This window comes from Dermacentor silvarum, chromosome 3, assembly GCF_013339745.2.
Source record: "Dermacentor silvarum isolate Dsil-2018 chromosome 3, BIME_Dsil_1.4, whole genome shotgun sequence".
Lineage (NCBI taxonomy): Eukaryota > Metazoa > Arthropoda > Arachnida > Ixodida > Ixodidae > Dermacentor > Dermacentor silvarum.
In genome coordinates, this window is record NC_051156.1 from 160,467,413 (window position 1) to 160,530,771 (window position 63,359).

General features: G+C 46.1%; 2 protein-coding genes across 2 annotated transcripts; one reads left to right on the top strand and one right to left on the bottom strand.

The window, feature by feature from the left end:
• Positions 1-13,147: 13,147 nt before the first annotated feature.
• Positions 13,148-43,949, bottom strand: LOC119445987 (scoloptoxin SSD14). Its single transcript, XM_037710287.2, has 12 exons — positions 43,795-43,949; positions 39,104-39,523; positions 37,200-37,322; positions 35,515-35,612; positions 33,167-33,356; positions 31,649-31,812; positions 29,689-29,881; positions 27,693-27,768; positions 25,348-25,541; positions 21,832-22,069; positions 14,484-14,597; positions 13,148-13,782 (listed from the first exon to the last, which is right to left on the bottom strand). Exons 1-12 carry the CDS (start codon positions 43,821-43,823, stop codon positions 13,636-13,638), a joined length of 1,986 nt encoding a protein of 661 aa, XP_037566215.1. The 5' UTR covers positions 43,824-43,949; the 3' UTR covers positions 13,148-13,635.
• Positions 43,950-57,239: 13,290 nt separating this feature from the next.
• LOC119444960 (uncharacterized) lies at positions 57,240-60,196 on the top strand. The gene is made up of 4 exons (XM_049664819.1): positions 57,240-57,446; positions 57,646-58,267; positions 58,341-58,516; positions 60,047-60,196. The coding sequence occupies exons 1-4, from the start codon at positions 57,240-57,242 to the stop codon at positions 60,194-60,196; spliced, it is 1,155 nt and encodes a 384-aa protein (XP_049520776.1).
• The last annotated feature ends 3,163 nt before the right edge of the window (positions 60,197-63,359 follow it).

The following is a 63,359-nucleotide window of genomic DNA, read 5'->3' on the forward strand; positions in this document are numbered from 1 at the left end:
GTTATAGCCGTTGCAGGTGTGGCCGCAAAAACCCGTCACGCTCAAGTGAAGGAAAACGGCGGGAAAGGCTAATAGACCGCTGGTGAAACACGTGAGGCGCGCGCCCGTAACACGTGACGGGAGCACCCTAATCAGGAGCGGGCGCGCACAGGGGGAAGGGCAAGGGAAGGAAAGGGCCTCGCACACGCTGCGTCGGGTCTCCTTTTTAGTGCAGGCTCGGCGAACGGATGGAAAGGCTCGCGTTGTTCGTACGGCGGCGGAACAGGTCGTTTTCGGCCAGAAGTGCCGCCAACGTCGCCGGGAGCAGGCTCGCGCTCTCTGTGCGGATCCTGCGTTCAAGGCAGCCTAAGCCCAGGATCGGTTACAGCGGCAGGCAGCGGAATAACCCACGTGAAAAGCCAGTGTTACCGAAAACCCAGCGTCAACGAAGTGCAGCGAACCCCGAGGTCAGGGAACGCGACACCCAATTTTGAGGGGATACGACAAGCTTCGCGTGCCTCCCCGTTCCGGATAGGGGAAAGGTCGACAAATTTTCATTGTTTTAAATTCGTTTCTTACCCCTCTTTACCTATTAGCTCTTCCGCTTGAAAACCACATTTCGCGATGTTTGGATGCGTTTCTGAAATGTCATAACGCCATCGTTTACATGTAGGGTGTAAGTTAAGGCAAAGTCAGAATTTCGTCGATGACGCCCCATCATAGCTTCTCATGCACAACATTTGCCCACAGCACTTAAACTAAATACACTCAGGGGTATTATTATTGTGGCAAATCTGAAGTGGGAAATCCGACTCACGTGATGCACCGGCAAACGATGACGCTGTCGTGGTATCGTAGTTAATTCCCGCAGTCGTGGTGACTTCGCTGGCGGTGCCGGTCAAATCCATCCTGGTGTGCCCACTGGTACCTGCCGCGTGAGGCCTAGTAGTGTTCTGGGACGTGGCTGGTACCGCGGTGCAAATGAACGTGCAAAAAGCAACAACTGCGCTTAGAAGCGAAAACTTTGAACCGTGCCAACAGAACGTTGCATGCAGATTTATTAGCAGCATAGTATGCGCCGCGTGGTGCTCTGCCGTGACCTCACCAGACGAAAAGTAATGGCGCCAAAGTTGATCGTCTAAGTGACGGCTATCCAGTTCGACGCTTTGAGTAGGGACAGTGTAGAAATTTGTTCACCTTGGTTTCACCGTTGTATGTTCAAAACTAGTGCATGTATTATTTCTGTTTGCTAAATGGTATCAACCGCAAACTTTTCGCACACTAAAACACGTCACTTATCCACCAAGTCAAAGCAGCCGCAAAACGACAAATGAAAGGCTGCTTACGCATAGCGTCGTCGAAGCGTGAGCGCAGCGCCCAGGTATGCCGCTGGAAGAACGGGTGGTAAAGTCACCAGCGACGGTGAGGCGCTAAGGCCTGGCAGAGGACACAGCGTGATGCAGGACCCGGGTTCAAATCTTCTTCTGCTTCTTCTCTGAGTGCACCGCGCGGCACGCTCGCGTACCATGGTCGTGCTCCACTTTAGGCCGATAGGAATGATTGCATGCTCATTAAAGAAGTTTGAAAGTGCGGAGGAATCAAGAAAAGTCAGCTGACATTACCACGATTTTTCTATTGAAGAACTCATTTTTAGTGCACTGATTTCAGCACCTGCACTCCAATTCCTTCAGCCTTGTTTTAATCTGGCGTAATGCAAGTTCTCCAGAATGTACGAGATATCGAATGAAGACAACCAAGCGTCACGATGAAAATGTGGCAAATGACGATGGGAACGGCCCTTAATCATCATCAGCCTATACGATACGATATGATAATCACTATTAATAAATACAGGTAGTACTGATCAATAAGTTAACGGGTATAGTTCTTCTTTCTGGGGTTTTACGTGCCAAAACCAGCTTCTGATTATGAGGCACGTTATAGTGGAGGGCTCCGGATTAATTTTGACTATCTGGAGTTCTTTAACGTGCACTACAACGCAAGCACACGGGCGTTTTAACACGAAAGTGTTTTATTCCGGGGTCCACCAAGACTTCACTGACGTATTTCCGTCACGGAAATACGTCATAGAACATAATACAAAGAAAGAAACCAGAAGAAAAAGTTCCACAAACATGCAAAATTTCGAAATCGAACCCACGACCTCTCGGTCCGCGACGACAGATCGCCGAGCGTTTAACCCATTGCGCCACAAACGCATTTGCAGAGGGCTACACAGACGCGCCTTATATATCTAACACTCCTCCGTGTACCCGCGCTCTTGCTCGGGGCGGTGCCGCCGCCTACGAGCAGAAAAGAGAAGTACTGCATTATGACACTAACGCGCACCGACAGTGAACGCTTCGGTGGTCTCTGCACTACGACGCCTCGATGCCAGCATTCGAAGGGACGCTGGCATCAAGAAGCACTACCAACGCCACTTAGGTGGCGTTCACCGTACTCAGCACAGCAGAGCGTGGCCTCCGCAATTGGCTCTGAAAATGTTTCTGAAGTTGATCGCGGAGGCTGCAATTACGACGCGCTGTACGCGCTGATTTGACTCGGTGACGATTCAGTTACGTGCTTTGTCTTGCGCGTTGTATTAGTGTGTCAGTTACGTGCTTCGTCTTTCGCGTTGTGCTAGCGTGTGCAGCGTAGTGCAGCTTCCATATGCACGACGGTTGCTCATGGTCATCGACGTTGGTAGTCGTGATGGAGGAGACGTGCCACCAGGCGTCAGCGTGGGTGCATCAACGCCTAAGGGCGCTTTAGCCACAAAACACCAATAGACATTATATATCAATGTGCAATAAACATTACACTACTTCTGTGAAGACACGTTTCACTTTCGTGTTCTATACCGATTCCTATATAAGAGGGATCAACCACATTTTTTTTGCATTTCGCCTCCATCGAAATGTGGCCTCAGCGGCCGGGATTCAATCCCGCGATCTCGTGCTCAGCAGCGCAACGCCTTAGCTGACTGAGCCACCGCGGCGGGTAAGATAATAGGTAGCAAGGACTTCATATTATGTTTCCACTGCGAACCATGTCCAGTCCTCGGCTCGTGGGTACATGCCATAAGATGAAGGAAGAAGAAGATGAAAAATGTGACACGTAGAGGATTATGACGGCGGCGGAGGCAATTGACATCTGACATGGCGAATAAGGCTGTGGTAACAGACCATCAAATATGAAGTGGCCCTCTCTTACTAATATATATGTAGTCTGTCTATACACTTCTTCTAGACTGCTTTGTCTTTGTATAGATTTTTCATTTAAAATAAATTATTACACGAGTCTATGGACAATTGTTTTCAAGTTAAGCGTTTCTTTTAGTTGATTCTTAGTCTAGTGGACTACCAGTATAAAAAAGGTTTATAAATATTTTTTTATTCAATTCTAAGTCACAGACTGCCCATAGAAAAGAGTTTATATGTTGGTTATTCCGTTTAGTAGACTGCCAGTCTAAAGAACGTCTGTAAACACAAATCGATAGGTTGTGCATATATTATTCCACTTCTTATCTACAGACAGTCTATTTACAAAAGGCGACAAGTTGTCTCTCTCGCTCACTTAATTCACCGTTTATAGAGAAGCGTTTCTAGCGCCGGTAGGCGGCCACCATGTTTTTGTTGTGATGATGATATGGTGAGCGGAATGGGGTAACGGCGCGTGTTGCAACGGGCCACACTGCGTCTGCTGTATCAGTCACCTGCGATGGCTGGTTTCGAAAGCGCTGCAGCCGTCTTGCTGTCTCTCAGTGCGGGTAAGTGTGTCTTCTACAATGCGAACACATTTCAGATAACGAAAAAACACCACGAAGATAATTCATCGCAAGCATTCTGCGGCACCGCCTGATTCAAGGAAGCTGCAGCGTCGTCTGCTCCAATGCAGTTGCAACGTCTTGTAGTTGGCCAAGTTTTTTTTTCTGTGAGACAAGCATAACTATACGCGTGTTTCGGGCGCTTGAAGCACAGTAAAAAATATACTAGAGGACATCTAGTACGCTAACTTCGTTTCTTTAAACGCGGTTATCACATTTGTGCCACGCGCTACCGCCAAACGTTGTGCTGAGTCTTTACCCTGCTTTGTCATCGCGATGGTCGCGTGCTCTTAGCACAGATAATCAGTATGAGTGAAATAAAGTAATCTATGTTTTGCACGCGGTATGCAGTCGCAGGGAAAGCTCTAGCTCATACTTATTTTACATCAGACTAACGCGACACAAGTATGAGCACCATTTCACACTGACAACGGACACACTCATGGACATGACCAATTAGCGAAGCATTGCAGTGTGCAGGAGAAAGGAGCATTAGATATTATATCGCGTGTGCAGCCAGTTAGAGGCACTTTATTAATTTCTCCTGCGTGGTCAATGCAGAACACACAATTATAGGTATGTCTTCCTCAATAGAACTACATCTGCCTAATAACAAACAGTGGAAGACTATAGGGCTGTATGGTACATTTCTATTTCCGAGTTACACTACCGACTTTATTTTTCGCCTAGCTGAAGAGTTTATGCTTTATGCATACGACACCAACGTTTTTATACCTGCAAAAAATGACATTCATGTCACGTGTCCTCAGGAGTCTCTTTATTATGCCTAAGAGTCCTTAAGGCGAAAGCTTTAGTCATGCTCATGACTATGACTTCTACCACCATCCTTTAGTATTTCCTTCAGTTAGTACCCAGGTCCGAAACCGTTTCAGTAGTTTTTAGGTTGTAGTATTTTTTCTCTGGGTCATTGTCATTTTAGGTGGCTGTTTCATGACATGAATGGCAATTTTTGACATTCATGTCATGTCCTATCATTTATGTTTGTCATAGACTCTTGTCATACTGTACCTATTTTAGTACCTACGAAGTTAGCGAAACGACCATAAGAACACCAAGACGTAGGTGGCCGCTTAAGCTTTGCCTTTGAGAGTGGAACGCGACAGCACTTAAAGATCCCTGACTGCTTCTCACGCTTCTCGGCAACTGAGCTTATGTAACCGCAATATTTACCGGGTAGCGACTTTACAACTGTTAGTAGGTACAGCGGGGGCGTGGCACTGTGGGTCCCGTGACTTCCGCTTGACACATGTTGCCATGGCAATCGTGGACACGCAGCGATAAAGCGACCTTGCCGAGTGCAGCTCCTAGGTGCCTAGGGACCGAATAGTTTAGGGACGTTTGAATGTCTGGCGTTGTCTGGGCCACGCCACCCGCGCTTTATTATTGTAGCGTTTGTTCTAGCGGCGAAAAGTCGTGCAGTAGTGGTGGTGTGGCATGTAGGCTTTTGAACGAGGTGGCCTTTGGAGGGACCACCAGTAGTTTGTGCGCAGGCGCGAGCACAAGCGGGTGCGAGAGAGAAAATCTAGGGGCTTTTTCTTTTTGCATATCTGACTTTGCCTAGGTACTACGGTGAAGAACTTCCTTTGCTCGTTTTGTATGCGTTTGTCCCTAGGCTAGCCGGCATGTGCATTTGCGTTGATGGCGCCGTGCACAAATTTTGCTCTTGTGCTCCTACGACGTTTCTGGTGAGTTTGTTGCGTTTTATTGCGATAGCAATTATATGGACACTCAAAAGCAGATTTCTGCCGTCGGCGTCGCCGTCGCCGTCGGCGTCGCCGTCGCCGTCGCCGTCGCCGTCGCCGTGAGGTTCCGTATGACGTCATTTGGAGATGAAATCGTCGCCGCGCGCCGAACGCTGTATGTGCGAGTGAAAGGGCGAGAGGGGCGCGTCTTTCACGGGGAGTGAACGCACGGCCGGCGGAGAACAAACGCGCGTTCTGCGCCGTGCTCGCTTAAGGGCTGCAGAAGTAGGCGTCTCTTTTCTCCTTTACAATCACCATAAATGTAGAGCAAACGCACATTCTTCCGACGCGCGAGAAGCCGTGGGGGAGGGGGAGGGAGGGGAGGCGACGTTTAGCTGCGGCACCAAGTGCCTATTTATATCACAGGCTCCGGCAACAGTCACCAACGCCGCACGCATTTTGAGCGAACGCAGGCAAAACGCCGATGGCGTCGGCAACAGTTCTGCGTGTTACCCATGCTGCTGCATGTCCAAGTTTATACAGCTGATAAAGCTAATATTATTACTCCGTATAGCTCTCTACAAGTTTGCTATCGCAATTGATGCTTCGCCTTTCAGGTGAAACTGCGACCACTTTTTTGTTTCAACGGTAACTTAGGAAATGGTGCGATAGTCGCGAGGGGATCAATGAACCTGTGTGATTGACGACGAATCGGATAACTTCAATTCCAAAGCACTCCATGCTCATGTACTGGTTATCAGTGCATACTGCTCCGTTCAGGAGATTCGCGTGAATGAAAGCACTTCTACGTGTTGAAACACATTTTGCACCCTGTAGGTGTCCTGCGCAAGCGAATACTGCTCTCGTTGTGCCCCGGTGCCGCGGCGGAAACCGCGGTGCCGGGCGCTGACGCGAAGTGGCGGTCGTTGGGGCGTAGCAACACCCCAAATAAAAAACTACTGCTCCAGTCAGGTAGACTGATCCCGCCCTGATAGAGAGATTATGTCTGGATCATCAAAACAGTGATGAGTTTATTTAGGAATAGCATCGATCCCTTAACAGCAGCCACAGTTGTACAAAAGGAGCAAAGAAAGTTCTCCACCGTAGTACCTAGGCAAAGTCAGAATTCAAGGAGCAAGAGCCCCCACATTTCTCTCTCGAACCCGCGTGTACTCGCGCCTGCGCACAAACTACTGGCGGTCACTCCAAGCGGAAGTCAAAGGACCCGCAGTGCCTAGCCCCCGCTGTACCTACTAGCAATTGCAAAGTCGCTGCCGGGAAACGCTGGCGGCCAACGCTATGCACGAAAGGGAGCTTTCTGGTAGAAACGCGGCATTTTGTGTGGGACTATCCCTGAGGTAGTGCTGAGCCACCCACAAAAATTACATAATTTTCAGGTTTCTGTTGTTGTTTCGACCTTTTTATATTTCAGTCTGAAAAGATTTAACATAAAAGGCATGCGCTGTCAGTGTTTTGTTTCATGGCATTTGTTTGTGGGCTATCATTCTCAAAGTTCCGAGAAACAACATTGTCGAGAATCTAAGACAAGGTATGAGCAACTTTAGTGATAGAATAGTGTCGCAATATAACCCGCATATACCGCATGTCATACAGCAAGGCGTCGCATATCCGCGAGTAAGCGATGAGATAAAAGGAATTATGGAAACGCCGATCTCGCTGGAAGAGGTTAAGAAAGCTATTATAGTACTCAATACTAGGAAGTCCCCGGACCTAGATGGGCTTACAGAATCGTTGTGTAAGGTTCTAAAGGAAAAAGTAGCTGTAGTCCTAGTGCCACTTTTATTGCGATAGCAATTATATGGAAACTCCAAAGCAGATTTCTGTCGTCGTCGTCGCCGTCACCGTTGCCGTCACCGTCGCCATCGCCGTGAGGTTCCGCATGACGTCAATGGAGATGAAATCGTCGCCGCGCGCCGCCGAACGCTGTATGTGCGAGTGAAAGGGTGCGAGGGACGCGCGCTTTCACGGGGAGTGAACCCACGGCGGAGAACAAACGCGCGTTCTGCGCCGTGCGCAAAAGTAGGCATCTCTTTCCTCCTTTACAATCACCATATATGTAGAGTAAACGCGCCTCCTTCCGACGCGCGAAAGGCCGGGGGGGGGGGGAGGGGGAGGGAAGGGAGGCGACGTTTAGCTGCGGCACCAAGTGCCTATTTATATCAGAGGCTCCGGCAACAGTCACCAACGCCGCACGCATTTTGTGCGAACGCGGGCAAAACGCCGATGGCGTCGACAACAGTTCTGCGTGTTGCCGGTGCTGCTGCATGTCCAAGTTTATATAGCTGATAAAGCTACTATCATTACTCCGTATAGCTCTCTACAAATGTGCTGTCGCAATTGATGCTTCACCTTTCAGGTGAAACTGCGACAACTTTTTAACGATATTTTCGATATTTCGGTACTTCCGCCACCATTTCTTACGTCAAACACTGTTCTTATACCCAAGGTTAAAAACAAGAATAAGCTCATGCAAGTTACTTCGTATAGACCGATTTCACACAGAAACATACACTACAAAATATTCATGAAAATTCTTGCTAAGAGGCTGCAAACTGCAGGTAATACAAGAATTAGTCGGCGAGCATCAAACTTGTGGCTTAAAAGGTCGGTCAATAGTTACAAATATACATAAAGCCCGTTCCGTTCTGGGGTGTTGCTCTGGAGTCTAGAGTGCTGCATCTAGAAAAAGCGTTTGATAAAGTACCCCAGGATATACTGTTGGCAATATAAGAACACGTGAACGTTGGATCCGTTTAAAGAGAGAGTGTAGCTATAGCGTATAGAGGATGCACGACGCGTTTGATAGTAAATAAGGTGGTTGGAGCGCGCATCAAAGTTGAACGCTCGGTACGTCATGGTGCCCTTTGTCGCCATTGATTTTTCCCGTGTACATTGAACCTTTTTGTTTGAGCATAATCAATAGCGCCACCATACGACGATTTCGTCTCCATGCAGTGGAAGTACGTCTGCTTGCATATGCAGACGACATAGCACTATTTTGTGCTGATCATGAAAACATCAAATGCTGTAAAAGTTGTCAAACATTTCTGTGGCAGCGCAATAAACTCGGGGAAGTGCTTGGGATTTTGTAATGGATATCGGCCAACGACTCCAAACATTTTCTACAAAATCAGGTAAGATACGACTTCAACATCCTATTTGGGAGTCCCGTTAGTGCCGTTGGAAAATAACAAAGACAGTGAGCCTTTGTGGCAGCGGAAAATTGGGTAAGTGCGCGAAAAGGCTGACAACCTAAAGTGCTGGCCATTTTTGTCGAGAACAACGATGTGGACTTTGTTTTAATGCGATAGCAATAATATGAACATTCCAAAACGGATTTCTGCCGTCGGCGTCACCGCCGTCGTCGCCATCGCCGGGAGGTTTCCTATGACGTCAACGGCGATGAAATCGCCGCTGCGCTCCGGACGCTGTATGTGCGAGCGAAAGGGCTCGAGGGACGCGAGCTTTCACGTTGAGCGAACGCACGTCGGAGAGCAAACGCGCGTTCTGCGCCGTGCTCCCTGAAGGGCTGCAGAATTAAGCGTCTCTTTCCTCCTTTACAATCACCGTATAAATAGAGCAAACGCGACTTCTTCTGTCGCGCGAAAGGCAGTGGGGGACGGGAGGGAGGGGAGGCGATGTTTAGCTGCGGCACCAAGTGCGTAATTATATAAAAAAATGACAGCAGATCCACGAGGTGAATGATGATGAGTGGGCGAAGCTCCGGAGGGAATCATCGGATCTCCCGCTTAAGGGGACGCTAGCACAAACGCGTCAGAAACGTGCAGTACTCTCTAGTAAGGGGGAGAGGCCACAGCGTCTTACGCAGCCGTTTACACATGCCGGAACGTGCACCGCGTTTGCCGACGCCATCACATGACTGCTGAAAGAGTAAAGGCGGAGAGGCCACAGCGTCTTACACCAGCTTCTTACACGGGCCGTAACGCGCTAGCACAAACGCGTTAGAAACGCGCGGTCTTTCGTTAATGTGGGGTATTTATTGTCATCGTGGTGCGTGTGTCCATGTCCGCTTCGTGGCGTAGTGGGCTAGCGCTGCGCGTTGGGAAGCGTGGGGTCCGTGGTTCGATTCCGCGCTACGGACACAACTTTCGGAATTTTTTTTCTCCCGGAAGCGTTCTCCGGAAGCCGGAAGCTGGCTTCCGGAACCGGAAGCGGAACCGGAAGTGGAAACGGAAGCGGAAGTCGGCTTCCGGTTATACTATACATATACATATATATGTATATATGGGTATACTTACATATACGGACACATAACGCCAACTGGTTACACACTACTACTACTACGAGGGACGAACGGGTGCCGCTATAAGGAGCTTCGCCCCTAAAACGTCGTAAGGCGACAAGGTGGGTAAGATTTCCGACGCTGCTCGACGAGTGTCCTTTTCTGATCTCGTCGAAAACCTCCAACCCTCCCCCAGAGGCACCGGCAACAGTCACAAACGCCGCGCGCGTTCGGTGCGATAGCGGGCAAAACGCCAATGGCGTCGACAACAGTTCTGCGCGTTGCTGGTGCTGCATGTCCAAGTTTATACAGCTGATAAAACTACTATCCTTACTCCGTATAGCTCTCTACTAATTTGCTGTCGCAATTGATGCTTCGCCTTTCGGCTGAAACTGCGACACATTTTTTAATAGGCAAACTTTGGTATATAATAGAAGTAGTTCGTTGCTGTACAAATGTGCAGCAATGAACAACTACAATGAACAACAAACGTACAAATACAATGTACAAAAGTTGCATAGAGTTCTCGCCGTTTTCATTTGGGGATCTGCGTGGGAGCGGACACGGAGAACCAACGTATTCCGACGTGTGCTCTACGGAGGTTCGAGTTTGTCGCACCTCTACATAAGACAGCTAGTTAACCGATTCATGTTTTTTCGAGATGTATCAAACCCCTTATAGCGGACAGTTTGTCAGGTTAGACTAGGAAGAGCATTGCCAAACTTTGTAGTCGCGTCGGATAGTATGCCGGGAAGCCTCGGTGGATACTTAAAAGAGGTCTACCTGTCATGTATTTTCCTGCAGGCTCGCTTTTCATTGGACTATCTTTCGACTGTGTCGCGGAAAAAAGAAACTATACAAGGATCTGTGTAACATTGTCTTACCAGTTCCTCCGTATAGATCACAATATTGCGCCGCACCATGGGCAAACGTTCTTAAACGAGTTAAAAGCATGAGTGTACCAAGAGGAGTTAAAACATTTTTCCTCAAAGTGCATACAAATACGTTAGATGTGAAGACTTCTTTGGAAGAAAAGGAATTTTTTGTACCTTGGGGGACTCACTGTTTCATTTGTCGGAAGCCAGAAACGTTCGAGCATGTGTTCCAAGATTATTGGGCAGCATTTTTCTTCTGGGATATCTTACAACGTACTCTCAAGAAAGACCTACCTGTGGACACTTTCGGTATACGATTTTTGTCAGTTGAAAATGAGGATGGTATTCCATTTGATCTCATTATGCTCGTGGGCCTCCGCAGCATTTAGCAATCTGGGATGACAATTCGGAACGCTGACATAGACGCGAAGTTGATAAGAAGGAAAGCATCAACAGAATTTCCGTGCCAGTTTCAAACCCCACAGCCTGAATGGCTCCCAAGTGTTAAGCATTGTTAAACATGCCCGAATATTAACGGGATCGCGCAAAGCTAGTTCCGAGAGACTCGTTTTATCCCTCGAATGTATCTTTTTGTGTAATTGGGTTGTTCAATGTGGCAATACAGAAAAAAAAAAGAAGCAAGGCGTGACAGATACATATGCGTTAACATATACATATGTTATAAGGACCGAGGTTAGGTCCACTGTAACAATGCGTGAGTCGGCGAGCGAAAGAACACGGAACCGTTCAGGCCGATGGCAGGAGCAGAAGTTCTATTTTATTCTTCTATTTTTCTAACCTCAAAGCACGCAACACGAGGAACTATGCACATGCACCTTAGCGCCATATATAAAAGGCGGCCGATGAAGATCACGATGGCCGCTAGACCTATATTTAATTTTCTCTAGCGGCCATCATAATTTTCTCTAGAGATGCTATAGCATGAAAATTAATATTAACGATTAGAATTCATTTATTATCTCATTCTTAAGTACGAAAATCTCATTTAAGTATCCATAATTTTTCTTCCCACTGCCGCCCGATTCATGGCCAATCCCCCGTAGTGGGTTGTGCTATTTCTGTAGGCACCAAACCAAACCAAACCAAATCTAGCGGATAACGCCGCCGACGCCGACACCTGATTTTCTGCGTCACGAGACCCTCAACATTGTCGCGTTAAAACGATACAGCGGTCAGTCCGGCACATGTATCAACGATAAATGAAGAGCCTAGAACAACGATGGGGCCAAGTTCGACATCACTGGAAACTTTAGCTTATATTGTAGGCAGTGTAAATGTTGCTCTGTGTTTTCTCAGTGCAACATACAGTTCAAGTGCCGAAATAAAACGACGATAGAGGTTGATCGCCAAACATTTTCTGCAATATCAGGTGAGATACTACCCCAGCATACTATTTGGGAGAGGCGTTGGAAAATTTCAAAGACAGTGAGCCTTTGTGGCGGCGGAAAATTGTGTAACTGCGCGAAAAGGCTGACAACCTAAAGTGCTTTTACTGGCCAATTTTTGCTAGAGCAACGATGTGTAATTTGTTTTTAGAAGGCAAACTTCGGTATATAATACACGTAGTTTATTGTTCACGCATGAATGTACAAAAGTTGCATAGAGTTCTCGCCGTTTTCATTTGGGGATCTACCTGGGAGCGCACACGGCGAAACAACCTATTCCGACGCGTGCGCTACGGAGGATCGAGTGGGCCGCACCTCTGCATAAGACAGCTAGTTTACCGATTCATGTTTTTTCGCGATGTATCGCGAAATATTTATGCACATTCAAGATTGTAGGGTCAGAAGAGAATTGCGTAAGTAGTCATTCCAATAACCTCACAGATAAAGAAATGGAGTTTCTTGCCCTGACTCTGTAAAACAATGAGATGCCGTGTGTGTATGATGAAAATACCATTAGTACTATCCTTTTGTGTGTTGGTTTAGTCATCTCACGGGCTTACACTTGTTCTTTATTTGTGGTTCAAAGGCAAGGTATGTCAATAATTTCATACAGCTATTAGTCAGCTTTGTCTCGCCCGTATGGTATCAATGTTTTCATAAAAGGCTCAAAGGTCGCTTTCTATTAAAGCTTCGTGTTGTTGATTGGTCAAAAAATAATCAAAGAGAGGTGCTGGCCCACGGAGACGATGTGCATAACCTTTCGAGAGGCGCACCTTCTGTTTGAGGCTGTATAAAGTCGTCGAAATGTCCACAAACGCAAAAATTCACATTCATCTTGCTTGGAAGATGCTAGACAAATATTCTTGCTGTCAATATTGCAGTATCCGTGTGCTTCTCTGCAAGAAAGCTATGTTGCTCAGTTTATATTTCATAAGAAGCTTATACTGTACTTATCTATTGCAAAATTTAAATACATTCGGCGTTTTCACTCCCTTCAGGTTTTTCGAGTACATTCATAACAACGCAGTTATGAGCCTTAGTCATGCGTCATTATTGCAGGAAAATCACGCAAATGACAAAGAATGGAAACGAACTTTTTATTCGTTGTTCATGAATGTTGTATGCGAAAATCGTTTAGTCAGAGGATGTTATTCTTCTTGTGGCAGATTATTTCCGGGGAAAGGCTTCGCTGGCGCATTGAAAGATGCTTCCAATATGGCCAACATTTCGTTTTAGAACACGTTCAATCATCAAATTATTTGACAGCAGGTGATAGTTTTGGAAACTATGAATAAGTGTGATATATCAGTTCCAGCGCTAATGCACGCTTACGTGTCAAGGAAACAGATATATAAACCTTTACAACAGATTATCACAGTACAGCTTCCATCTTATTACATGGTTAGGAAACACTCTGGTGGCGACAAAATTTTATGCAGATATCAAGGCATGGTGCTGTTCAGTGTTACGCATTGAATTAGGGCTATGAGAGGAATGGTTGTAATCGCCTTCTAGGTGAATGACAGCACCTTTATCTTGTTTTTCGATTGGCAACGCACGGAAATACTATACCGATGGCTAATCACTCGCCGTCCACGCCTCCTCCTCTGCGGAAATCATAGCTGGCGTACAAACGGTCGCCCTTTCTCGTGATACCGTTGACGGTGGAGATTTTCCCTTCTTTCACCTCGAAGACGTGTCCCTTCTTCTCCAGCTCGGCAATGCACTCCTGGAATTTGCCAGAATAGAGAGATATAGCGCGTAATGATACAGATCACGTCGCAACCTACATGTGTAAGAGGCACTTATGTATTTTCGTCACATCTCTAGTTTTAATGCACAGCCAGCCTTTCAACAGAACGCTAAAGCAATGTGCCGTTACATACCACATTGCAGCTTCAAAGAATAACATAATTTTTTTCGTGGATATGCAGTACTCCAGGCATTTTCGAAGCGTTACCACAGGTGCATTCAGGTATCTTACCATTAAGTAAGCAAGTTTCACTCACTGAAATTTGACATGCCAGCAAGATTTCATTGCTCTAAGGCAAAAACTGCATCATTGATGCAAAACGGCATTATTGATGCAGTAGTCTAGGATTTCAAAAAAGGGTAATTCTTGCGTTCAGGGTCAAACTGCAGAATTTCGAACAGCATAACCTAAGACAGCGTTCGGTCGTGTGTCATGCTGCTCAATATTCTGCTGTTGGACCCTGTTTGATCAAACCCTTGTAGAGGATTTGTGCACTCGGAAAGCAGAGCTCTTGCCAAGAACGACAGCACATCAGAATGACGTGGTGTGCTGGACGCCGTGCTTTGTCTGAATGTTGTATCGACATGAAGCATCGAGGATTGCTGTTCACCCATTCTGGACAACGACTTCACGAACTCGGTCAACTTACAATTCACCCAGCCTAGGCTTCGCCTCACCTGTGGAAAGTCCGGCTCTACAATGACACTACTCGGGATGAGCTGGTGATGAAGCCTTGGAAGGTCGATGGCTTCCTTGATGCTGTAGCCTCCCCAGAGAGCTCTCATTGCCACCTACGTCATAAATGTGAAAAAATGAAAAACAATATCATAAAGTGTCATCGTTTTAAAAATTTCTCATAATCTCAAAATCATCACTTCATCACCTTAACTCAACAGCATCGTAGAACGTCTCATAAAAGCCTGGACCACGACGAGTTTTCCTTCAACTGCGAAGCTTTCTTCCCGACAAACTGGCATGGGTAAAGAAATAAAAGGGGCTAGTTGCGTCTACGTCCGTGTTGCCGTCTTTGTAATTTTTCACTGGTGTAAAACTCAGCGCAACGCAATCATCACAATATAGGTTTCTTTTGTAGCTCCTTGCCATGGTCAGGTTGATGAGAATTTCTTCTTTAAAAAAGATACACCGGCATTCAATATACCATGCCGGCAACCTGTCGTGTTCTTTTACACCTCTGACCTCGGAGAGAGAGTATAAGGAGGTAGGGGGGGGGGGGGTGTCTTTTCGGGCAGCAGTCGATCGCCGGCAGAGCCAAAGCCGTGTCTCCCTGGCATTGCTGGCTCTGGCCGTGCGGCATAGCCGTGCGTCTCAAGAAAAGGTTTGGTCTTCTGCTGAAAGCCCATTCTTTAGACTCGGCCGCCTTCGGTCACATACTGAAGAAGAGGCCGAACCGATTTCGAAACGTCGGGAAATACTTAACGTTGGCTGGAGCAGCTTTCGCTTCTAACGTTTCGCGTGTTCCATGCCGAGCGCACGTGGTTCACTAAGAAGCGTCATGCATGGAATGTAAACTGAACGCGTAATAGGCTCTCGTGTACTTATAATGCAGTGGAGTCGATGGTGCATGCAGTTTACAAAGTAAGAGATGCACGTGAAACGCAAAGCATTTATTACATCTTGGCAACTACTGATAAGTAACGTCCCGCGTAAATTCTACTATCCAAATCACTGCTAGGTTTATGACAGTTGGTCTGCGCTGCGAACGTTCACCCCCTAGTTTGTGAATTCGTCACCTGCGCAGCGCTCGCCCGCGTCTTACCCTACCGAAGGACTTGCGTCCCGCCGCGTTGGGGCTCTGGGCAGTACCATGCCACCTCTGGAGGACGTAGCTCTGGCAATGACGGTCTTCCTACTGCATCCGGTCATCCGAGGGCGAGTCTGTCATGCGTGACGGTGCACTATAGCCCCAATCGCCAATAACACCAGCTGGTCAGAGACGTGAAAGCAACCGGTGACCTGATGGCAGGCTACAGTGACCAGGAGCAGCGCCATCTGGGGGTGTCTGGTGGCTTCTGCACAGTCTCACCCACTTGAAGACGCAGATAACCCAAAGGCAGGCATGGGACGACGCATGCGCTGTAGCAGCTTGCAGCGACGTGTGTGCTTCCTCTGCAGCCTCAAGTGGCGCCAGTCGGGAGCACTGCGGTGTTGGAAATAGCCGGATCAGCGCACGAGGGCAGACAACTCGCTGACAGAGACGGACGGAGTCAACCAGCTTGTCTTGGGCCGAAGCAGACGACAACATCCCTGGTGTCCTCTCACGAGCAAGTGTTAGGGCACCCTGTTTAGTCTGGTTGTCTCCTAGCGTTGGCTTCCTCTCACGCCGCTTGAAAATCTCACTCGACAAAACAGTGACGTGTCCTGCAGAGTTGGCGACATGCGCGGCGTCTCGCGCCCTTTTTCTCGTAAAGAGAGTCCGAGACATTTCGCGCAGCAGAGGAAAGCCCCAAGGCACGGGGGGTGAGTTGGTTGTGTGATGAGGCGTCTCATAGAGGCCACATTTTAGAGGTGACGGCAGGTTGTTTTTAATGAACCATAACTGCAGGCTGGTGAGGCTCTGAGAACAGCGCAGTAGCCTGGACCGCGAGGTCGTCACTCTCACGTACGCTCGGCGTTGACAGCGCTTCGAGATGCGAGCCGTTGCCTTGGGGGACGACAGGCTTGATCCACAAGAGAAGCGACGAAGTCTTGAACCCAAGCCCGCTGCCGTACGCTGGCACCGTGGTACCCACGGAAGTTTTCAACCGTTGTTCAGGGTGACGGCACCGACAGTTCCGGAATCCAGCCACTGTCATCAGCTCGGTCCGAGCGCTGCTGCACTGGATCTTCAGGCGTGAACATCGAGGATGGCTACAGCCTGGAGGCAATCGTTTGAGTTCGCCTGGCTTCATAGCGGATTGCTTAGTGGTTCGTTTTCGCCAGCAGTGGTAGGTAATAGAGGACAAAACTTTCCTGCGGAGGACGTGTTGCCTGGCTGCTTGAACGTGACGATCGCGTAAGGATCCCGTCCGCTGGCGGTTGTGTTACACTTATAGCGTCCTCCTGATCGTGGGGCTTCTCGGAGAGCCTTGTTCAGATGCCATTTCAGCGGCGGGCCTGACGTGTTCAGTGGCCTTGGGCCAGCGGCACCAACTCATGAGGGACGATGGCAGCAAAGTGAAATCGAACGTTTCGAGGTCGGGCCACGTTCACAAATGATAGTTTGTCGTGACGTACGCAGAGACGTTATCCTTGGGCAATCTGATCAACCAATCTAATGGCAACAGTAAAACGCTACAAATTTTTGAAAACAGAATTTTCTTTAGGTTTTCTACTGCCCATCAGAATATTGCCATTTTCCGCAGAGACGGAGGAAAATCCGTAAGGTTAAAGGGAACAAAGAATAGATCGCCATGTCTGAAGCTTCATAACAATACCCCTGCGCCTAGAAAAAAGCCGGAAATTTCTAAACTGTACCTTACAAAGGGTCCGTAGAAAAATAGGTAGTTCAGGAAACATGGTTGCTTTTCTTAACTTGAGTCTTCCAAATGCATGTACACAAAAATAGGTATCATTCGCAGCACTGTACATGCGCAATATGTATGTAATTTATTTCTGGTTTTAAATGGCACTGATATTCAATCATTGAATCTCCTGAATATAATTTTCATGCCAAGTTACAGAGTTGTAAACTTGGTAACTCAATTTCTTGAACATCACCTATTCAACAAAATTTTTGTGAACATAAATTGAAGTCTTATTAATCTGTGTTCATGTATAACACACTTCTTTTTTTGCTTTCTTGTACCATTAAAATGGGCACAGCGGCTCTATAATGGGGGCCCCATCTACGTTTCGTATGAATAAGTCTAAAAGGCAACAGCTAAAACTTCCCTTTTAAAAGCTCTGAGAAGCGACTGACGTTTCTTTCAGAGGATCGTCCTTCAATATTTAATATAGGGATGCAGAATGGAGAAATATAAGGGGCATCGCCTGCAATCGCTGACAAAAAGTGATTCCTTGACGCGGTTTGGGTGAGCTTTGCAATGTTTTCTCTGATGTCGCGACGTTTCATTCTTTGCAGGCACATTACAACCACGAATGCCAATAAGTGTGCGAAATCGAATTCGAATCTAGTGCAGTCCAAACGTCAGGTTGTGGCGACACAATGTTTGGACAGACTGCCTACCCCGCCTCTCCCACTGTCCATTTCTTTAGCCTCCGGTAGTCACAACCATCATCGCTATCAGCAGCATACTTCACATCCACTGCCGGACGACGCTGCGTCCTGGACTGCACGACATCTTAGAATGACAGCAAGGCGTAACAGGCCACGCAAGCACGAAGTGTCTGGATAAGGTCTACATTGTCTCGAGAAAGAAGGTTGCGAGGAATGGGGCAGACATTTCGGGTCTTCTCTTTACTAGAGATTACAGTAAAAATGACAGCTTGTGTCGCGGTTTACAGCACTTAATTTATCGTTAGTGCTGATACAAAAAGGTCTCGATTCCTACTTATCTTTCTTTTCAGCTAAGTTCGAATCCAGCTTCCTCCTTTTCTTTGCCGCTTCTGCGCTATCATCATCAGTCGTCACCTCCAACGGCGTTCTTTCCTCTGGCGGTGCTCGCGATCGTACCACGAGACGTTCGACTTCGCTTCGCTGTCATCACCTCTCCCGACTGCGTGGCGCTTGTACTACAAGGCCACCGAGGACTTCAAGACGGCCACCCTCACCTCATCCGAACGAGTCGCCACAGGGTTTATAGGACGCTCTAACAGCCTCATCCACCAACACAAGCGGACGGCGTCACCACGCGATCACCACGCTCAAGCAGCCACGTAAAAGACATCCACCGCCGGCAAGTCCTGTTCACCATCCAACTGCGCTTGCGCGAAAACACACCAGCACTTGAGAGATCCTCCATGAAGACGGGTGGCCTTAAGCGATTACCATCGGGCTTAAGCCTTCCTCTATGCTGGCGGCCGAAGATCCAACGCCGCACCACTAGATGCCAGCTGTGGGCGGTGGCGGGACTTCGGAGCTGCCGACGGCGTTACCCTGAGCGACGGGTGAGAACTTCCGCGCTAGCCACGAAGACTGCGTACGGTGGCAGAACTGGCTTCGAGTCTCCGTCGCTTACTCTGTGGATCAAACCAGTCGTTCTTCATGGCGACGGCTCGCCCCGTACGCGCACTCTACGTCACGATTCGGGGAATGTCACGATATCGCGGGCTGTCCTGCGACGCTACCCTCAGAGACCCGCCACCAGACAGCTATGGTTCACAACGAAAGGAAATGCGCCGTGGCCTCTGCAACCTGGCGTGTACGAGACACCTCAGCCGACGAAGGACTCATCCTCAGAGACACGCGGGTTTTCTCAGCCAGCGGTGCGAAGGCGACAGACATCGGACGCCGTCACTGGCCAACTGCTCTGCGTCTATACACCGGATGCCGCGCGAATATCTCATTGTAGACACGTCGCTGCCTTGCCGAGCGAGGTTATCGAGACGAGCGACAGACCTGTCCTAAGAGTACCGGCTCCCGGACAAAGCAAGTACTTGGCAGACGCTCTCGAAACCCGGCGCGCTGCAGTGCGAAGCGTCAACGCGGACGGACGCAAATCATTCGGGTGCTGGTTGCTGGCACTGACAGTAGCAGGCCAGCGCCGCGCGGGTGACGAATAGACCTACTATGGGCCGAAGGCACACAGCGCAGACCAGTAGATATTAACTTCGCAGTGATTTTGATAGTAGAACGTTTAGGTTGCGTTATGTTTTCGTAGTTGCGTAGGTACAATAAATCTTTTGCGTAGCATATGCATCTTCCCCTTTGTGACCTTGATACACGATCGACTGGATACGCCTGAGTATATGCTTTCAATTTCGACGTGCTGCACGAGAGACACAGAAAAAGCGAACTCTCGCAAGCCATGCGAAACAATAGAAAATGATGCAGCAGCTGACCAGCGGTCACTCCGTGGCATAGCACGAGCTAGGTCGCTGGTTCGATTCCCGACTGTGGCGGCCGCATTTCAATGGAAGTGAAGTGCGACGGAACATAGCGCACACTAGTGGTTAAAAACTTCGCACAATTTTTTTTTCTTTCAAATGAAACCTATCTGTCTATGCCCTCCACGTTCCACCGGTTAAATGGACAGACGCTTGCTAGATGTTTGGGTATTAATGCGACTAACATTCTTAGAGAACTTTGCCCCCGTAATTGGGAAATTGAAGCAAACTCTTCGTACAAGCCATATCTACTTTCGTATCTTGTGGAATGCGCTTACCCGCGGAACTGTGCCATCACGAATTTCAGCTGTTACAGCGCGTAAGAACTAAACTGGGAGGTTGAAGGAATTGAGGGCAAAGCCGCACCCCTCGAGGCAGCGTTCTGCTTGCGTCACCCAGCAGCGGACGGCAAGCGTGCTGCGGCTCCCTGCTTCTCGATTTCGTAGCGCGCTGGCTACCCACCGCTGGGTGTTGTGAGCAGAACGTCGTATCGAGGAGTCCGGCATTCCGCTCGCTGCGAAGATGTGGGTTTGTATCCCACCTGCGGCCAACTGTTTTAGTAGCGCATCGGTTTAAGCTTCGCAAAATTGCGGTGTGCAACGCTAAAACTGGTTGGCGCGCGAGGAAAGGTGGACAGGGGTTACGTTCTACTCAGGCGGCAGCTGCCGCTTACGGCGCGGCCTCGCGGGCACCGTGTCTTGAAAGCGATCTGCAACGTGTGCAAAGTGCGCGCCTGCGCGGGCCTCATCTTCAAAGTGATCTGCCACGTAGACAAAGTACGCCCAGTGCCGGTAGCGTCGTATGCGCTGCGCTTTCGACGTTTAGGTCGCGTTGAAGCGAGACAGCACGAAGGTAAATTCGCTCAGTGCTGCTGCCGCACTTCCTGACTGCAGCGTTTTGACAGCGAGTTTCCGCGGTCATCGAGCGAGAATGTGTTCGTGTTTACCTGTACACGCGTGACACCGTGCTTGTTAATTTAGTTTATACGGCCGATAAAAGTAATATCCTTACTTCGTGTAGCTGTCTACTAATTTGCTATCACAATCAATGCTTCGCCTTTCGGGCGAAACTGCTACTTTTTGTTAATAATGAACTGGTAATTACACGCATATCACAGCTATGCTTCAGCACATGTCATAAGGGCCGAAAATACTATTTTAGTTTTCATAAGTTAAATCTAACTTAATTTTTTTTATTTGCATGAATGAGATGTTTTGTGTGTACAAAGCGTTGCTGAAAAATTTCGCTCCTAGATTCTCTGTCCTGCCTTATTACAATTTATCTCCTGGGTCATGTCACAACCATGTTCCGCGATGGCTTTGGAGACTACATGCCATTTGGCCATGGTGTGTTTATGCGGCTGCACTCTCTTTTTCAGATGGCTCATGGGGTCATTGTTAATAATTCAAATCGGGCACAGGGAGCCTGATAGCCTCAACTTCTGTATATGTATAGCACGAAGCGGTTGTTTTGTATTTATGATCCACTTGGTTGTTTGGTTGCTGTTGTGCGTGCAATCCACAAGCCGAGTTTCCTAACGGTGTGCAAAAGCAGTTCGCTCAGAGAAATAATTTATTTGAAGGAAGGCAGAGAGGTCGGCCTGAGCTAGCATGCTCTAGCCTGTTACTCTGCACAGGGGGAGGGGGAACGGGGACATAAAGGCTGGATGAGGGGTGATGACATGTCTTTGTGCCTCCCTTGAATATGACAGCTATAGATTAAATGTAGGAGAATGGGGGTAACAACGTAAGGAAGGGACAGCCGCATGTTGTAGTACAAAATTTGCACACATAACCACCATCAGTTTCCAGTCGTGACCTGTGAGTACGATCGTTCTCCATAGTATCTGGTTCTGGAGTTGCTGATAATGCGTCGTTTATAACAGCCTTCATCGTAATGCTTCTGAGCACAGCAACTTTTTGAATGAATGCTTATAGAGTGAACACCCAGTCGTGTTGCTACGATACAAATCTTCGCTTAATTTTTTGAGGGCATCGATTACATAAATATTCTACTTACCAAGGCCACGGCAGTCGTGATTTTAGATCCTCCAGTACCGCCCAGCGCAAGTACTGCATCCCCATTGCTGTCTACGAAGACGGACGGCACCATAGAAGAGAGGGGCCGCTTCCGCGGTTCGATGAAGTTAGGCCGCGTGGGATAGATGTCGTACAAGTTGCTCATACCGGGCGTAGAAAAGTCGTCCATCTGGTTGTTGAGAATCACGCCACTGGAAGTGCGCAGTTGGCTGCCAAAACTAGAGAGAGGCGAATGAGTTTTTGTATTAGATGCGTAATTCGTAATCACTGGAAAGTTATAGTTTCTCTTATTATGTTGGTAGCGTATTTCGTTATGAACTTTTACTACGTATAAAGAATAATTTCTTATTTCCATAGAAAAGATAAATCGCTAAATTGTTCCGCTTTAATGACGGTACATATAAATATCCGAAATAATATTTATTTTCTACGTATATGTGAGAAAAGCATCGATAAAAAACATAATAAATGTAAAGAAAAAAAAAGCCGGCAGATCCCACGCCCTGTGGGTCCAGTGTGGGAATCGATGTTGTGCGAAGCACTCTGCGGGGAGCCTAACCAGTTAACGAAACTACCATCATAGCACCAAGACATAGGCGGCTGTTTCACGACGTACATGACACACATGCCAGGATATTCATGCCATGACCTATCATTTATGTTCGCCATACACTCTTGCCATACCATGCCAATATTGGTACATACCAAGTTTACGAAAGGACCATGAGAGCACCAAGCGTCTTGTAGGCGGCTAGATATACAGATAGATAGATAGATAGATAGATAGATAGATAGATAGATAATAGATTGATAGACAGACAGATAGATAGATAGATAGATAGATAGATAGATAGATAGATAGATAGATAGATAGATAGATAGATAGATAGATAGATAGATAGATAGATAGATAGATAGATAGATACTGTCAAAGTGGCAAATGTTCGCCAAGAAATGCGTCGCATTTAAACCAAATTTGCAGAGATATCTTCAACATAAGGGAGCAAATTCCAGAAAGAAAACTGGAAGTTGATTTCACACTACTGGTAGTCGGTTTGACACAAAGCTCCTGTCATATATTTCATATATTTGGTCAGGTATAGTATTACTCAACGCGAAAGCGTTGAGGGTAGCAGAAAATGCAGCGCCAGCGTCGGTGGAGTTTCCGTGAGCGAAATTTGCCGTATGTATTTAGGTATATGCATATGCCACGTCTTGCTGTATGACATGCGCTATATGCAGGTTATATTGCTGCACTATTCTATCACTAAAGTTGCTCATACCTATTTTTATATTGTAGACAAAGTTATTCATCGGAATTTTGAGAATGACAGCCCACGTACGAACAAAAGTCATGAAAAAAACCCCGACCGCGCAGGCCTTTTATGTTAATTATTCTCAGACGAAAATATTAAGAGTGCGAAGCAATAACAGAAACCTGAAACAGATGTAATTAAAGCGAAGCTTTGTACCTCTACCAGCCAAGGGTTCTGTCGTGTACGTCGTTGTAAGCAAAAAACGATCCCGACGAACCGCTAACAATTGCGGGTATAGCAGTATAGCTTGCTTAAATTCAGGCATTCAGCGTACAACTAAGCACTTGTTTTCGCAAGAAAAACCACAAAAACAAGCTTCAAAGTGATGAGCCAACATGATGGATGATAAGGGCTGCGGGCAAACAAAGGAAACAGGCTCGGCGCAGTCCGTAAGATTAGATTGCAGCTGTTGCAAAGCTTATGCAGCTGCTTGAAAGAGGGTTGACGTCATTCGAAACCCTTCCAGCCTATGTATTTTTGGGCGTGCCTGTGGACTACCTCCGGGATCGGCCCGCGCACGAGGCCGCGTTTCTACCAGAAAGCTCTCCTTCGTGCATAGCGTTCGCCGCCAGCATTTCCCGTTAAACATTGCGGTTACGTAAGCTGCAGTTGCCGGGAAGTGTGAGAGGCAGTCAGGGATCTTTGAATGCTATCGCGTTCCACTCTAAAAGGCGAAGCTTAAGCGTCCTCCATTTTTGTTCATTTATTTTCCATCGTGTGTGTGACACCAATGCAGCTGGAGGCATTGGGTCGGTCTATCTCCTGACCCTGTTTGCTTGCTTGCTTCCTATATTATGGCGCGTACCCACTACGGTGGATTGGCCAAGAAGCCGGCGGTTAAACGGGTGGGACGGGGGAGAAAACTGTAGGGAAAAAGTATATGCGAGGGAACAGTTGAAATTATGCAATGAAACAAACTAACGTTAGAGAGATTTTTTTTCTTATAGGAAAGCGTGTGCTTCTTTGAAAGGAGAGCAAGCTAGAAGGTAAGAAATTTTATAGAATTTGAATTAGAGTTTTGCAAAATAATAATAATAATCAGTATATTAGCCTAAATTTGAATTTTGTAAAATAATAAATAATAAACCAGTAAGTTAACTAGGTATTCTTCTTGGGTCACAGGGGAACTCGAATACGACCATGCATGCGTTCCTGTGGCTAAAACCCAATGTTGATGCCCTAAAGTACAGAATGTTTTCAGTGTTTATAGATATGCCTAATTTTCGGAATGGAATTTAAAGGTATATTTTTGTCTGCATTGCGAATCGACGGCACGTTAATAAAAAATGATCCATGGTTTCAGGTTCTTTGCCGAAATTACAGAGGGGACAGCGCCAGACCAGACCTGTGAAGATAACAACAACTGTGAAGTGGAATACGGCAGCGTAATTTTGTGAGGGATTTGTAATTTACGTGTTAGGACACTACTGATTGTCCCAAGGGTAAATCAAATGATCTGTCTCTGTTATTTGGAATGTCTGTTTTGCAGAGTAATTTAATAGAGAGAATTTTCTAAATCCTCTTTGCAAAAGAAAGACAGTCGCGCCAAACTTCTACCTTATCTCGCCTTGTGTTCCTCTGCTAAACCAAGAAATGATGCCTCTATGCCTCTCATTTAGAGTAGGTCTATTAAATTTAGCACAAAACTTCGAAATCAATACAGAAACACAGCAAGAAAATTAATATTTCCTGTATGTTGCCTGTAGGCAACATTCGTCAATATAGGGGTTAAAGCCACGCATTCACATCCGTCTCAAATTTTCTGACTAATGAATGGTTATTGTCGAACACATTTACCTTCTTTTATTGACAGTGCCCTTATTGGGCTTGTTGGTGGATGTTGTCAAACAGCATAATTTTGAAGAGAGCGACACAGGACTATAAAAAGTCATGTTTGACACGATGTAATTTTTAGCTGACAAATTTTATGACATGTTTCCCAAAGAATCCAACTGATGTACGTGATCACCCCTTACACAAACGCACACACACATTTCGTAGAGTCAAGTAGGGATAGAAACTCAAACCAATTGATTCCAAGGATTTCGCCTAAATGTTAGAGCCATGTAATTGTTTTTGCTTTTTAATTATAGTACAACATATTCAATTGTAAATGCCATGGCTATAAATGGCAAAACATAATGAACGTAATAAACAACAAGATTTCTCCGCATACGCACTGGTTGTTTATAGTTGAGGTAATGGCGATGACGTCTCCATTGTCACCCCAGAAGGTTGCGTGTGCGGTGCCGCCATCCCTGGGCAAGGAATCGTTGACGAATCCGTAGTGGGTGGGGTCGTCGAACGTGAATGACTCGTTGATAAGATTTCTCACGGCTGCAGCCCACTCGGGCGTCGTCATGTTGTGTTCGAGCTGGGATGCGGTTTTGCGCATATTAGATCGAGTTAACATGTAGGTGCACAAGTCAAGGAAATAAATGGCTCCATGCTACGATTCCTACAGCAAGCAGAGCTCAACCTTAATTCAGCAGAGCCGCAAAGATTAAGCTAAATAATTACTGAGTTGAACTACTCGATAAAGAATTAACAAAATTTATCGAACAGAAATGTCGGATAACAATTTCTGCACATTTTGTGTACGGTAATGCGTTTAATTGATGCGCATGGGATCTCTTTGCCAAATTGATGTATAACCAGCAGCAATAATATGACGTAGTAGTTTAAAACAGCTGCTGCTTATTCCTTCAATATACTGGGATGTGGCTAGACAAAATTCTGAGATTGTTGACAAATATCTCAAACGAAACATGACGTTAACAGACCTCCGTAAGCGACAAAAGCGACGTGGCGCGTTACTTTCGTGTTGTTGGTCCGACTGATTCATGCGTTGCAAAGTCCCACAGAAACACTGCGGTTATGAGGCAAACAGTAGTAAAGGGCTTCGGATGACTTTTTTCAACCTAGGAGTTTCTTAACTAGCACTTAAATCGAAGTGCACTAGACTTTTTGAGCTTCGCCCGACCGAAGTGGGGCCTACCCGGCCAAAATTGAACCCACCACCTAGTGCTTAGCAGCAGAACGCCTCAACCACTGCGCCACCGAGGCGGGTCCCACGTTGTTAGTACATGTCAGCAAATAGCAGTAACCACCATCGAGTACACCAAGCTGATGACTTCAGAACTCCATGACTTACGGAATACTTCGCAGCATCGGATTGTTCTACATACAGTTCTGCATAACGTGGTTAATCTTTTATGACTCTGAAGTTCACTATCTGATGGAGAAGAACGCTAAAAGCTCTGTGGGTGGCTTTTGTTATAGAAATAAATTAAATTGTGGGGTTTAATGCACCGATACTGCACAGTTAGTTTTGAAGGATGCTTTAGGGGAGGGATCCGGATTATTTTGTCCAATTTTGGGGTTCTTTTATGACCAGGAATTTTCGACATTGCCCCTTTTGCAGCCTGTTCAACTTTCCCGCATTACACCCGCGTAACTCAATTGGCAGCATTTTCAAAAAATTACATTTCATAAGATTGGCCGAGTATCAGCAAGTCGTAAACAGCCACTCCGAAGGACTTTCTGATAACATGTGAACTTGCGGCACTTAGTGGGCATTCAGTGCTGCATTAGGGCAGTGTTTTGGCCAGGAACAAACACTGCTCTGACGCAGCACGAAGTGCCGGCTAAGTGTTATCAATCCGCATGCTAATAAAGAGAAGTACTCACTCGGTGTTGCTAACGAAAATCTATTGCAACTAGGTTGAGCTTTTGAAATTGCTACCCATTAAGTTACACTGTCGTATTGCGGCGAAGTTCAACAGAGTGCTGAAGGGGCATTGTCCAAAAGTCTTGGGTATGGACGTAACCCCAAAGAACGGCACACCAGCATTTTGCATTCTGTCCTTATCATAATGCTGCGTCCCCACCCAGAAAATCGAACCATCAACTTCGTGTTCAGCAGCGTGCTCCATGCCTCTGAGCCGCCTCGGCAGGTAAAAAAAAAACTCTAGGTGACAAAAATTGAGCCAGCCTGCTTCCATTGCATATCTGATGCCAAGGTTATGGACTCACGAGCTGAAGCCGCCTAATCGAAACCATTAGTAATGAATATTAACAGAGGTGAAGACATGAGATAGTGCTGGGCAGTACACGTGCTCTGTGCAGTGGGCTTGAATCAGCTGCCTTTCGGCTTATGTTACGAACGACAGGCATCAGTTATATGGTTAATAATGTTCTTAGTGTGACCAAAATATCGTAACACTTCCAGAATTCACTGAGACTGCAGAAACGAAAATGCGCAGAAAGGGTGTCTGTAGGCCATCGGTTACTTAATGTTAAGGTTATCAATCTTGCGGCATTTATTTTTATTTTTTACCTTGAGTAACCAGACAGACATAATTGTACACGTCAGCAAGCACAGTCAATAAATGTCATTTTTGCTTTATGTACTCTTCTCATATTATGCCAAAGCTCAACATGGACAAACTTCAGCAACTATTTTCATTCTCTGCCACATGGTACAAAGTTCTCATTCAGCCAAGCAAGTGATCTTTTCGCTCACCCCTTCCACATCCTCGAAATCGCTGTCCGCGAGGCGGGACCTCCCGCCGTAACCATGCTTGCAGGCTTCTATGAAGCTGGAAGGAAACATAAAGACAGTCGTGAAACAGCCAGTTAGTGCGCAAACAGCTACTTATGCACACTTTATTGTAAAAATTATTTCAGTAATTAGCGATGACTTCGTAACTATGTTTATATTACGACACATACAGTGAAAACTCAATAAATTCTAATACAGCTTCGCCAAATTATGAAATTTAACTAGACCATTCGCACCTTTGAGACAGCGTGGTGAAGCGCTTGACGTGGTGATTTGTTTAGAAATGGAATTGATCCAACAATGTTAAATAAGCGGCAACTTGCACCAAATCTACCTGCAGATCACCGATTATCTTCGGCAGACATTTTATAGTATTTTTTTCTCACTCTGGGAGCTTGATAAGGTTTCCTCGAGTGGTCTGAACGCCGATTAGGCTCTCGGCTGCAATCAGTTCAACTTTTATTTTCTTGTTCTTTCTGTCAGGCTTTTTTAGTGGGGTGAATACGCTATCAAAATGACAAAGGTCAAAGACCTTTCTGGCCCCCTTCTGTGGGTACATAATATACAAAAGCGTTGTTGACGTTTTCTTTCAGACTGCAAAGTTATAGATTGACTATATATTGATTGACTATATATTAGCGACAGCTATGTTGAACGCTGTAAACTGCTACAACATCCCGAAACCAAATGTACGCGATTAATTCTGCTGTACAATTCGTGCTCGAAGATAATACGACTTAGATAAGAGCGTCACATTACCTCATTCACCGTGACTGCTTCTCTATGTACCTATGAGATTACCGAAACGTATATTTACACAGGTGATTTGGTGGCGTGGCCACAGTATGAATAAAAATACGGGAGAAATGGCGGCTTACACGTGTAGTAAAGTTTGACTTTACGAACCGATACGGACGCCGTAGTTTTAGAAAGTAGGTGGCGATATCGTTATATCCAATCCTTCGCAGCAGCAACCATTAAGCCTTGAGATAAGGCAAATATGAAAGAAATCTTGAGTTTATTGGTATCATATACAGTAAATTATGTCTTTAATACCATAATTGTCCATCATATCTTAAAAGGAGGCTTGGTATGTGAGAAAAGGAGAAAAAAATGAAAGAACGCCAACAACCCATTGAAGCTTCTTTGTTGTATTTTCTGGTAACGGTGAAAAAGTCGCACGCTGTTGCATACGCTGTGTTAAATACAGTTATATGCGCTTCTACAACCCAGTTCCAGCAATTCGTGCTCTTGTTTGGAAGCTTCATAGCCAAGGCATGCTTCTTGGTTATTCTGGCTGAGAGAGAGAAATAAAGCACTTTAGCTGTAAGTTAAAATGTATCCACTGCGGAATGCCACCCGTGCGCCAAATTCAAGCGTGCACAATGCAACACTTCAGCCGGAAGAGTTTGTGCATCTGGAAGTCGTACATACTCAACATTCGGTATGACGCTGTTTGAAAGTATTCTCACTGAAGTGCACTGGTGCATTTCACATATCGTCACTCACTCTATTTGTGTTATTGTCGTAACAACTTTACATTAAAGCGACTTTGAACAGTAAAGTTATCATAGAGATTATAGATAAAACTGCCATCCATCCGACAGCAGCACGAATCTACGAAGAAAATACATACAGGTTTCTCAGAAAGAAAGGGTTGCACTTGAAAGAAAGATTGTGCTGGTTCAGAAAATGGAACCTGGACTAACGCCTTGCTGGTATTGTCACTCTGCCATTTAAGCTAACCAGGACGCTATAGCAGATGGCATAGCGAGGCCGAATGAGACGACGAATCACACCTGCAGCTAGAAGAATTTGTAGTTCCGTGCTGGTGTCGGATGGATGACAGTTTTCCCGTTAATTAAAGTTCCACCCCCTTTCAGTTTCCGGCAGAACATTTTTTTCACGCCTAGAGAGAGACAGTGATGAGGCTTTCCACGCGAAAAAAAATTATAACCTGTGCCACTGGTCCACCGTGTCGTTGGATCGTTCCAGGGCATCGAGGCTAATTCTAAGTATGCTGGCAAGCACGGCGCCACTGCCAGGTAGCGGCGTCGTGTACAGGGTGTTGCCGCTGGGCAGATCTGCAACAATGGGCTCCTTCCACTCGGGCTCGTAATGCTTCAGGTCGCTCTCGGTGATCACTCCACCTGCACCGGAAGCAGGCAGCCTCAGTACGTCTGGTTATACTTTGACCTGTTGTGAAGCACGATAGAGAATTCTTTCGAAGCGCGAAGCAAGAAATGCACGACGCAAAGTGGACCGAACACACAAGGGGCTAATGACAACGAATGTTTTCTTTTTTCTATAGCCTTCTACGGCACATATTCTAACGTATAACAGTGATAGTAGAGTTGAAGGTTTCTACCCTTATTAAATGCAATCAAAACTGGATATATTGTGACATCACAGACTGTCACGAGTTCATAATGCAGACTCGTGAGAAAAACCGACTGGAGCTTCCTTGATATTAAAAATAGTAAGGCAAATCCATACGTTGCCACGTTGACAATCATTGGTAGCACTGTTCTGGATTAGGACGCGGCGCGCTCGCTCCATCACACTAGCCATCTGCATGCAGTTAGGCCAATTCAGCTACAGCTATAAATACACTCCCTTTCTATTTACGCACCGCAAATGCCGTAGTACATTTCGAATTGACGTGAAAATTGTCAACGTCCACCGAACTAATATTTGCGCATCGTATAAATCACGAACAAACTTGTGCAGCGTGATTGGATATAATGGTTGCCAGAAACGCTGCAGTATCCTTACTGCTGAGTTCTCGTATATTTATTTTTCTTATGTTGTTCATCCAAGATGACGCTATGAGCGGTGTACTCACGATTTCACGTTTGTCGGTCTACCAACATTTATTACCACGAGTCAATATACAAATGTCATGAATTTTTTTTCAAAGTTTTGATTTAGTGTATGGATGGCCCAAATGTAAATTACGTGCGGTGCACCACATTATGAGGTTTCATAACAAATATGTGCAGAACGCCAGTGCCTCAATAACCTCTGACTTCCATTGGAAATAGGTATACATTTGTAATTAAGATATGCACAATTTTCAAGCGCAATGATCATGCAAAATTATCCCGCTTTGTTCGCTGAAGAAGACACTTCAGCGATTCTGGACATAGAAGCGAAGGAACATACCTGTGTCACTAAAGCTATCCTTATCTCCTCAGAGCTGGTGACAGACGATAACATGAACAGCCAAGGGGGGCCAAAAAGGCTTGTACAGATTCCCCCCAAAATTGACATGAGAGCTCATTGGAAGAGAGAGACGAGAGAGATAATTAATGGCATGAAAAAATGTTATTCCATTCTCCTGAGCTTTTCTTTTTTTTTGAGGACATAATTCTGCGATTTTCGTTTGATCACGCTGTTAGCTACTAGGAAATAATATAGAGAGCAATAAGTTGCTATACAAGAAAAAAGAATGCTTTATCCACAAGAAGAAAAAATCCTTTGGGTGTTTTTCTGTGAGTGTCTTTTAACGCTGATCTAATAAACCTTCACATCTTTCACAGGACTTATTGTCTATTGTGTACTGTATCGGTGGCGCGTTCCAACTTAGTGGTTTCTAGGCATAAACGGCCACGTAATTTCCTCTCCTAGGCAAAGCGACAGCGGTCAGTACCACTCACCTGTATTCGCGGTGTCTTCAATTTCATCGACAATACATGATGATGCCTTATACACCCCTCGGTTATAGTTTATTTTCGTTTGAACTTCACACATTATCTACATTGACAATCCGTTCCTTCGGAACAGTTCACCTTACAGCACATTTTCGCGGCGCTAACGAAGCCACGGAGAAAAGTTTAAGGTTTTCAGCATGACCTAATTCCTTTCATCCCAAGGACACCGTGTTGCTATTTCTAGAGCTTTAGATTGCCGCTTACCGTCTGCTTGAATCTCTTTTGCCAGCTGCTCTCCGATTCCACCTTTATAAAAATAGTCAGGTCCCTTGTCGGCTACAACCTCCAGTGTGTCAGCGAGGTCCGGCTGAACCAGTAGATCCCCTTCGGCCAACGTGTCGTTGGTTGTTTCGTTCCAGAAGACTTTTCTGCAATCGGAAGCACTCACTTGCTTTGACTGAACACTCTGTACTCTAGTTGTGGATGCATGAGCTATTACCCTAAAAGAGAAGCAAAAGCTTGATTCCATATGCCTTAGTTATGTGAATATTATACGAACTCAGCCCACTATGCACATGATATGCGTAACACCGGCATAGGTTGTGTACAGCCCTAGCACATAGCACATGTGCGCAAGTATATTTGTTATGTATTCGCCACATATACACAAATGGAAGCAAATGCGCGTATCTCGTGCATTTTATTAATTGTATACTAAGCACAGCATTTCCTACAGGGTACTTTATAGCGCTTATGCTTTTGTAGTAAAAATTTAGGAAGCCCCCGTAATCGATATCGTCTTCAACTACACTCACATCTGTGTACGCGAGTAGATTTGCCGGTTCTTTTGAGAGGACTGAGCGCTTTGTCTTTTCATGCTTCTTTATTCCTTAATTCTTTTTGTATGTTCATCGTGCATTTTTGTGTATGCGAGGGACCAGTACAGTGAAGACACTACTGTCGGTCTTGTGACCAACGGCAATGGTTTCTGAAACGCCATTCACTATGACTTCAAAGGTGTGTGGGCTAAGTATGTCGGTACCATCGGCCCTACTGAATCATTGGTGTGCGGCAGCGAACCACTAGTGTGGTAACCTCGGCAACTCGCCATCCGTCGGATCATCAATGCGCTGCCTGCTCTAGAGTGAAGCTGTCCTCTAGTGGGTTCCTACCTAAAAGAACCCTGTTTTACATGTAGTGTTGATACAGGTCAAAAGAGCGAACTATTTACGTTGAACCATGTTTCACTGCACAAAATAAATCTAGAAAATCTACCTTTGCTTGCCCGTTCCCGTCCCCTAAGCATGACAAGCAAATGGAAATGTCCATGTATTTAAAAACAACTAAAACAACCTAGGTAGCGCAATGACTTCATGACGTCACGCTTATAGGTCCTCTATGCAAGTATAGTGTAGGAACGGCAAACCCGGACAAAGCGTCTAATTAGTTCGTTTTCCTGGACCGACTGGGCAGCCGTGTCATGCTCGCGCGCATGCCAGCTAGGAACCTGATAGTTGCTGATGTTTATTCACTTCGTCTGAGATGCTGAAAATAATCTTTATTTTCTTTTTGTAAAGGGTCGAAGAGAATAAGGATGCGTAGTTCGTGGCATGCGCTCGAGCCGACAAGGCTGGCCGATCGGTTGGGGAAAACAAACGAGTTAGGCGTCTTGTCCCGGACGCCTCTGGACTATTCCGTAACCTGCAGGAGAAGGACGCTACAATAGGATCCTGGCCATCCATACTCAAACTCCTGGCACTATGTGAAGACATGGATGCTCACTTGAGGCTGTCTGACAGGTCGTCCTTGTGCTTCTGCAAGGTGGCGGCCAAGTGTGGCCCGACAGGGAAACCATACCGGGCGAGGCGAATGGCGTCGTCGAAGTGATCACGCCACATGAGGGTGGAGTGCAGCTCGCGCAGCAGAGTGCGGTAGCCACGAAGCTCACCGGGCACCGCAACTGACAGACCGCCTGGATGTTCGCACATTCCAAAAGCAATCTGCTAAGCTTCTGAACAAAGATTATCCTTGTATGAACAAAGCCTGTCGCTATATTTCGCTCTGCTTTGTTTCTAGCGCATCAAAAGACAAACGTTTTTGATAGTGCACACGGAAATACGGCTGCGTAACGGGAAATTAAACCAAGCGCCTTCGTGGTCAGCTGCTAAGTGTCATACCCCCAAGCCAACGGGTTGAGTCCCTTGCTGTCATTGATCAATTTATTTTGTAAACTTTTGCATGCATAGCGCGGGCATAGATTGAGGGGACATTACTTCAAAAGTACAAAAACTGAACAATGCATAAACGTGCAAGAATATATCAATAACAATGTAACTTTGTAAAAAACGAAGAAGCCATATAACATAAAGCAAGCCAGCGCCCATGCTCTGACAATCTAATGTTCAGGCAGCGAGCGGTTGGGCCGATATAGACGTGACCGCAGGAAAACGGAAGCTGGTAAACAACTCCCATTCTACAGTGTCAGAGCATGGGCGCTCGCTATCGGAGAATACCTATTCACATGTCGTGCGGCATTGCTCTGAACATGGGTGTGCTGCAATCTTTGAAGATACCGAAATTCTTTCCGCACATAACAATCACACTACGAGGGAGGTTGTTGAGGCCTACCATATCAGGAAAAAGGAACGCGTTGTGTTAGCAAGCCGTCATTAATTTTGCATGACAGTGAATTTAAATTTTTAAACCGCTTCATAGTATAGCATTAAATTGCAGGGTTTTGCTGTTTGCATGTGCACTAATAATGACGCCATCGATAGGAAAACATGTGGGTGTGGATCGCAGTATTTAAGTATGTGTATGCTTTCTAACAGAGTTAGTCGCAAGCTCAGCGCTGTCCTGTGTCTTTCCGGCCCTGTGTCTTTGTCGTCTTGCGCTGCCCCTTCAAGATGTTAAACCACTACCAACTTGCCCGAATGTCGATTCTTCTAAAATGTCAGCTAATCGTGACAGTCGTGCAGTAAAAAAAAATGTGGGCATATCTCAAAAATAGCGCAGTGAAAAAATTCGTGCAATCCAATGCTCCCCCTACCAGAGGGTTGACGCGACAGGAAGCCGTGTGCAGTGATTCCGCCCCATTCTTACCCCAAAACTCACTCAGGAAGACATTGTCTTCAATCGACTTCAACTAGAGTTTGAATTGCCTTCCAATTTTCAAAAATTGCCGCGCTGACAGCCAATTCTAATTAATGAAATCTTCTGCATTTGGTACACAATGCATTTTAAGGTTGTCAGAGTGTCTTGCACGTTAGGCATTTCTGTCGGATAACAACCATCACCGTCGATCTTATGCTTGTTCGCTTTTGCATTGAAATGCCACCTGGGCTGTTCTTGCGCTTTTGAGCTACGCACTTAGGCCTGGTTCACACAGCCGCCATCCTCTCATCGTCCCGTCACCGTCACGGCACCGGCGTCCGTCGTGAGAGAGTGTTGTCTCACTGGTTGCTCCTGGAAAACTGGATGACGGTGACGTTGGCCACTGCTCCTATAATACGCCCGGCGTCCCGCTGTTGACGAGAAACTGGCGATAAAACAATCTCACCAATCGGACGCTGGTACTGGGGCGGGATCGGGAAGGAATGGATGACGGCTGTGCGAACCAGGCCTTACAAGAAATCCCACGAGAGGACTGAGCGCTCGACGTAAATTCCGTCCATTCATGATAACCAAGACACTACAAAAGCATGCACGCCAACTGCGGAGTGTGAAGTAGCCTACTGCTGATCCATAGTTAAGTCTGACACTCTGCGAGGCGTAAGGTTTGTCATTCGAGTGCTAAAAAGTTATTCTGAAGCGTTCTACTACGAAACAGCTTTTAGAAAACCTATGTCAGTTAACTTAATGACAAGAGTGCTCTCCATTGTCCTGTAGATTTCGAAAGCCCAGATGAGACCAGTGCCATTGAAAATCACCGTAAATGAATAGTCAAGCAGAAGCGACTGCTACGGTCATCGGCGGAAAGGCCATTGAAAATTACGTAATTATGAGTGTTTCTGCACTCACGCGAAACTGACACATGATGCAATGTAAAGCGGAAGCATCATGACGGCGTTTAGATTTCTCGTAATAAAAGATTTTCACTCATTCAAGAACGACTAAGTAAAAACACGTACCTCTCCTGGCCAATGTCTCGTTGCCGACAAACATGTCCCATGTAGCTGCACCTGGAGCCCTTTCCCTTGCAATCAATGTCAACCCCTTTTTCGCGTGCCTGGGCGAAACAGAAAAAAAACTAATAAAAATAATTCGTGCAATGCTTCGTCATCACAGCCTACATTTGAGATTGTATATACATTTTTGACTCGCATTTCTAAAGGCAGTAACACTGGAAGAAGAGCTAGAGCAATAATTTCACTCTTTTATGCGCCTATAGCTTGGCATGAAATTCCTTGTGTTGTCATGTGCATGACTATTTCTCGCGTGTATATCCCGCGACGTTCAATATTACAAAATAGTTTGTTACTTTGGTGGTTCTGTCGATTTAGTCAAACTTAATTTTAATATTTTGTTGCCTGGTGACACGCTAGAGCAAGTGGCAGCTTCGAAATGGGCGCAGAATATTCTTCGAGATCCTTTGTTTCTCTTTTTTTTTTACTTACATTCACTTGACGATGGCACAAAATTGTTTAGCATTCATTCGTTAAATGTTACCAAAGCAAAAATTGCACCTCAGCTTCACAGTAGAATGTAATTAGAGCATTTCACATATTGTGGACAAATGTAGGATGTAAGGTTTATTTTGTTTTCGCATTTGTCAGCAACAATAACAGTGATCGCGCTTTGTTTCTCTATTTCCAATAATTCCAAATACGTGCACACCAGCAGCCTCAGCCAGACAACAAGCAAGATGAATATTTAAACAAGGTACAAGATAATGCTTGGTGCTTATCTTGTTTTCTTCTACACAGGAACGATTACTCGAGAAGTCGTGCTTCTCCCTGACACAACTCGTGGGCACCACGGCTCGTATTGACTCTGGCGTGTCGCCGCTTCCGTACGCTAAATGGAAAACTGTAATCCTGTCTGCTGAACAAGGACGAGAACCAGGTGCTATGTGTTCCTGCTGCTCCCCGTTAATCCTCCAGTTTGCGATGACTACTAATGCAAGGATTCCTGATGAATCTATAGGCGTCGGCCCAAAAGCGCCTTTTTTCTATTCTGTATATAAAACAAGAAATAGGCAAGATCTAACCTTCATAGTGCATTTTCTTCCCCCTCTGTCTCCCTTTTCTACACCATGCCCCAGAAAGATAGGCAGCTGGTTTTTGTCTCTGGCTGACTATAATTCACTGGCGCGGCTTGAAAGCGTCCATTTTCTCACACGAAGTGGATGAGATGCACATTGCTTTCGCGATTTTCTTTTATGTCCTTATTTCCGGGTTTCTTGAGTCATTCATTGATTGATTGCTTTGAGGGACTTTAACGTCAAAAAACAACAACCATAACGCAAAAGCACTTTCATTCTGACCAGCTTCATTTCTCTTACGTGCTCCCAAAACCATATACAATTGCCGATAGGATGCGTTGCTCAACTATTTTGTCACACACGCCTCTACTCTATTGCTTCCAGATATTTTTCTATTATGTCGTCATGGTCAACTACCTCAAATAGTCCTCTACGCATGATTAGGAAGGAGGTTACACGTATGCGTGGTCACTTGTGTGGCATCTCCACAATCACCATAATTGTATATATTATCAACAAAACGGGCGATACTAAATAACGCGGTTTCGCACTTATTGCGCCTGTGATACTGTTTCTTTAGGAATGTAGGTAGCACCGTAGAGGAGTTTTTACCTCAGATATATGGTGGCCATGAATCCCCCGCCGATTCCCATAGATTGCGGTAGAACCACGCCCATGCACAGCATGGTGGCCACGGCAGCGTCAGCGAGGTTGCCGCCTTTCTTCATAATGTTCCTAAGCAGAAAGCGAGAATGAAGGAGTCAGCCACAGCATAATATAACATCAGCTCAACAACATAACATCAGCCGTCGTATGGAGAGAGCATACACCACTACAGAGGCGTGACCCTGCCCTGCATTGCTCGTTTATTCTACAATGCTCGATGACGGCATTGTATAGCCAAAACTGAGTTGCGGTTACATATTAAAGCAGACCGACCATGTGGCTTGATAAAGTTAAGCATGTTTTTATATAGATGAACGCACGCCTGCCATGTGTTTATATCCCTTTGACCATGGTATCTGTAACAACATCGCGCCTTCTTTTGCAGGCACTGACATACCATGATGATAATACGCAAAATGGCAGAGACTTCCATACTGACGGAACCGCAGAGGGTTATTGTACCGCGGCATCGCATGACATATATAATTAGTTGAGCTCGCTGGTGACTTCAAGGCTCGCGCTACCTTTATTTTCAGTTTACTCAGCATTTGCGATATCGTGTTTATTTGGGCTGCGTTGGTACATCTTGTGAACAAGAGCTTTAAACAGCGCTAAGCATTTGTGTCTTCGGGTCGCGCTCTCTAAAACTTTTGTTTACCTTTCTGACAACTTCGCAGGGCACGAGCATTCAGAAATTTGAAAGAGCTGTAAACTTTGCCTCTGTTACCTGTTTGAACTACGCTTTGCTTCAATTTTTCCGTGCTTTTGTTGCATTGAAAAATTGGCAGCTTTTATTCATTCCGACTCACAAGTCCATACGCGATGACCTTTCAAAGGTTATCCGCTACCGTATCTTCTCAAGTAAAGTGAGGATTTCTGGTCTACTAGGTGTAGTGACATGAGTGGAATGACATGATAATGCTTTCTTACGCACCGTTGGCCTAAACTTCTACATGGTTATTTTTTTAAGAGAGCAAACGTGTGGTACCAGCAGCACGGCAAGATGAAGCTGCTCTCACAACGCATGGTATCACTAATCTTGCCTCGCCACAGTAGGCTAATGCCGCCTAGTGCTCCTATAAGCGGAGATTGCCAGTTGCCGCTGGAACGCATGTCGACTGCACATATACCAGCTGCCATCACTGACTGTTCCTTTTGTTTGACGTCAGGGTTTCAATCATTTATACATTACCTCCTTAGAGTTTCCATCAAACTGTTTCTTTGTGGGCGCAGCTGCAGCAGCACAGGGTGACATAAGCTCTGCCAGAATAGTGCGCAGCGCGTGCAAAGTTCAAACACCAACGAGTGCACACTGCACAGCTTCTAACTGTTACCACAATTGCATCATACGTCGGCTGACTACAACTCACTCGCGCGGCTTGAAAAGCGTCCGTTATCTCAAACGGAGCGTTCTTGAAGGCCGACCGGTTCTAAGCCGCACATCTGTTTCGCACATTGAGTTTCAACAACCTGGCTATGCTTTCGTAGTGAGCGTTAATTTGTGAAGCAATCATGAATATTTAAACTCTGGACGCTTGGTGCTTGCGTCGTCGATATTTTTGACGGCTATTTGTCTTTTCACTCAAGCACGACAACACGGACGATCTGGTAGAGAAGCTTTCGAGATCCTTTTGTCCTTTCTTTTTTCATTCTGATTATTTGTTCCTCATTTACCGGCCATCGATTCGGATACTAGGAAAATAGCGATGACGAGTTTCGGCAACAAAGTCTACACGGGAAGTTGAGGATGTCTTAGCCATAAACCGCAGCTTGTTTTGTTAGCCTAATTCATGATCTGCTCCGAATAATGTTGTTGCCAGCCTGAGGTATAAGTACGAACTTCTGCTTACCTGGTCACGTTAGCGCATGGTGCTGCGTCTGTCGCCACGGCCCAGTGACTAAAGTTCCCAAGTTCGGAACCCGGAGCGATGGGATCTTCCGCCGGAGCGTCATCGCATCCAGTTTCTCCGAGTGGTGTAGAAGCAGAGTTTGTCGTCGTTGCAGATTCAGAAGCTGTGCCAGCAGCAGATTCGGTACCAGTGAACCCCGTGTCTTCAGTGTCTCCAGAAGTTGACTCGAGCACTGTGGCAGTGTCGCTGAGCGTGGTCGTCGCTGGAGCTTCTGTTTCCAGCGGAGCTGCCGTAAACACAAGCTCATTTGATAGTGCGTTTGGCTCAGTAGTGGGTGCGTCAGGTTGACCTGTGATTTCTTGAGAACGTGCGCATACTAATACAAGTATGATCACACCTAATGCCACTATAAAGCCGCACCTGCGAGATGCAAAAAAGAAAATAGATTTGTTGTTTATTTAAACGGCAATCGAATCATAGCAATAAAACGAAAGGCAACAAACATTGTCGAATAAATAGTTCACATACCACAATCTTCTAGTAAAGATGTGGCGCGATCGTGGTGTTGTGCTTTGGAGCATCACGGAGGTGCTTGCTATTTGCAGAAAACTTTTGAAAAACAAACACCGAAATCTTCGTAATATTAAGAAACGGGGGCCAATTTAATTATATTGCAGGTATACGTCGTACGCATTCCTTGTGTTTGGGCAGAGCTGCCTACAGCGATGCGTCTTCGCTGGTGTATAGTAAACATTCTACTCCAATGCTACTCCTTCTCACACTTCGTCAGTGCGGCGATCGGCGCGCCGCCTACGTTGTCGCCGAGATCGGCTGGCTACGAGTGGTGGATGATAAGTAAGCAAGGAATTAGGTGAAATAAATTCTTACATTAAAGTGACTCTAATGCTGCGGTACGATGCTACGGGCACATGACGTACTTAACGCAGTTGAACTGGCAACTCACAGGAGGCAAAAATTTAAATATGAAAACTATTCGCAAAGTTTCATATTAAAGTAGCTGATCATAACGCGAGTCAATGCGCGAGGCACGGCAACGTGGTTATTCATTTATTGTAATCCGAACCACCGTAGGACCGATTCCAGCAGCAGTGGTGATGCAGCTTTGTGCCGTCGAATAACAAATGAAAAAAAAAAGAACGGGTGGAAAAATTCATAAGAAATTGCTACAAGATACGGCTCCACAAGGTGAATTCGATAGTCCTCTTAAATAAAAACATGTGAGAAAAACAGCTTCTGCAACTGGAACTTTACCAGTTTCTTCGAAGCGCCCCTAGTTGAGGGGCCGGTTGAGATTTCCGGTAAATGCCAGTAATCGCTGATTGTATTGCACCCTTATTATTGTTCTATGCACACTGATTCTTGTGTTGTTTTATGTTTGTATGTGCAAAGCCACTTTTTGTCGTTTATCGCTTTTTTTTTCGTATGTATAATATTGTATAAGGTACAGCAGTATTTCATTGTTAGCGGTATGTTCACTTTACGAATATGCTTGTAACGTACTCTTCCTCCATACTGCAGCCAATGCCTGGAAGTTTGGGGCTAGTCAAGTTGCCTTAGGCAATTTTTCCCTCTTTTTCCTTGCAATGTACTTGCGGAAATAAACCATTATTGTTATTATGAAGAAGTGCTGCTTCGGTAACTACGGTTATACTAGGGTCGTCATCATGAGTGGGCGGGCGTCCCAACGTGGAGTATTAAAAAATATAGAAAAAAATGTTTTACGGAAGAACACCTTTGGGAATATTGGTCCTGGTTATGGACGTTAGAGATGGCGTATTTGAGTCCTATAGGGCCGTGTAATGCAATAATTCCTTTTACACTGTTTCTATTCCCTTCTTGTCATCTCTACTGTTCTCAGCCGGAAGATACAGGTGATAATGTGGGTGGAGCGCTAGTCGAACCAATGATGAACCGCGAAAAGGAATAGCATTGGACTATTACTGCTACAGAAAACGTTCGGTCTTATAGTTGTATTCCACGACTGTCGATTAAACAATCTCTGTGACGCCGTGGCAGAAATTTGTTGTATCCACCACTCTCCCGCATAGCCTCACTCTTGAAGGCCGCATAAGCTTGCGATATTTGTATAGCTGGAAATATGAGAAGTAATTTGATTAACGCTGCGGAAGTGATCCGAGCCATAAGCTTCGCATGGTACTGCAAATGTTTAGAAGCTTAGAGTAAAATAAGCTAAGTGATGAAAAAAAGACACAGAAATGTCCAACGCAATTCTAGACCCCATATCTACTGTTTTCAGCTCACCACAGATGGGTCAGAAAGGAAGGGGGCAGGATTTCATTAGACAGCGAATGAAAACGATTCGTATATAACTATAACCTTCTCTCCAGCCACTCTGCGTGTGAATATGCGGTGCGTTTTTGCATAAAGTGCTTTAGGCAGGTAAGGCCTACTCAAACGGTGTGGCACATCTAACACGAAGCCATTACACACATGACCCCTATAGGTTTTATATTAGGCAATGATATGTATAAACAGATTTAATTTATACACCCCAAAGTCTTACCGGATAATTTTAATTTGGTGTTAGAGTGAAAACAGCTCATCTAAGCACTACCTCGTTAGGATGGCTAAACCTCTGTGTTATCGACCACTTGACACTTTCTGCTTCCAGAGGAGAACGTACTTCAATGTAGGAAATTTCTCTACCTCTGAGTGTAAATTTATAATGCATCGTCGGAACAACTACCTGTTTCTAAATATTTGTATTTCTTGTTTCAGAAGCAGCATTGCCAGATATGGCGTGTATATCAGTAGACTTTACCCGCAACGTCGCACTCTCCACGTACTATTCATTACGGACGATCAGAGTGATCTACTGACTGCTGATTTTGTCACAGCTCACACGCCAACTGCCTCGCACGCAAGCAGTTGCTGACAACCAGATTGGATACTCTGATCGCTCTCAGGAATGTCTCGCTCTGCAAACGGTGTAGAACAGGTTACATTTTTCAAGCATACGGCTGCGCGCTTCTCGGGTGTAGACTATTTCGGTATGCTTCGTAGTTTCGCTCCGAGTGCATGACGGGAACATAACCTGAACTATAAAAATCGAATACTGCGACGAAAAGAGCTCTTAGAGGACTTACGCTACTCTTACTATTCATTATTCCAAGATCAGTGAAGCTGGCAAGCTGTACCCTGTCAGTGATGATCGAGTCATTATTGTGCACTCCAGGCACTTTAGAGAACATTTCGCAACCTGTAGGCATGAAATTACACGTGGTGCTTTCTCCTTCTCTGCCGCCACCGCCACTGACAAAAATGTGCCCTCATTACAAAGACTAATTAAATTTTTCTAAGTCCCAACATGACCTTTTATGCACCAAGCACTTAGAAGAGAGGTGTTTACTGCTTTAAATTTTTCATGATGCTGTTTAAGTCGGCATATTTTTTTGTTTCATTATGTTTGTGATGCATTTTCGGAGGTACCCATGTATTTTAGTTATTTCTCGTGCATCTTCTAAATCAAGCGCTTAACGCCACGAAGCTGAGCCTGTCAATTTCAATATGCTGAATTTGAACCTCCAAACTTCGATTAGGCGCTGTAAACCTAACGCAGGACCCATAGTAACGTTTTTGTGGCGTTTGTGGAAGCTTTCAGTCGTGGCCAGCCCACTTAGCTGGCCACGATATGCATCATAGGTTTGTGAGCGGTGGCGCTGGCTAACACTCCCAGGATTAATTCTAATTGTAAGACAAATACACCCGAAATTGGATGGGAAAACGGCACCGCGGTAGCTCAATGGTGAGAGCATCGCACACGTACTGCGAAGACGTGGGTTCGTTGCCCACCTGCGGCAAGTTGTATTTTCATCCATTTTAATTTTCATTAATTTATCATTTCTTTAATTCAAATAATAAGTACACGTAGTTTCCCCTATGTTGTCCTTGGTGTCACTGTTTGTTGGTTTCTTATGATATGTTCTCTGTATGTTATATGGTTTACTTTTGCAGTTTTAGCAGGCAATTCTGTGGTAGCTACGGAAGTAGTGCCTCGCAAAATATAACTCTCGGACTATGGCTATGGCCTCGATCTCAAGTGGGTCGCTGTGGCCGCTGGTCGCAGACACGTATCACTCTGCTCCATTGGTGGTAAATAGGTTCAGATCTGCAGGGACTTTTTTATAATAGACGCGCACTGTTTGCAAATAGAAGCGTGAGATATAACGGTACATCGAATGATTTGATGCATACCAGTATCACGTTTTATTTAAGCGAGACGTTATACCGTTTTGTCGCGAATGTCGAACAGGGACAGAAGTCTCTCTATGCTTTCGAGCATTGTCTGCTATGTGTGACACGGAGCAGAGGCTTTCGAGAAGGAAAATGTACACAATGTGAATATACCCGTGATGATCATTCTTTACGAGCTGAATTCATCGTTCCGTGTGCAAATTTGGGCACACAGGAGCGAAAAATAAATAGTTTACTGTTCTTACAATTTTCATTGAGATACTCCATTAAGAATTAAGATGTATTTGCGAAAACGCCACAAATTCAATTGCTAAAAGCCGCTCCAGGTCCTCAGAATAGCCGAAGGCAAGATTTCGCAGGAGTCTCAAATTGCTAACTGAACTTACGCGCGAAATTCATTGTAGATGGAATATATAGAATTCTTTACAAGAAAATAAGCCCCTTTTAAAACTCACGGATCACGTCGCCGCCGTAGTGAGACCATCTTTTTGGCACGCAAGTATGTTCCTTTCCCTGCTTCCAGAGAAATCGCAGATGTTCAGGGCGGTCCGAGACCTGAACACGGAGTGACGCTGCTCTAGACACAATTCGCCTGTTCTTACCGTTGGAAGGAAACGCCAACAAACAAATATTACACTAGCAGCCACAAAGATAAGACGTCCTTCCCAGTGCTATAGTTTTGTTTCTTTTCAGAGATTACGGCAACACATCGTTTCACGACTACGTATTGGCCAGACGTGTTTACTGTCCGTCGGATTAGCTGGCGAAAGTGCTTTGACGCTGCGCTCACTCATTGCCGTGCTGCCATCCAACAAGGAGCTATTCTGTATTTTCAAGTTGTGCCGGCTTTAGGATGCCACCCGTGCTTTAGTTTTACGGACTGTAGTACCCCCACATAAGTGTTTTCATGTGATAAGTCGAGGAGCCCACTGAGGCACGAACCGCTTTACAAGGTTTACGGCACGCCTGGTAAATGCGACTACACTAATTTTGGTAGTTAAGGTAAACGTTATTTATTTCTGCCACTTTACTTTACTTGAAAATGCATCTCTGTTTTCTCGCGTTCATAATATTTAGTATCACTGATAAACGACTACAGATCTGTTAGACGTAGGCAATGCGTCATAACTGTTTACCACCGTCTTACTAACTAGACGCCGGTGAATTACCGGTCAAGGAAACAAAACTGCCACTCATCCCGTGACTCCTCCTAAAATATGCATTCTTTACTATGTTTCACTATATGTCGGAACCTGAGAGTTACTGTATTATTGCAAACGTAATCACACCGCGACATTGAGCGGTGACAGCCTTTGGATCTTCGTATTTCAGTATAACAAAAGTACCAGAGTAAATGAAATAGAGCTTGACATTATTTTCTTGAAATCTATACATTTCAAGAAAATTGAGCCTGATTTCGACCGAATCCTCCCACTACGGCGTGTCATATAAATAGATCGTGGTTCTGGCATGCAATTCCTCAGAATGTAATTTAATTTGGCTTGATTGAGGGCAGCACTGTCCCAGATATAACGCCGATACTCCGGTTTACAAGTGTGTTGGAATGACATTTAAGGTGTATGTGCATGACTGGAAGGTCCGGCGCAAAAGAGGCCTGAAACGGTTTTACAAAAAATGGGCAAAGAATCAAATTTTGCGAAAAAGCCCCCTAGAGAAACATTTTGCGCTAGATCGCCAGTCATACAACCAATGCTTCTTTTGTAAAAACAAACGCAATAGTTTTTCTCCTGTGTGTTTTAGGAGCTTAACACTTTCTTTTATCTTTGTTGTCTTTCGCTTTCTGTTCTCCTCTTCAAAAAGCTAGGCGTGGTGTCCCTTTTATGAGACAATCGCTAGCCTGCTTTCGGTTCTTTTTAATTGTTTCCTATGTGTTTACATGAATAGTATTGGTAATAATAGAGCTTAAAAGACTTCACCCTTTTTGTCCCACAAAGAAAAGCCCATCACTTCTTGATCGAAGAGAAGAATGAAAATTCATTTCACCGTTAAAACTATCCCAAAACAACATCTTGGTTATGTAGACCGCGTGTGACGTTCTCCAGAAATATTAACCACTGCGATAATTTATTAATTCTTGCTCAACCGAACGAAAAGAAACTTAGCCATCAAGACGAGCGCTTATATACTATTGACCCTTTTCGCGGCGATCCCGTGGGCGCTCCCATGTTTGATCACGTGGTGACGCGTCCATTGCTTGCCTCAACTGCCTCCGTTGCCTCCTTGTTTTCAATGGAAGTGTATGACGCCGGCGCGGCTTAGAAAACTTCTGTTTTGGGAGATATCGTAGACGGTGACTGGGCGAACGACACGAAGCTTTGATCACAGCTTCAGAGGACATGCAAAAGCGCTTTCGGAGCTGATTAACTTATGTCCAAACGGCGCGAGCAGCGTGTATGGTGCTTGCTCTAATAGCGGGGTGAAATATGTATTCGAAGCTATCCAAACATTCCCCTCAGGAATTGAATCAGGATTAGTGTGCTTTGCTCTTTGTACTTTATTTGGCAAATATTTTGAAGCAGCGGTTTGTCAGTTTCTGACTCAGTAAAGTACCTCGGTCCGGCCACTATCTGATTATTTTCGCCCTAATCGCTCGCGGGTGTGCTCAGTTCCGATAGATTTGTTTTTGCTGCGCACAAGGCTTGAAACGTAGCTGTTTTGTACACTGTAATACCTTGTAGCAAATATATATTACCGTTAGTAACTCGTTTACTCTTGTGGACCGTCACGAAACCATTCGTCGACCATTCGTGCGCCATCGGTGTAGTCGGTCAGTTATTGTGAGTATATAGTGCACATATATTCATTTGTGCGCCCATTCACTTATTCTTGGCACGTGGGCAATAGAGTGGGCTTAAGATGTGTACAGGTAACGTGCGCGAAACTTACTATGACAGGAAGCGGCACTACTCTCTTTGTCATTGTTTAACGAGTGGTACTCACACTTGCCGACGTTCCGGGGCTGAAGCCCTTTCTTTGAAGGTTAGCGATACAATGCTGGTGGATGAGCAAATTTCTGTATCCTCGAGGAAAGCCGTACATCTCGAAGTGCCGGTAACATGTTCGGACAGTTGCAGCAGCGGTCCGCGAACTTGGCCACACAGATTCATGCCATTCCTTAACATGCCAGTCACTATTTTTTGCAGCCAACTACTGCACACATCTTCAATCCACATGATTAAATCTAGCATGATTGGAGCACAGTGCGTTAGCGTTTCAGTTGCATTTCCGATAGTTGATCGCACAGAAGCAAGGTAGAAGCGGTAATGGTTTCGTATTCGTGCGCGGTCGCTGAGGAGATGTATGGCGCGCCGCCGTAAGCGCCATCTTGTTTCTCTAAAACAAACTGCTCCACGAAAAGGGTCAATAGAACGCTTCAAATACGCTTTGCACATGACAGCACCGGAAAAAAACAGAGCAGGTCCAACGTACTTATTGGAATCTGCCTGCAATGCCGCTTTCGTGAAGCGGTCATTGAAATCCTATATAATCGCATTTGCCTATTTTACTCGCGGTCTGTGGCGGAAAGGAGCCTGGAGCGTCCATGTGCGCTCGCGCACCGGTGCTACGCAATGTGAGAAACATTAAATGGGCTTGTAATTCTTCGTTTCTTATATTAATTTTAAGTCTACCGGCCACTTCTTGACCAGTGGTCAGTTGTTGGTATGTGCCATAGTATGGAAATAATAATCGTCATCAACACGCGACAATCACCTCAAAGAGCTAGCACCTCCCAATTCTTGGTCAATGCCCCGTTGTGGGAATGTGCCATGGAACCTCCCGCTTCTTGCCCAAACTGAGGTTAGGCTAGAAGTGCGCAATGGCGGGACAAGTTGAGGGCATGTGCCATACTAATTATATCCTAATCTTCATTACCTCCGGCGATCATCTCATAGAGCTAGTTGGTGCTGGCACGATATGTACCTCCCGCTACTTCGCCCACCTCCCGTTCCTCCCGTTTTGGTATGTACATTCTCATAGAAATCCTAATTATCATAATCAATATGCGAACACGCTTCTTGACCGATCCCTCGTCAAGGGTACGTGCCATAGTATGGAAATCGTAATCATCATCAACAAGTGAACTATAGGGGGACTACATCTCTTTCTTATTATTTTAATTTCAATAAAAAAACTATACCCGCCTTGGATGCTTAGTGTCTATACCTGTTGGACTGCTAAGCTCGAGGTCGCGGGATCGAATCCCGGCCACGGTGGTCGCATTTCGATGGGGGCGAAATGCGAAAACACTAGTGTACTTATGTTTAGGTTCGCGTTGAACAACCCCAGGTGGTCCAAATTATTCGGGAATCCCGCACTTGCAGCGTGCCTCATAATCATATTGTAGTTTTGGCACGTAAAACTCCTATAATTTTTTTAAAGAACTAGTTAGCGTTTACACCACATCTGCCAGCCGCTTCTTGTGCAATCTACCGTTGTATGTGTGAGCTATAGAATGGGAATCATCACCACAATCTACACCCGGGCCGGCTTTACTGGCGTATCCCCCATTGTGGGTATGCGACATAGTATGGAAATCATAATCATCGTCTCACAAGTGGCGGCCATCTCGAAGGAGTAGTTGGCATTGGCAGGATATGTACCGCCCGCTTCTTCGTGATCCCCCGTTGGGTATTTACCATAATCAACACGCGGACACGCTTCATGACCGATCCTCCTTTGTGGTAGATGTAGATCATTGTGGTTATGTGCCATTATATGGGAATCATCATCATGGGAATTATCCACACATGGCACTGTAACAGTGAACGTACAATCATGGCATAATAATTTGAGCATCGGACTGGTGCGCATGGGGAAAATGTTCGAATTCTGCCACCAGATGCGTTTAATTTCTTTAAGTGAATGCAAATCTACTCGGCAATAACGATGGAATTGTGGACGACGAAAGCTTCGGTTTAAAACGTGTGTAAGCTATTATTGGGGTACGTACTAGCAGTGTTCGCTCGTACACATTTTGAATCCGTATGGTTCAGTGTAGCTGTAACCTCAGTGACTCTTCCAAACTGGTAATCGCATGTGAGAGCAGTATACAGTATATCCAGCGTCACTGTCAAAACGATCAGCGCTATGCAAGTGTTAAGGTTAAGGATAGTTGTGCCATCAAACTGACTTTGATTTGTTTGTAGGATGCAAGATCACAGACTCCTCTATTGGCCCGGATAGTTGCACGTATGCTTGCTTGCTTGCTAGGTTAGAAAACTGTGGCTCGCCCGTACGACGAGATTATTATTATACTTCACACATCATCCAGTTTTGTGGTTATGGCGTGGGTGCTAAGACGCAGCATGTCGCGCTTCGTAATGCACTTTACGGATGCGTTGCATTTTGACAACCGCCATATAGAGTTTCCCTTCCATCAGGTATATAGCGCACGTTGGAATTTTTCCAACGGGTAGTGCGTGACCTGTCTCTGTGGTATACGACCTCGAAGGCCGAGATAACTCTAGCCGCGTTGTTGTTGCTTTTACTTCTATATTTATGGCTCAATCTACGGTGAAAGCGGCGTCCGGTTTTGGGCTTCCGTCTACGTGCTTTTGTCGCAGTGTTATCACGAGAACAAACAGTGGTGTAAAGATTGCCAAACACCTTTCATTCCGTGGCAGCTTCTTTTCGCTGCACTTGAGCTGCGGCTCTTACGCAAGTGCCCACTCGGCATCCTGGACTCGGAACAAAAGTGATTGCTTGAATAAGTAAAGATGACAGTAAAGTTCAACAGGTTCTTCTTTACCCACTCCTCTACTTGGGCGTCCGAGACGCACCGCCAGAGACGATGTACGTAAGTGAGGAGTTCTGCCGCTACGAATAGCGGTGACGGGTTCGCTGGGTAGCTTCTTCCGAGATTGAATAGGCAGAGATGACGAAAACAAAACACACTTTCTATTTACAATTATTTACAAAACTTTACATGAAGTTACAAGTACACATATAAGACGGAACTGGTGCACATAGGGCGACCCTATATCGACATAGTCGATGGTGCATAGCACCGTAGTTTGTCCAGGCTCGTTTGGACGGGGCAGCGGGGCCACCTTTTCTACCCTTCGGTGCCCCGCCCCAAGCATTTACCACCCAATTGCCACGGAGTGGCTGTGAGTGGTCCGCCGACGCACCAATCTTGTTCACGACGACCATCTTGTTCGCCGGCACTTCCGGTATTGCGCTTCTCCCTCTCCCTCAAAACAATATACAAATAACAACCACGTTCCAAGAAAGGGGGGCGGGGGGTGACAGGTGCATAGCATGCGTGCTCCCTGGGAAAGCCACAGCGCCCAGCACAATGGGCTCAATAAAATCTAAAGAACAGGCGGCACCTGGAAGCTGCAGCGATTGACCTTTGCTGTGACCCCTTCTCCACTCGTACCTATACGAAAAACCGATACTGTAGTAGCTACGGGTCCTTTGTCAATGAAACGTGGCGACCGACACTTTGGGCTCACGTACCCCTATTCAGTAAATGCTTGCTCGAAGAAGCCTTTCGCGACGGCCGATTGGCAACGGTCTTCCGTCGTCATGCGCCGCCCCGTCATTTCTCAGAGCCAGTCGGTCCGCAAGTACATCTGGTCAGCTGTAATCGCGTCCGTCTCGTTTGAAACCACTCGAAAGCGTGTCTCCGAATGAATTTCTGAACCGTGCGCCACAACCGGCAAGGGTCGTTGACGCGTCACGCCTTGCTGCCACAAATCGCCCCTCCACGTGCCGGTTTTAATCTGGCATGTCATGAGCTGTGCGCCTGCTCACCTCGGCGCCGTCAACGCGACATGCATCCACCGCCGACCAATTATCCCATTGTGTTTTGCCTGTCAAGCAAGGAGCATTGACCAAATACGCTAGCCGTCTCTTAAGCTTTCCTCTGCAGCCGTTCCCTTCAACAGGATGAAAAGCGTGCAAAATGCCGGTTTCAAGCTTGCCGATCTATAATTAAAGACAAAACTCGTTCTTTTCTAGCAGCAGGCTTACACCCTCCACCCAAGACTAGGCAACCACTTGCTTACAGTGTTGCCGAAGCGGAAACCAGAAAAAGCCGGCTGCATGTAACATAGCCATTATGCAGCAGCTTGACAAAAAGAAAAAGAAGGAAAACTGCAAGACTGCCGTAAACATTCTACTATTACGATTAGCTCCTTCCTACCGAACTAACCATGTGACAGGTGCTACACCTGGGATGTAAAAAAATAACAACAAACTACCTGTTGCACTAGTTAGCTTACAAACAAATACACACAAAAAAAACAGCTGAATTCTAACCCTGGCGCGACACTTCAAACACGCGACATCTCATGCAGAACCTGAAAATTCAACGATATAAGCCCTGACAAAATAGTGTACAACGAGAACACAACTGGGGTAAGCATCCGCTGCCTGCACCAAGAACGTTCACGTGCTACTTGTGCCGCATTGTAAGAACAAACAACACTCCCCATAAAAAAAAAGAAACCAAAAGCAAAACAAGCACGAAACACAAATGAACTTTTTCGCGGATGCAGCAGGGCTCCCCACATTATAAATAGCATGAAGCATACAGATAACCTAAACTGGCAGGTCAAAGCAACAAAATACAACGAGACGCATGAAAAGTTACCCCGGGGAACCCTGCGCCCACTGAGACCCTCCGCTACACCGCGGAAACAAAATAAAATCGCGTGCTGAAAAATACACTGCAAAAGAGCCCGTGTAAGTGCTAGCGCTTGCTCAACAAAGTACAGAATGCCTGTAGGCATTCAAGTTATTCATAAACTCCTGCTCAATTCAATGCACGCAACTTGTCGTGCACCACATGCATATACAGGGAATTAAACAACATAAAAGTTGAACGCCACAACAACACAAGAAATCGAACACTGTAAACGCCATTATTGTTCCCGTGTTCATTGTTCGCCACTTCATACACAATGAAGTTGCCCCAGTCTCACCACTCGCCCCTGATCGTGGTCGAGCCGTGACATGCCTAAGCTGGCACTCTAGACCTGGCTAGAACCAATAAATTAATCTGAGGGAATCTGGCGAGATTGCAGGCCCTTTGCAGGCTTACCTTAAACCTTACGAAGGCTAGCCAACTCTACACACATTTAATGGCCTCCGGGGTCAAATACGTGCGCGGACAAAGTCGCGATGAACATGCGGACGCGGAGCGAGCGACACAGAAAGTTTAACCCCCACTGCGGGCTAGCTCCCGACGCACACTGCTGCCTTCGAGTAGTTAACGCAGCTCTGAAAGGACAAGGAATACCTCCACCACTAAAATGCGCTAGTGGTCTACAGCTCTCCCTGACCGCTGTTGTTGCCTCCGAAAATCGATGAACATACTCTCCGTTGTATTTCAACAGCTGCCCGTCAATCGGATGCAATTGCGGCCACCCGTGACACCGAAATTTGCAGCTGGTGCCTACCTCACCACAGCGCGCAGGCGGGCTCATGCCTGACATGGTTGCGCCGTCGCTCGTATCGCTCGTCGGAATCGCCGGATCTGTAATCCGCAGAGAAATTACGTCCAGCCCGCCATCGCAAAGCTGTCGACCGTCCGAGCCCGCAGGGCGACCTTCGTCTGATCCCTGCGGCAGTACTGTGGGGTCGATGTCCAAAGCTTGAACGGACTCAGTTATCCAACCTGCCCCGTGCGCGAGACCCTCATCATCATCCCTGTAACGTGACTCATACTCAAGGTCAGTCACGATGACAACAGGTGATCTCGGTGGTGGCCCGCTTGTCGGTAGCTCATGTGCACAATAACTATCACAGGCTGGGTCGGGACTTGCAACTAGTTGTGCTTGTGTATCCTGCTCATCTATTAGAGAAGCGCTATCACCATGAGAGCTCCCCTCATCCTTGAAACCAGGATCCGACGCCTCAAAACCCTCAACGGCCTGCGTTGCGCCGAGCGCACCTAGTGCCTCGATGTCCGCCTCTACTTCGACCACGCCGTCACGACCGGTATCGCACGCGCCAACCAACGCCAAGCGTTCGTCCTCTGAAACCCTATCAGCGGAAGCGTGCGAGTCCTGCTGAAGGTTGCTGCTCCGGAACGGCGGCTTACTCTCTATATCATCCCGTTCCAGTATGATCTTGAAACCAGGAAGATCTCCCTCTTCAACTTCCTGAGGTCTAACCTCTAGTTTCGACGGCACTTCCTCAATTCCCTGGCTCTGCTGCAAAGCTCTCGCTTGCTTTACTTTAGCTAATTCTAGCTTGAGCTCCAGCTGCTGGCGGTACTCCTGCGCCCTTTTCAAAGTGCGCTGCATTTCTAGCTCCGAGAGCTCGCCTGTCCCCACGCCGCTGTCGCTCATCCCTTCTGGCCACACGTACCTCTGCAACGTCCTTGACCAGCCTACCGTCATTTCCGTTGGCTCGAACACGACAACAGGAGCGAGATAAAATGAGACCAAAGCAACTCACCCCATTCGCCCGTCTGTGTCCGTTGTCGGCAGCTCCGCCATGTGAGGTGAAAGGTGGTGCCGTGGTCCGCTGATGGAGAGTCGTCGAGGGCTGCCTTAAACCAGCCGCGCCTCGTTGCCGTCCGAGAAGGCACTGGAGTCTGCGGCGTCCAGCCGCTACAGCTTCCTGCTGCAAAGCCTGTGTAGACGGTGTCGATCAGAGATCGAACTTCTGCCGTTGCAACTTCCTGCTTCGCCCGAGGCGATGTCTGGCTCGTCTTCGTCTGTCTTTGTCCTGCGAACCAATCCTGCCGACTGCGCCAGTAAAGTTCAACAGGTTCTTCTTTACCCACTCCTCTACTTGGGCGTCCGAGACGCACCGCCAGAGACGATGTACGTAAGTGAGGAGTTCTGCCGCTACGAATAGCGGTGACGGGTTCGCTGGGTAGCTTCTTCCGAGATTGAATAGGCAGAGATGACGAAAACAAAACACACTTTCTATTTACAATTATTTACAAAACTTTACATGAAGTTACAAGTACACATATAAGACGGAACTGGTGCACATAGGGCGACCCTATATCGACATAGTCGATGGTGCATAGCACCGTAGTTTGTCCAGGCTCGTTTGGACGGGGCAGCGGGGCCACCTTTTCTACCCTTCGGTGCCCCGCCCCAAGCATTTACCACCCAATTGCCACGGAGTGGCTGTGAGTGGTCCGCCGACGCACCAATCTTGTTCACGACGACCATCTTGTTCGCCGGCACTTCCGGTATTGCGCTTCTCCCTCTCCCTCAAAACAATATACAAATAACAACCACGTTCCAAGAAAGGGGGGCGGGGGGTGACAGGTGCATAGCATGCGTGCTCCCTGGGAAAGCCACAGCGCCCAGCACAATGGGCTCAATAAAATCTAAAGAACAGGCGGCACCTGGAAGCTGCAGCGATTGACCTTTGCTGTGACCCCTTCTCCACTCGTACCTATACGAAAAACCGATACTGTAGTAGCTACGGGTCCTTTGTCAATGAAACGTGGCGACCGACACTTTGGGCTCACGTACCCCTATTCAGTAAATGCTTGCTCGAAGAAGCCTTTCGCGACGGCCGATTGGCAACGGTCTTCCGTCGTCATGCGCCGCCCCGTCATTTCTCAGAGCCAGTCGGTCCGCAAGTACATCTGGTCAGCTGTAATCGCGTCCGTCTCGTTTGAAACCACTCGAAAGCGTGTCTCCGAATGAATTTCTGAACCGTGCGCCACAACCGGCAAGGGTCGTTGACGCGTCACGCCTTGCTGCCACAAATCGCCCCTCCACGTGCCGGTTTTAATCTGGCATGTCATGAGCTGTGCGCCTGCTCACCTCGGCGCCGTCAACGCGACATGCATCCACCGCCGACCAATTATCCCATTGTGTTTTGCCTGTCAAGCAAGGAGCATTGACCAAATACGCTAGCCGTCTCTTAAGCTTTCCTCTGCAGCCGTTCCCTTCAACAGGATGAAAAGCGTGCAAAATGCCGGTTTCAAGCTTGCCGATCTATAATTAAAGACAAAACTCGTTCTTTTCTAGCAGCAGGCTTACAATGACCTTTATGTAAAACTTGTTTTGAGTCTTCGCTACATACGGTGGGGCTCATTACATAATGCCTGTATATTCCCGTCAAATCATCTTCTTCTTTCTGGGGTTTTACGTGCCAAAACCAGTTCTGATTATGAGGCACGCCGAAGTGGTGGGCTCCGGATTAATTTTGACCACCTGGGGTTCTTTAACGTGCACTACAACGCAAGCACACGGCGTTTTTGCATTTCGCCTCCATCGAAATGCGGCCGCCGGGGTCGGGATTCGATCCCGCGACCTCGTGCTCAGCAGCGCAACGCCTTAGCTGGCTGAGCCACCCCGGCGGGTTCCCGTCAAATCATTAATTGAACCTTGTAAGGTTCAACTTCCCACAAGCGAGAAACCTCTTCAAACAGAAATTATGCTTTCACCTTCGTGAGACACGCAGCTTGAAAAAAAAAAAAATCTGAGCAGTGCAAGACATAACTTCTTGTATATTTTTTCGTAGTATTACCGATGACTTGATTTTAAAGCCCCAGTCGATGTACAAATGCAATCAACACCTCATCCTCCCTAGGTGTATTGACGAATGCACAAAACATGTACCTAGGTTACTTACGCGGTTTCAGTAATAAATTAGGTAAAGTGTAAAATGGAAATGCATGCTTCTTCGCTTCTTTAGATATGAAAGTAATGATGCAAAAAGCCATTGACATTCTTTTTTCTTATGGCACGAATGAAGGGTTCCCATACAATGCACCATGTCGTTCAAAGAATGCGGTATAGTCTTCCAATATCTTAACTGGCAGAAGTTAACTCGAGAAGGATTGCGCGCTCTGCCAGAAAGATAAGCTCTTTTAATTTTTCGAACAATGTTAACTGCCGCGTCATAACTAGAGACCTAATATTATAATGTGCTTGAAATGTACTCAGTAATTTATTATTGTGGATTATTTTACAGTACTCTAGGTGAATCCTGAATATGTCAAGCAGCAGTATTCTAATTCTCATGCGTGTGAAGAGAAACTTTTTACGTGAGGTCAGAACCACATTGGACATGGACCAAATCACTATTTCAAGTTATGATCCATTATCTTTCTGTTATCTTTATTTGGAGATTTGGCCGCTCGCGCCGTACCATTAAACATCGGCTTCAGAGAGCGTTGGTAAGCATATTAGCTTACCAAATGTGAAGAAATGTAAACTCTCCTGGGGGAAAGAAAGACATCTTAAGGATTTTTTTCTTCTTTTTTTTTTTGAAGTCCTGCTGATCTCTCGGCACTGCATGATATATCCCGGGATGATATATCCCGCGAATACACGCAAGGTGCCTCGAACGGCCAGTCGTGCTGCAATTCTGCGTGTACTGCGGGCTTCTTTCACACTCGGAAAAACACATTTATGTAGCATGTATTCAGCAACAGAAAGCTGTATCGGGAGTTTTTCATGTTGCTCTAAAACTCTCTCATTGACATTTTGATAATTAAGACAGTACTTCTCGATTTAGATAATTAATTGCAATTAATTAATTAAATCTCTGTAACGAAAAGAAATACTGGCGGCTACTCCACCATAGTGGAAACAATACGCACTGGGTTTGCTTCGCCTAACGCCGTCCCTCTTTTTTTAAATCCTGATGCGTGATAGCTGGGACACCCTGTATACTTTAATGTGTCTTTCCCAAATCGATTATTCCCTTATTTTACCATAAGTATTCTTTCATTTTGTTTCTTCTGCTTCTTCCTGTCACATCGATGCATGGTCGTGGGATAGTTTTATTTCCTGCTTAGAAAACAGCAGCAACCAACCACATCGTGTACTGTAATGCTTCGCCAACTAGCTGTGCCCGAGTCTCTCGTTCGACCATCGATTAAGTCATGCCGTAGACGTTGTCTAGTTGGCGTCGAACTTGTGGTTGTATAGCGTGCTATTGCGCACCAGACAACCACAAGCGTCCAGAACACGGCTGGTCAGACATTTTCGACACTTAACAAATTCGGTCTTGCGTGGCTATTGGTTATTGGTTGATTTTTTCTGACCTTTAAAGAAACAAAATGAGTATGCATAAGAACATACGTAGGTAAACATGAGAAACATGCGTGTCCTTTCAATTGAACAGCATCATGCGCAAAATATGCGGGAGACCTAAAATTTAACTCGCAGAAAGCATAGCCTCCTGTATTTCTTTTTTTTTTCTATCTCAGCCCGCTGATGCCAATACTGAATTTACTGAGAGGACGCGACGCTATCCCTAGTTGATCACGGTTTGTGGGGCATGTTCAGGGTCCGGTCAGCTATCTTTCATTACACCTCATACTAAAGCCGAAGAGCGGGCTCGGGAAAACAGCAGCACTCCCATCTAAGGTTGTCCATGCTCTAGCAACAAGAGGTGCAAGAAGACTGGGAGAGCGAGAGACAGAAGAAAGGGGAAAGGAAGGGAGGTTAACCAGATGGGAAGATCTGGTTTACTACCCAACGCTGGGGAGAGAGGGGAGGGGGAGGTAAAGTGACAGGAAAGTAGAGATAGACAAAGAAAGGAGCACAGATACACAATGACTGGGAATTTGGTGCTACCACAATGGCCCACTGCGCTGCGGAACGATTGGATAGGCATGGAAAAATGCGGTAGGTATGCTATTGTGGACGCTCTTTAACTAAGGTGCAAAATCATTTGTAACGTACTTCAGATACAAGTATTACCTTTCCAACATACAAACATTAAGGATTTCATCATAAATCAGGGAAGGCTCCGTGTCCGTAGAGCATGCCGAACGAATGTTCTGCGGAAAGAAGACGAAGTCTCTCCAGCCGCAGGAGGCAATCATCATCCCCATCGCAGGCATTGATGCGTTGTTGAAGCCTTAGACACGCATTATTCGCAATAGTAAGGAGGCACAGAGCTCTACAAGGAATCTCGTGCAACGCCCTCCTGTGCAATGTATAGCGGACCGGAACAGGTAGAAGCCATTTCGACGCTCTCGGGCAACGACGAGGCAAATAGTGTCAAAAGGCCTGCAAGAGCGAAGAACACGACCGAAAGCTCGCCCAGGGACAGCGGCCGAACTGAGAACGTGACAGTGGCTTCTGCCGACAATCCGAATCCCAACAGCGAGTCCAGGGCATCGGCATCCACCTGGCTTCAGGCAAGAGGCAACTGTTTCATTCATCGACACAAACGCGTCAGCAACCGGCTCCGTCAAAGATGGCGAAGGTCCCAAAAACATTGGTACGGAAGGGCATCCGACACCCAGCAATGACACCAAAGCTCACAAATCCGGAAGCATCGTGCCATCTCTGAGATGGTTGATGCACTCCCTGTCGCCTGCCTCCGGCGTTGCGCAGATGGTCCGCACCTACAGCTGCGTCGACTTGAAGCCTCTCGAAAGCGAAAGCACCGAGAACAGCACCGGGATTCGTCAAAGGGGCACCGGCTACCACTCCCTCATCCTGGGCATCCTACTCGCCGGCGGTACCAGTGCCGCACTTTCCCTGGTCAATGTCATCATCAAGCGGCTGGAGACCGTGAGCACGCTAGAGGTGCTCACATTCATGTCCTTCGGCGTCTTCATCGGTATCCTCCCCGCGGCCACGGAAGAAGTGGAGCCTTTCGGACCGAGGCAAGCCCAGCCGCTTCTCTTCGGGCGGACCGTTCTGTCGCTGTGCTCGTCCGCGCTGAGGCTGATGAGCTTGTCCTACCTGAGCATCGCCGACTCGTCCATCACCACGAGCCTCACCCCGATCATGGTCGGCATCACGGCGACGTTGTTCCTCGCCGAGTCTTTTCACTGGACCCAGGGCGTGGCCGTAGCCCTGTCAGTGCTCGGAATGACGCTCGTGGTGAAGCCACCGTTTCTGGCCGCCGCGGGGGGTTCGTTCACGAAGACGCAGTACATCGGAATCGCCTACGGAATGAGTCACGCTGTGCTGAACGGCGTCACCGCCGTGTGCATACGGGCGACCAAGGGTGTGTCGCGGAGCGTCGTGGTCTTTCACTACGGCTTGCCTCTCGATGCTCCTGGTGTCCATCTTATCCATAGCCATGGGTCGCCTCAAGGTCTTCTACGATGGCTCGCAAATCGGATACCTGCTGCTCATCTCTCATCTCACATTCGCGCTCCAGATGTTCCTGAGCAAGGCGCTCCAGGTAGAGAGCGCTTCCTTGGTGACCATCGTCAAGACGTCGTCGGACGTGGTCTTCGGATTTATAATGCAGGTGCGAAGTGTTCCTTTATAATGTGCAATAGTGATAGTACAAAGCCATGGCTCTCATGAAATTTTCACATTGTCTCCTCCTTTAGAAAGAACGGAATTCAGTGAGCAAGAAAAGAATAAATTACAGGATGCTTCTTAATTTATTCGCTTGCATTAGTGCAGCTGGGGAAATAAAGTGGGAGTAACTTATGCTCTTTACACTTAGAAAAGCACCTATATCCCCTACTAAACGTGGGATGCATATGAATGTACTCTTATTGACAGTTACAGAGGTTGGAGTATGACTGCAAATACATTTTTTCTGGTAATGTTTAGCAATTGTATGCATTCGAGGTGCGTGATGTGTACACGGAGTGAAATCTTAAAAGAATGACTCCTTGAAAGGAAACTGGCATAGGATGCGTTACTGCACAAAGTTGCAGCAATAAATAAAGGTCGTGGGTTTGTGTGCCTTAATTAACTCTACCTCAATTACCTGTGCCTTGATTAACTTCGCCGTAATTAACTAATAAGGTTGTATATTTGACTCCCACACAAGGCCATGGGTTCGAGTGCCTTAACTCTATCTGTATTGACGGTGTCTATTAACCTCGCCGTTATTAACACCAAAAGTCGTGCGCTCAACCACCGATGGTGGTACCGTCAATTTTGGTGCCATTGAACTTTCCAGGCGGTCAATGAGCGATCTAAGGTTTTTACCTTAATAAATAGATAGCGCCCCACCAGCAACAGGCAAAACGTGCAGCGTGTGGGGGGTCCCTCAAGGTAGACGAGGGGAAGGATGATAATCGAGAGGAAATCGAGTCGATCGGCAGACACTCTGGTGCCGATGTTAGACTAAAGAAAATGGACGATTTCCAGGTTTTAAAAAACCGGCAGATCCCACCACCTGTGGGAATCGATGTTTTGCGAAGCAGTGTGCAGGGAGCCTACCAAGTTAACGAAACGACCATGCGAGCACCAATGCCTAGGCGGTTCTTTCGTGACCTACGTGACACGCATGTCATGACCTTCATGTCTTGAGTCCTCAGGAGTCCCTTTAGCTACACCTGACATACCCGAAGGCGGAAGCCTTCGTTATGTTCATGACTAGACACCGGAGATTAGGCAAATGTCTATTTTGTTCCTTGCACTCCTATCACCCCACTTTGATATATAAGTATGAATTAGAGGTTAAGGAGGGCCTTTATAGCGTTTTTATAGTGCCAATAAATGCCTGTTTTGGCGTTTGTGCCTAAATGCCTATAGGTGCAGCATGCCTGTTTCGGCCTGGTGATGATTTCTGTAACAAATGCCGCATCTGCTTCCATAGCATTGTTCTGATTAAAGATCTTGCTCATTATTAAAAAAGTACATTCCATTCATTGCCCTTCTACGCGATACTATGAAAACGTGTGCTTATCGCAAAAAAAAACGCAATGCTGCAATTACACTTCGCTACCGATTCACTTAATGCGCACATTTTGATTAAAATTACTCTCTATGCTTTTGGGCAGGTCTCAATCACTGATTCAGTCACGTGTGTTTGCAGGCCGTGTTCTTGAACGTGCATCCTGACATATTTAACGTCACCGGTGGAACGCTCGTTCTCTCCGGTGTCTTGATCATCGGACTACGCAAGATTGCTCAAGCCGCACAACCCGAAAGTACCCTCAAGCGCAAGCTACGCTTTCTGCTTTGAGAGTAAAAAAAAAAAAAGGTGTCATCAATAGGATGGACGTGGTTTGAGGTCTTTCTGTAATAGCCTTGACAGGTTTTACTTGCATATCTGGTAATATAATGCAGATGAGCCGCAACGACCAGTAGAAAAGAATTTGCAAGTTCAACGCACATGTAATAATCCACGTGAAGCAAAGATTTATTGAAACGGTTAATGGAATGCTCGACTATAGTAACACTGATGCAAAGAATTTTTTATATTCTCATCATATCAGACGTTTAATCTCATGCAATGTTTATGTTCATCCACCACAAGAGTCCCAGCTATATTTTCATGCAATCTTTGTTATTATGAAATGCACAGCTAACAAGTTAGGCCAAAATGACAATTCTAAACTACACGGATGCACATTGTCAGGCATCTACGTAGCGTTGTCACGAGGACGAACGCGATGTGTAACGCTTATCGAGCGAAGATAAGCGTTATGCTTATCAAGCGATGGCATGTTCACGGCACACAGAAGTACGACACATGCCATTGCTACATTTCAGGATGTTGTACCCCTAATGCCACTTGGGCCAATCCTCATGAATGAACTTGTGTTACACAGTGGCACATGCCAGTTCTGGAGGATAGGCCAGAAGCGGCCATTAGCCACAGTCATTATCACATACCGAATGGATAAATAATAAAAGAAAAACTATAAGTGAAAGTATCGATCTGTTCAATAAAATAAGCTTTTTTGTTATTAGGACGTGTTCTAGGGATGCCCTTAGCCGGCCATGTAGTATGTACAAGTTTCATGCAGGAACTTTCCTTTCGATTATTAGACACAACAGAGGGACCAATACTCGCACCATTTTGTCGACTAGCCTAAAAGGTTCATATAAGACAGTTTGCTGGTGCTACAATCTTCGACGCACATATCACCTTATTATGTATATCTGCAAATGTATCTGTCGAAATACCGACTGACCTAGCAGCAGCCACGCAAACCTGGGCGGGTAGGCAAAGATACAAAAAGAAGCAGTACAAATCTTAACTTTCTAGTCAAGGCCATCACTGTCTTCTCACAATTTTAAAGCCAAGCTTTTTTTTCTTTCTTTCTTTGCCCACACTCTCGGATTTGGTGCAGCCTCTTGCTGATGCATCGGTGAGTATCTCGGCGGATATTTGAGAATATGTAGACGAGGTTTATGTGTGCGCCAAAAGTAACAGCTCACGGGCTTCTTATAACCCTTGTATGCTGACCCCCAAAATATTTACATAGTTCCGTGTACTGTTGCGCGCATTAGTCGACAGGGCCGTTTTCAGAGAGACACTATAGAAAAATGTGAAAACGCGCATTTATTATTGAATTTAATCTTTATTTTCATGCGTCGTACATGAAGTATGGTGAGAGTAAAAGCCGCACAAAAGCAGCTTCACTAACTCCCACTACCTACAAAATGGCTGCAGTGACAAACAAGCAGTGACACCTAGTAAACATATCAAGCATGAGACACGCTACTTATTGCCAATAACAGGTAAACTTTCAATTAATTCAAAGAAATAACCGTAATTAAGAGTGCACATTTTCGCTTTATGGTCGTCTTAGGAATCGACGCCCCTGAACTTCGTATAAGATAGCCGGAGCCTCGAGGTGCCGAAGAAGAGCTCCCCAAATTTTCCATTTTCAACGCGATAGCGTTAAGGGTCCCGTGTCGCAGAAAATTCGGCGTCGGCGTGGATGTCGGCGTCCGTGGCGGAGAAAATCATCCCCAACCATCCCGCCTGCGCAGGCCCTCCACGTGATGCAAGGTTCTGGTGAACAAAAATTAAATTTCTGTCAGTGAAATCCGTCAGAAAAATGGTAAAGTACGGCTCCACCATTCGGCGTCGGATTCGGTGTCAGATTTTTTACCATTCGGCGTAGGCCTGTAATTTGAATATACGAGAAAACATAATTCTGTGACGAGGAAACTCACAAACAAACCCCTTTTCCAGCATTTCTACCAGACCTACAGCGGCGCGCTCGGGTAGTTGCGAAAATGATATCCACATGGCACTTGCATCCTCGGCAGGTCGAACTGGGACTTCGCCTGCCTAATGCGTTTTGGACACGCGCGTTCGTCGGTGCAATAGCAAACAATTATTAAAATAATTAAAAGGGTGCTAGGGCCTTCACATTTTAATATAAGACCACTTAAATTGCCCCTGGAAAACGTCTTCCCCGCAATGTATTTCAGTTTAAAAGTGAAGCCGACTTTAAGGGGATCGGTGTAAGCTTGGTCTTTGTAACCTTGCTTTGCCACGTTCTGTGTTGCAGTGAAGCGCTTCCACTTAAAGAAAAATGCGATGTGAACGGGGCCCGATAACGCTATCGCGTTCCACTCTTGAAGGCGAAGCTTAAGCGCACACCAATTTTTATGGTCTCATTTCTCGTTAGTGTAATGTTTCTCCTCAATGTAACTCCTCAATTCATGTCAGCGTATCAGCAGTGAAATGCATTTCGTACCACATCTAACATGTGGAGTTGATGGACATAGTCATTTTTTCCACGTACATGGAGATGGAGCATTTGACATCTATCCGTGGTATTCAAATGTTAAATATTGTCTTTTTAAGCTCAAGACATATAACAGTAGACAATAAAAACCCCCTTGAAGAGCGATTATGTTCTGTTGTTGTGTTCGGGTCTCAGGAGTATACTGGTGCGTGTAATTTTCCATTTCCAGATCTGAAGCCCAGTGTTCTGACTGCGCAATTGTAGTTCGAAGTGGAAAGTGCCATATGTGTTGCACTTGTAATAGACGAGCACCAAAGTTGCAATTAGACATCTCTGGATTATGTCTGGTGCAGCCTGAAAAAGTTCGTCTAGGTGCGTTTCTTTGGATTCTTTTTATCTCCAGATAATGTGCCACCGGCGATGTTCAAATTCGTATATTAAACCTAGTTCGATGCGAGTTTTAAATCGCTCACTTTATTTTGCCTCAGGATTATGCGACACTATATTTTGGTATAAATAAATCAAATATAACGTTAAAGTAAAGACACGTTCAAATGTTCGAAGTGTAACTGTAACGCGTTCCTTTCGCAATAAAGGAACTTGTAACGGGAACTCGTTCCAAGATTGGGAAGGAACGTTTTAGAGGAACGTGTAGAACACTGGCGTAGACGAAAAAGACACGCAATTTCGGAAAAA

Coding starts and splice junctions, on each gene's coding strand:
- LOC119444960 (XM_049664819.1), top strand. CDS start 57,240: ATGTATAGCGGACCGGAACAGGTAGAAGCCATTTCGACGCTCTCGGGC. Junction 57,447..57,645: donor CGGCATCCACCTGGCTTCAG/GCAAGAGGCAAC, acceptor GGCGTTGCGCAG/ATGGTCCGCACCTACAGCTG. Junction 58,268..58,340: donor GTGCATACGGGCGACCAAGG/GTGTGTCGCGGA, acceptor TCTTATCCATAG/CCATGGGTCGCCTCAAGGTC.
- LOC119445987 (XM_037710287.2), bottom strand. CDS start 43,823: ATGGTCTCACTACGGCGGCGACGTGATCC. Junction 25,542..27,692: donor ATTTCGAGGATGTGGAAGGG/GTGAGCGAAAAG, acceptor ACCGCATCCCAG/CTCGAACACAACATGACGAC. Junction 22,070..25,347: donor ACCTCAACTATAAACAACCA/GTGCGTATGCGG, acceptor GCCTCTCTCTAG/TTTTGGCAGCCAACTGCGCA.